The sequence below is a fragment of the Labrus mixtus genome, chromosome 22 (genome assembly GCF_963584025.1).
Source record: "Labrus mixtus chromosome 22, fLabMix1.1, whole genome shotgun sequence".
NCBI lineage: Eukaryota > Metazoa > Chordata > Actinopteri > Labriformes > Labridae > Labrus > Labrus mixtus.
Window position 1 is genome coordinate 7,418,047 of NC_083633.1, and position 71,103 is coordinate 7,489,149.

The 71,103-nt window shown below is 44.2% G+C and overlaps 3 protein-coding genes across 5 annotated transcripts in view; 1 reads left to right on the forward strand and 2 right to left on the reverse strand.

The window, feature by feature from the left end:
- The first annotated feature begins 4,827 nt into the window (after nucleotides 1-4,827).
- On the forward strand, nucleotides 4,828-30,963 carry mkln1 (muskelin 1, intracellular mediator containing kelch motifs). Of its 2 annotated transcripts, none has more exons than XM_061030208.1 (18): nucleotides 4,828-4,973; nucleotides 6,886-6,955; nucleotides 11,799-11,941; nucleotides 13,051-13,139; nucleotides 13,222-13,331; nucleotides 14,983-15,175; nucleotides 15,336-15,413; nucleotides 15,637-15,702; nucleotides 18,694-18,806; nucleotides 19,319-19,531; nucleotides 19,830-20,051; nucleotides 20,135-20,264; nucleotides 22,550-22,697; nucleotides 23,262-23,376; nucleotides 24,909-25,048; nucleotides 25,561-25,663; nucleotides 25,900-25,954; nucleotides 26,594-30,963. In XM_061030208.1, the coding sequence occupies exons 1-18, from the start codon at nucleotides 4,894-4,896 to the stop codon at nucleotides 26,713-26,715; spliced, it is 2,190 nt and encodes a 729-aa protein (XP_060886191.1). In that variant the 5' UTR covers nucleotides 4,828-4,893; the 3' UTR covers nucleotides 26,716-30,963. The 2 variants fall into 2 exon arrangements, with proteins under 2 accessions (XP_060886191.1, XP_060886190.1); XM_061030207.1 differs by having other exon boundaries at nucleotides 4,829-4,973; nucleotides 15,336-15,452.
- An 88-nt stretch (nucleotides 30,964-31,051) lies between these two features.
- podxl (podocalyxin-like) lies at nucleotides 31,052-53,680 on the reverse strand. Its single transcript, XM_061030209.1, has 8 exons — nucleotides 53,211-53,680; nucleotides 36,929-37,549; nucleotides 36,530-36,747; nucleotides 36,407-36,430; nucleotides 34,824-34,956; nucleotides 34,685-34,728; nucleotides 33,739-33,858; nucleotides 31,052-33,550 (listed from the first exon to the last, which is right to left on the reverse strand). Exons 1-8 carry the CDS (start codon nucleotides 53,257-53,259, stop codon nucleotides 33,353-33,355), a joined length of 1,407 nt encoding a protein of 468 aa, XP_060886192.1. The 5' UTR covers nucleotides 53,260-53,680; the 3' UTR covers nucleotides 31,052-33,352.
- Nucleotides 53,681-66,751: 13,071 nt separating this feature from the next.
- nfyba (nuclear transcription factor Y, beta a) overlaps nucleotides 66,752-71,103 on the reverse strand; it is a 5,506-nt gene continuing 1,154 nt past the window's right edge. For both annotated transcript variants that reach the window (XM_061029288.1, XM_061029289.1), the window contains exons 2-7: nucleotides 69,838-69,931; nucleotides 69,609-69,739; nucleotides 68,587-68,784; nucleotides 68,398-68,476; nucleotides 68,230-68,309; nucleotides 66,752-67,304 (exon numbers count right to left, since the gene is read on the reverse strand). In XM_061029288.1, coding sequence (XP_060885271.1) covers nucleotides 67,272-67,304; nucleotides 68,230-68,309; nucleotides 68,398-68,476; nucleotides 68,587-68,784; nucleotides 69,609-69,739; nucleotides 69,838-69,931 — 615 coding nt within the window. In that variant the 3' untranslated portion in view covers nucleotides 66,752-67,271. The remainder of the gene's footprint in view (nucleotides 67,305-68,229; nucleotides 68,310-68,397; nucleotides 68,477-68,586; nucleotides 68,785-69,608; nucleotides 69,740-69,837; nucleotides 69,932-71,103) is intronic.

A 71,103-nucleotide genomic window follows, 5' to 3' on the forward strand; every position in this document is an offset into this window, starting at 1 on the left:
CAAACCCACACTAAAATTTGATCTAAAACATAAAACCATGTTTGGAATAGCCTTTAAAGTGAGAATTTGCGACATTTTACACATACTGTAAATAAAGCAGAAATCCAGTATATCTTCTATAAATGTCTCTCTGAGTCATGACTGTCTACAATGAGTGAGAAGCTCGAGTTGCACTGTCTGTGTTGTTGTCAGAGCAGTGTTTACATGGAAGGGACGGCCGGCTCCTCCCCTTGTGTATAAAAGCTGTTTAAGCGAGAGAGAAGAGAAGAAGAACATACTCAAGAAAAACAAAAAAAATATTTGTTAAAGGTCACATAATATACCAAATACACTTCCCCATGTTTCTCTAATATGTGTCTCTAGTCTGTCTACAAACCCCCCAATGATGAGAAAAGTTCATCCTCTCCGTCTTTCACCTGCTCTACTTTTCAGAAAATGTGTTCTCAAACAGGCCGTTTGGAGAGTTTCCCTTCATGACATCACAAAGGGCAGTAACCCCTCCCCCAGGTGGGTGACACTCCCACAGCTAGGTGTTTGTTCTGCCCTCTGAGTCTGCCTTCTCACCGTAAACAATAGGACATGGAGCGAGAAAGCCCAAGCCATCCAAGCCCTTCCAGAGAGGGGGCGTGGTCAGACACAGCTCATTTACATATTTAAAGGTACAGACACAGAAACAGCCTGTTCTGAGCAGGGCTGAAATAGAGGGGTTTATAGTCATGATTAAATACAGGATCAGAGTGGATTTAGAACAAGAAACTTCACAGACATGTTTAGAGGAGCTCTGAGACTTATTTACACTGAAGAGGAGGAGAATATGTGAACTTTATTATTACTTGTATTGTAAATCGTCTAAACGCTGTACAATTATTTTCACAAAAACCCTCACTTATGATACAAACTTTTTTAAATTTATGCCATCATCAGGATAAAAACTCATCCATAACCACATAATGACATCAATAAACTCTTTCATGGACTCTAATTAACTTGTCTTCTCCTTAGTTTGACGTAGGGTCTCGCTGGCAGTCCGGACCGTGTGAACATACCAGAGGTCCGTGGGTCTGTAAGGCTCGCGGACCCCCTGTGGTTTGAAATAGAGCGGATTACAACTCTCACCAACAAAAGACACCAACTCACCCCCTCCTACATATCTGCTCCTCAGACACAAGTGACACTGTGAACTAAAGAGGCTCCTTTTGTGCTGCAAACCCATTTGTACCCATTAAAGGGGATAAAACAGACTTCCACTGCACATTAAACTCTGATTACGATGATAGACACTGATTACTTTTATTTTACTTTTGCAAAATCAATCTTGTCTACAAAATGCCGGATATGATGACTAAGGTGGTCGACAGGTGTTAGACTTACATTAAAGCCCTATTCAGACTGTTTTCAGCCGTTTTAAGCCGCAATGTTTACCCCCCTATGATGACGTTTTCAAGTCTTCTTTTACCTTCCACCGTCTTTGGAGGTAGTAACAGAGGAGTTACAGAGGCGAGACGGTTTCAGGAGAGGCAGTAGGGGGAGTGCAGCGCTGTGTGTGTGTTTTTTATGCATGTCTGTCTGTTTGTATATGTGGAGCTCAAGCTTCTGAAACACCAAAGCGCAATGTGAATTCACAGACTGGGACACCAATATGACGCCATGTTTACATTTGTTGTTTCAACCTTTGCAGAGAGCTTGAACCTGTCGGCCACCTTAGATGATAGATACCTTTAACATGTATTCACTCGTGAATAACCCAATGGAAAGCTCATGTAAGAAGACCATTTTTATTAAGCCTAAATTTCAAGTTTTTGTTTTTATTTGTCAACTTGATTTATGATAGATTGTACGGAAGCCCTGGAGGACATACATCCATATGTACATTTTATTTACCTCTGTTTTCCTGTTTTATCGAGTACATTTCTGTTGTTTTCTTGAGATCTCGACTTATTTATCTCCCTATCTCGGGTTAAATCATGTTTTTTTTCCCCGTGATAAAAAATTAATTTCAGATGTTTCTTGATAGCTCAAGGAATTAACTCAATATTACAGGAAAAAACAGCGTTGTTATCTCGAGATAACGACATGATTAAGACGAGATCTTGTGGAAAAGACCCTAAATTATTTGTTATCACAGAAAAACTGAGTTAAATCAAATGAAACTCAGGGAAATTTGCATTTTTATTGTTCACAGTTCCTGTAACGTTGGGCTCTAGGGCGCTTTTAATTAAATTGAAATGTCTGGGAATTTAATGGAACAAGAATTGTAAATTAATTTATTGCAGATTAAGAGGTACAGCCTGACCCTCCAGGCAGAGGTTGGAGTGACGGAGGAGCGGTCGGAGGGTTTAAGGGATGGAGGAGGAGAGGGAGTAAGTTTCAGTAAAAGAGCTCCAGTTAACTGGAAGCTTCTTTGATATTACTCACCGGGTGATTCATCGTCCTTGTGAGCTCTGAGTGACTCGACGTGAAGTGAAACACTGAGATCATCCAGATATCTGTTTTTAAAACCAAGACAACATCAGTTCTGCCGTCTTTGTCTCAGAGAGGAGCTACCGATGCAGACCAATAATGACTGTACAGTGATCTATTAATCTACTTAAAGACAAGACAATGCAAGGCAGGACAGGACAAAACAAGACTGGGCTTGTTAATAAGACATGCCCAGACAGGAAAAAGTGAGAACAAGACAAGACAGGACATGATGGGACGCGTCTTTAATATCTGAGGTGAAATGATGAGAGGAATAGCAGCACACAGGTCCATTAGTAGACACCAAAATATGAACAAAATAACAACCTGTTTACTTGATTTTGGCAGTGAATATTTTCTTTTTCTTTTTTGAAATAGAATTTGCCCCATGGCAGGGGTGTTTCCAGAGGGGTGTCCAGGGGTGGCATGGGCCCCCCTTGAATTGTATTGGCCACCCCAGGTGTCTTAACTATGATTGGTCATTTGCCTTGCCAAAGGTGGGACTTCATCCATCGTTAAAGTTGAAATCCATCATTCAGGCTGTGTTGCAACAGGCAGCTCACAGTTTTCAGTTTGCAGATGGATGTACATTTGTGTTTTTAGTCTTTGAGGACTGAAACTTAAAAGATGTATATCTCGTCATTATCCTGTGTTATTTAAAAATCAATGCAATAAATGATCTTTATTCATGTGTGTGCTCACAACATTCAGGCCATCCCCTGCACAAGTCAGTGCCCCAGTTGGGCCACCCTCCAAAAAGTCTGGTCAGTCCAATCAGGTGAATCTGGCCATGTAACAGCGAGGTCTGTGGATTGTACTAAATAGCTGGACGTGGTTTCTGGTAAGAGACATTACTGTTTAATGAGGGTGTAAGAAAATACCCATGCACTTAAGTACCATTAAGTATCTCTAATCAATATGATTACTGTCTTAGGATAACAGATAGTGGATATCTGGACATAAGAGACTTCCTCTTCCTGGTGCTGTGATAGTTTACACTCTGTGTAGTAATCTGAAAACCCATCAGCGATTGTCTGACAATATCGAGGGCCTTTGTCCGCATCCATGTGCAGGTTGAAAAAGACTTATTAGCTTAATAATATCAGACAGAAACAGATGGGTCTGATGGGATTGTATCTCAACCAATTTCTCTTGTGCTCTTCACATGAGCTGCTCTCTGCATATAAATATATCGTAATCATGAGATGCATAGTCAGATTCTAGCCAATACACAGCCTACTGTTGAGTTTTTAAATCTACTTTTGGTTTAATTTGTTGAAGCTTTAGGCAACGAAAATCCCTTATTAGCCCTTTTCAGACAGCCTTTTTTTTATTTTATTTTTTTAGCAAAGTGCCGTAACTAAGCTCAGCCGTTATTAATACAATGCAGGGATGGCAGGTGATATCTCAGCCCAAGTGGTGTAGCATCCTCTTCCAATCATTTCTGTTGTGTAAATGATTGACAGGTGGCATGGTCACGCCCCCTGCATTTGCTGATAATTTTGGCTAAATTAATTCACCCAGCAGGCCGCTGACTTTTTACAAATAAATGACCAGCCTCTAGCACAACACAGACTCCTTTACAGACTTTCACATGTGTGTATGTCCACTTACCTTCTCTGTAAACATTATGCCAGTAAATATCCAGTGTTTCACGGCCGATGATGAACGAGCACGCCAGCGAGAGCAGGCAACAGGTAACTGGTGCAGTTCGCATAACGACCTGCAGTGTCACTACAAACGCAGTATTTATTTATAAGTTACATATCTCCTTGAACCTTTGACACGGTTATTTACGGAACAGGATTAGGGCCGGGAGAGTACAGGAGAAATAAATAATGAAAGGAGGATTTTTTCCATTATGCACTTTGAGGATAAAAGTAAACATTTGGGAAATTTCTTTAATAAACTTTAAATAGAATTTTGAGAATAAGGTCGAAATTATTATTATTATAATTATTATAATTATTAAATCATTATAATTATTAATTATTATTATTATTATTATCATAAATGTTGAGAAAAAAGTCAGAATGTTGATCAAAAAAGTGGAAATGTTTGAAATAAAGTTGATAAACAATTTTGACAATAAAGTTGAAATATCGGGAAATGAATCAAAATGTCAAGAATTAAGCTGAAATACGATTTTATGAAATTTCGACTTTATGCTCGAAATTGTATTTCAATTTTTAATCTCAACATTACAACTTTTTTCTTGAAACGCATAATTAAAAATTCTCTCAATATGTATTTCTCAATGCTTGTCTCTTATCCTTTCCCGTAGTTATTGCATTACAGCACACAGTCTATGATAGCACATTCATATGCCTTATTGTCAAAAGCAAAACAGAAACAGGGTGTACTGTCTCTTTAAGGCCTGTCACTGCTCGCTCCACAGCTAGCCTCCCGCTGCTTGTTATTTTCTGCAACAAGATGGCTGTCGTCCCTGAGAGCAGAGTCCTCACTTTCAGCGTTTTTAAATGGAGCTCTTACTCCTCTACATATTTACCAGAGTGAGTAATAAAGTAGTTGGCTGTCCTACCGTTTGCATTGGCTGTTGTGTTTACAGGTGGTCTTTTATCGCCTCAGTGCACCTGTGTGTGTCCCCACCGGCCCGACTGGCCTGATGTTAGCTCGTCTGCGCTCTCAGCCAGCTAGCCTAGCTTTAGCCTTGTCAGCAGCGGTGGGTGCGTTCGGTTTTTAAACTCAGTCGCCCGATACTGAAGCGGCTGAACGTCTCTGGGAGCGTTTGTTGAAAACGTTATAATTTATTATTAATTAAATGAACTCCTAGACACTATTTATATATTTCTAAGACGTATGTAGAGTCTTATCGGTGTCATTTTGATATTTCACCTCATATTGTGACTTTTCTGCACCGCCCCTCCGTTGTAAGCGCTCTGTAAGCCTAAGTTTATACTTTCCTCTTTTGGCAAAGGATCGTTTTGTATCACTAGCTCACATTACTAAGTAATAACACAGCTTGAGTCATATCGTTGCTGCCTTTGGGCTTATAAAGTGTTGAGTTTTTAAATTGTATTGAGTCCGGTGTTCCCGTGTGTATAAATGTAACGCACACATGAGCTACCTGCAGCTAAAGTAGCGCGCTAGCTCCTGTTATCTAACCAAATAGCTCCGCGTTAGCATCTAAAGCTAACCAGCTTGCTGTCCGGCTATATGAAACTGATATTATAACACTTAACAATATGTGTGTTTGCGTACAAAACTAAACACTCTTAAATATAATAATGTTGAAGTGAAGTCACGGATATATTCAGAGTATTCGCCTGTTGCTCGTTCAGCTGCTCTAATAACCAGGTTAGCTGTAGTTAGCTGTTTATTGATAACTAGTCAACAACAACAACATCAACTCTTGTCACTGTTATATTGACTCTTTACCTTCTAGAGTAATCTCCCCGCACTGTGACTGCAGTAGTTTTGTTTTAATGATAACGGTCTCTGCTGGTTTATAACACACCCCTTTTTATTCAGCCCGCTGATTCCAGGTGATGTCATGTTACCTGTACCATCAGTGTGTGAGTGTGTAGGTGTGACCTGCGGTGTAAAAGCGCTTTGAGTGGTAGAGCTGGGTGTTGTCCACAACCTCACAATTCAATTTAAATTCATTAGGTCATGATTCGATATTGGTTCTCTGTACCTCTCAGGATTTCATTATCGGTATTGAATTATGAAAATAATAATTGCAATGCATGGATGAATCGATTTTTTTTAACCAGACCTATTGAGTAGTCAGAAGACTAGAAAAGCGCTGTATAAGCTCAAATCCATTCCCCATGTTAAAGAGCCCATATTATGCCCTTTTTGGGGTTTGTATATTTAATCTATGTACCTACTTTTGTACGTTCACAATAGCTAAAGTTTGAAAAAAGTGTCTGTTTTCATGTGCTGCTCCTCCTTGCTCCCTCTACGCTCTGAGTCCGTCAGCTACGCTCTGCTGAGCCCACACTGTTAGACCCCACGTGGGCAAAGTCTGCTCTGATTGGTCTGCCGATCCGCTCTGTCGTTATTGGTCAGTTGCTCAGCACGTTTCTCGTAAATTTCATCATGAGCTGCAGGGCTTGCCACAACGAGCCAATGGGCTTAGATCAGTGATCTCACACTGACAATGACGTCACACTGACAAATTTTTAACAAGGGGGGCTAGAACCGAGAGTTACATGTGGCTAATGCTACAGCTAACAGGAGGACGTAGGAGAAGCCGTGTTTCTATGGACTTTGAATTTTTGCACATAGATGTGCCTAAACATGCACAGGACACTTGGAAAACACACTAAAGAGCATATAAAACCAGAAAAAGCTTAATATGGGACCTTTAATATAATCTGACATGTCTCAAGTTTTTTGGGTGCTGACATGACTCCCACAGATGAATTAACTAAACCCTTATTTTTATGTATTTTTTAGGAATATCTTGGTAGACAAACCTAATGATCAGTCTTCAAGGTGGTCGTCTGAGAGCAACTACCCTCCACAGGTAAGTCTATTGCTAAAGCGTTTTTTTTAGTTTGTTGCATATGCACATTTCGAGAGGATTTCAGGAAGACTGCTCCTGAAATCCTCCTGATCTGGTTGTTCACACATGCACCTCACAGTCTGTGTGAGACGGGAGGGGGGGCGGGGAAGTCCCCTGAGACAAGACACAACGTAAGAAGAATGATGCGGAAGTGGTGGACGAAGCGATAATATAATGAGAATATTTGCCTTTATATCAATGCTGTGTGTAGTTCAACAGAATCACAATAAAAATGCACAGGGATCGCACCGGTCACGTACACACACAGTTTATGGTCGTGCACCGATTGCAGGGAATAAACGCCACCACCCCCTCTCGCTCACTCAAGGTGAACTCTACTGATTTTACGCTGTCGAGCTGTCACTTCAGCTCGCTCGGATTTTCTGCCGGAAAAAATACAAGTAGGCTGGCGGGAGAAACTTTGGATAATAAGAGGGAGAGGTGTTTCTTTCCTCCTTGGATACAAATATTGTTGTTTGACATCTCTTAATATCTCTAAATATGAACGTTATTCTGCACGCTCTGTTTTGCTACGTCATTATAACAAGGTGGACATATTTTTCCTGCTATTTCGTCCTTTGCTAATCACCTCCCTGATTAGGTGGCGATTGCAGGGTTTGCTAGCTCACTGCCTGAGGTAAAGAGAAGACAGGGTAAAATATGGTTGATAACTTTTTATCTCAAATTTAAACAATGTTGTCTTAAGATTTCCATTTGTTACTCTTTTTGGGCTGCCTTATTTGCAACACTTGACCTCAGACACTTGAGGCTTCATGCTGATTATTTGCACGGTTAATTTACATATTGTTTGTTAATTGGAGGCTGTGCTGCTGGTTCAAAAAGTACAGAAACCATTCGATCATAGGATGTTCAAAGTTTGTTGTGAGTGAGAGAGATCAGTGTGGTACAGTCTGTTTGTTACAATCATGTTAGAGGTGCAGTGAGTTTTGACTTTATCTGATTTAATTCATGTGTTAACTTGTGTCAGTTTTACTTTTATGTAATTAATCAGAGTCTGCTGCAGAAAAAGAAACTGACAATCTCATCAAAGAAAGTATCAGGAAACAAAAGATCTGCAGATTTTAGATCAGGATTTAGAATGATGTTGTGATCTCTCTTCAGCGTGTTGTGAGTAGCAGAACCAGCAGTAGACAGGTCTCAAGTGTTTCATCTTCACACCACGAGAAAACCTTTTTCTCATTGTGTCCTTTGAACTCGTCGACCTGCTGCAGGAGCGTTGTTGCTGGCTCCGTTTGAGGTTTTATCTGAAGGTTTGTATTTCGTGGCGGCGAGAGGAAGCGAAGCTTTTCATAACAATGGTTTAACCACTCTCAAGTTTCTAGGAAAGAAGCTGTGTGGTGTCCTGACACTCAGAACAACACTCGTAAGAAAAAACACACCATGTGATTTCTTGATCGAGGATTGTAACTGGTAGTTATCGTATCATAGTCACATTTGCATCATCAAGCCAAATGACAACAGTTTTTTTTCTTTTATATTTTATTTGTGAATGTTTGGTCTGGGTGCTGCACAGTGGTGCAGTGGTTGGTGCTGTTGACTCACAGTGAGAAGGTTCCTGGTTCCCCATCGGACAGGACGGGAGTTTGCATGTTCTCCTCGTGCATGTGTGGGTTCTCTCCGGGTACTCCGGCTTCCTCCCACAGTCCAAAGACATGCTCATTAGGTTAATTGGTGACTCTAAAATTGTCCGTAGGTGTGACTGGTTGTCTGTCTCTATATGTCAGCCCTGTGATTGACTGGCGACCAGTTCATGGTGTAACCCCACCTCTCGCCTGATGACAGCTGGGACAGCCGGCTGCAGTTCACCGCGACCCCGAACGGGAAAAGTGGTATGGATAATGGATGTTTGGTCTGTTGACAGACTTCCCGTCTTTGTTTATTAAAGCAATGTCAGTATGAGATCTGAAAGATTAAGTTTATTTGAACTTTTGATAATTGAAGATAAAGATAAAGATAAACTTTATTGATCCCCCGTGGGGGAAATTTGTGCATTACAGCAGGGAATACAATTATTAAAAATAAAAATGGAAGTTAAAATCAAAATCAAACATATTTACATTCAGTTAAATAAAAAAATACAATAATGTAAAGTTACACAGTAACTACAAAAAAACTACAAAAAAGGTTTTGTTCTTAAAAAAACACACACAGTGTGTAGCATGAGGTGGTGATGTTGTTGAAGAGTCCGATTAAACAGTCTGATGGCAGATGGGATGAACGACCTGCGGTAGCGCTCTGTCTTGCAGGGTGGGTGTCTGAGTCTGCTGCTGAAGGAGCTGCTCAGGGCCCCCACAGTGTCATGCAGGGGGTGAGAGGGGTTGTCCATGATGGATGTCAGCTTCACTAACATCCTCCTCTCACCCACCTCCTCTACAGAGTCCAGAGGACAGTCCAAGACAGAACTGGCCCTTCTGACCAGTCTGTTCAGTCTCTTCCTGTCTCTCTCTGTGCTCCCTCCTCCCCAGCAGACCACTGCATAGAAAAGTGCAGACGCCACCACAGTGTCATAAAAAGTCTGTAGCAGAGTCCTGCACACTCCAAAGGACCTCAGTCGTCTCAGCAGGTGAAGTCGACATTGGCCCTTCTTGTACAGGACGTCGGTGTTGTGTGACCAGTCCAGTTTGTTGTTGAGGTGAACACCCAGGTATTTGTACGTCTCCACCCTCTCGATGTCCAAGCCCTGGATGTTCACCGGTGCAGTCTGGGGTGACTTCCTGCGGAGGTCAATCACCATCTCCTTTGTCTTGCTGGCGTTGAGCTGAAGGTGGTTGAGCTCACTCCAGTCGACAAAGTCCATGATGACCTGCCTGTACTCCTGTTCGCTCCCCTTAGACACACACCCCACGATGGCTGTGTCATCGGAGAACTTCTGCAGGTGGCAGCTCCCAGAGTTGTAGCAGAAGTCTGAGGTGTACAGGGTGAAGAGAAAAGGGGAGAGAACTGTCCCCTGCGGGGCCCCTGTACTGCAGACCACCATGTCAGACTCACAGTCCTGAAGCCTCACGTCACCACCACCACCACTGCGAAGTGGTCGACATTTTCACTGTTTTCTCTCTCATAATACCGAAATAAAGCTGAGGTGGAACGACTTGGAAAGAACGAGTTGTAAATTATTGATCTCTATTGAGGAGCATGCTCACACAAAGTTGAAGCTGTCAGAATCTATAAAAACAGCTCATGTATGTCATCGTTTGGAGGGAAACTCCCAATGTTGTCAAATGTTATTCATATCCAACCAGCACAGTAATAAGAGACACAAACACCGCGACTAACCAACACATGAGAATCAAATCACTTTAATCATTAGTTCCTCTCTCATTAACTCATTACAAAGAAGTGTTGGCCAAAACACGCAGTGATGTGTAAATTATGACCTTGGAAATATGAGTCACAGCAGGCGCATGATGAGACGATCAGGCTGCTTTCATGCATGTTGATTCACAAGAAAGTGGAGCAAAAAATCCAAATTTTTTGGCTAATGAGTCACTCCCTGCTAAGTGCAAAGGCTAGCTCTTTAACTCAGTAGAATGTCAAATGGAGCAGCAAGGATTCAGCCAGTCTCACAGATGACTGGAGTAGATCCTGATGTATGGACTCATTCAAAAAAACTTTGATTCATGAATCCAGAATCGTCTTGAATCGAAAATGGATTCTAAATTGAATCGACCAGATTCCCTGTCCTACTACGAAATACACATTTTACACGCTACCGGCGCCCCGTGCAGGCCTAATTCTGAGTTGCTCTCAAACTTTTTCAGTCTGCTTCAGAGGATGCTATAGTCCTCTAAGCAGACAGCCTGGGTTTGAATATGACCTGTGGCTCCTTTCCCACATTTCATTCCTCTCTCTCCCTCTCTCTCTCTCTCCGGTTTTTCGATGCAATCCACTGTCATGTCCCTCAAATTAGACGTGGTTTTGCAAGGTATCGAAGTTTCGAGAAGTCTGAAATTTGGACAAGCTCAGTTCATCCGGTGGGAGTCGAATCAAATTAAATAATTAATATGAATGAAATGAAATTGAACGCTTCAGGATACATGAATGAATTCAATTTAAAGTGAATATTAGACAGCTGACTGGAGTCACTGGGGAATTGTTAAGTATTTGTTTTGGGTGTAGCTCACTATAATGGCTAAGAAAGTTAATCTGGAGACCTTGTGCAGCGCTCTGGAGCGACACAGAGTGTTTATATTTCAGGATATCTGCAGCTTGAAACTGAAGGATGCTTTTCATGAAATGTTTTGTGAAAAACACCGTGAAAGTAGTCATTTTGAATGTAGATCTTGGTACAAAAATAAATCAATACTGAGATGATTTAACTGGAGCAGTTTGGATTGTACTTGTTCCTGTGCTGTTTTGGTCTATGCCATTAAAGTAATCGAGTACAGACACCCAGGACGTCATGGATTCATTGCATTTGTGTCTTTTATGAGTGGATGTAAAAACATTGATGTCTTGGGTTTGTTAAGTTCCTGCTTTCCTGTGGAACATTTAATCAATGTTCCTGCCTGCGGCCTCCTCTCGTTCTTGGCTAATGGCTGCTGGTGATTTGTCAGTAGACGTCCCTGCTTGTTAGAGCAACCATGACATGTGGATGATGCAGCTTATAGATGTAATGGCTCTTACCTGATGCATTAAATTGACCCTGCTGTAGTCGTTTGGATAATGAGCGAATCTCTTCACAGTGGCTGGTCAGGCCATGAGCGCCAGCTGCTTCCTGCAGTCCTCGTCTACACACATTTACCTTCTGTCTGTTTTATCTCTGCTCTCTGTTTTTTCTCTCCAGTTTTTAATCTTGAAATTGGAACGGCCGGCAATCGTTCAGAGCATCACATTTGGGAAGTATGAGAAGACTCACGTCTGCAACCTGAAGAAGTTTAAAGTATTTGGAGGGATGAGTGAAGAGAACATGACAGAGCTTTTGTCCAGGTGAGATGTCAAAGCTAATGCCACTCTACCACTGTTTATTTTTTATGTGATTCAGCAGCGAAATGTGAAATGCAATATGCAACAGAGATTGATTATATCTTGTTGGGGCCGGATGCTCAGCCTGAGAGAGAGGTCTGCAGCAAAAGATAACTAAAGGAGGAAGAATATCTCAGAGGCAATAAAATAGCTACAAGGGAGCTCGATTATTGATGTCTGCCATTGATTTTCCTCGACCTGGTCTCACAGCATTACTTCTGAATCCACTGGATTGTTATTGGTGTCAACACTTTTGCAAAAGGCAATTTTCCTGCACAGTGACTTAATGGTTTCAGGATTGTGGTTCCAGTGCAAACTAACCGACTAAATACATCTGTCAGTTTATAGACTGCAGTTCAATGCATGGCTGGGTAGGTGAGCAGAGTTTAGTTTGTGACTTTTATGGATTTAAATGAATTTTTTAAAAGGACCTTGCCTGCAGTAGGTACTCATAGAACCGGAGTTACATCCAGTAACTGAACACAGCGCTCTGTAAGGGAGTTTCAGTTTGCAGCTTCAGCTACATCAGGCTGTTATGTTACTGACGATACATTTCTGATTGTTGTCACCCGTAAGCACCAGCTGATACCTGCATGATAAAGACACGGTCAGATGGAACGGAGAAAAGTCATGTTTCGGCGGTTCATGTGTGGCCCGAATCGTCAGCATCCAAAGCTGCTGTTGGCTCTCAAAGGGAGATGCAGGAGGATTTCAATTAATCTGTGTGTGTCATTAAGGCAGCTGCAGTTACTATAAAGCACTGTGGGAAACACTGTAATTGCTGGCATTATAGAATATAATTTTTGTCTTATCATTCACATGTAAATGTAGTGGATGTTCAACAGTGTATGTTGAAAGATATCTGTGTAATTGCTGGATCTCACCATCTGTTTCCCCTCCATCACCAGTCTGCCAGTTTGTAAGAGAAGCCGACTGAATTGTCAAACTCACAGACGAGGTTTTGATAAATGCCAGATTGGGACGAAGATCCAAAATTCAGCAGCATATGGACGCAGTTGGCATCTCAACCAAGTAATTCATTTTTTTAAAGCCTTTTTTCCCTTTTCTTTCAGTGGCCTTAAGAACGACTACAACAAGGAAACATTCACCTTAAAGCACAAGATCGATGAGCAGATGTTTCCCTGCAGATTTGTCAAAATAGGTGAGAGCTGCTGAGGTCTGAAAGTAAAGGTGCGCCTTGAAGATGTCTGCCTTTTATAACCTTTTCCTGCTCTGTGTCTCAGTGCCTCTGATGTCGTGGGGTCCGAGTTTTAACTTCAGCATCTGGTACATCGAGCTGCACGGTATTGAAGATCCTGACGTGGTGCAGCCCTGCCTTAACTGGTACAGCAAGGTGAGCACCTAAGGGAAGCCTGCAGGGTTACAGACTCAGCCTCGTACTGGAGTACAGAGTATTACAGATTTAAATAAGGAGGCCTGAATCTGTCATTAGCTGGATTCATCAGCCTGCAGAGGTACAACCAGTACCTCGGCCCTGTTAGGAGGACACCTCAGAGGTACTTCAGCAACTCGGCTTGCAGCCATACCTGCTTTCTTTTCTCAAACATGTGAAAACCAGCGATAGTACATGAAAGCCACATCTGCAGCCGTCGCACATAAATTTGAATGGTTTCATTAACTTGTCATCACACATTCCAAGTCTCAGTTCCTTAAAATGCAGCTGATCAAAATGAACTTAATCTGAACTCTTCCATGTCATATGTCATGCTCGATCACAGCCTGACCCCAGTTCATGTTTTTCTACACTCTGTAAGCATTATGGAATATTTTGGAGATGAATGCAAACGTTTGTACTTTTTAAGGACTGCAAGATTTAATGTTTTGTTGTCGATTTCTTTGTGAGATGGAACAGTATGATGACTCTAATGCACAAGGTTTTCATGGGGTTGGGTGTTTACTTTTTTTATGCCGATGCTGGGGATCGGGCAGGAGTACTCTAGTACTCGTTTGGACTTTAGTATTCATTAAATGTGAGATAAGATAAGGAATATACGAATATATGTCCCCGTAGGGATATTTGACTTGGCCTCTGTCCTGCAGCTTCAAAGAGAAAAAAAAACCCAAACACACAATGATACGTCTCAGCCAAACAGCAAGAGTACATATAAAAAACTCCAAAATGAAACAACGTAAAACTGGAGCACAGGACCGGACTCTGTGTCGTAACTAATCTCAGCTGTCATTACGTCTTTGTACATTCATGTTGACCGAACAAGGCAATGCAACCGCTGTTCATAAATATCTGCACAGATCCATCTTGCAAAACTAATAGATCTACACAGCTGCAGATTATGTTCCAGGATTTCAGTCGGGCATCATCAATCTATTACGACCAGCAGAAAGGGGACCAGCAGCCGAAAGAGAGAGTGATATTGGAAGTAAACAAAATAAAGGGTGCACACTTAATAGGCTCAGGTACCACATACTGTGCCGCACCATGGTTGTCCCCCCTCCCTAGTCCCCTACTGACCTGCACTCACATTGCTCCAGGACCAACCGGGCCAGAGCAATGTTACCTCTCGTTCATTACGTCATTACACTGTAAATATGACACGCATCGCTTTATGTCATCATGAAGCGTCTCAGGGTCAGCACAAAGGAGAACAACAGAGAACATTACTGGGACTTTACTGACTTTGTGGCTTATTTTGAGTGGCTTGGGTCTGACACGTCCCTCGCACATTTTGTTCCTGTGCTTCTGCTCGGGCAGGAGCAACCGTACGATGCCGAAGCACACCTCTTCAAAACCGTGTCAAGGCCAAGGTAGTGTTTAAGGTCAAACATGAGACTTTTGAGCTGATCTTGGAGTTGTTCAATACTATTCATTGATGTTTTTCAACAATCTCATCCAGTTAGTATTACAAACTACTGAGATGCAGTCCAATTCTCAGTTTTAAGGATCTCTGTCCTGTTTTGAGTAACCTACTCTGAGCATGTGGGGCTAACAGTTTTGTGTTTTGTGAACTTGATTTGATCCGTTGCAGTACAGGGAACAGGAAGCTATCCGCCTTTGCCTCAAGCACTTCAGACAGCATAACTACACAGAGGCCTTCGAGTCCCTGCAGAAGAAGACTCGGATAGCACTGGAGCACCCGATGCTCACACACCTGCACGACCGGCTGGTGCTGCAAGGAGACTTTGACGCGTGTGAGGAGCTCATAGACAAAGCTGTCAGAGGTATTATACAGAAACAGCAGAGATTAAAGCAGATTTTAAAGACTTCTTCAGTCTTTTTTTATTTTTTTATTTTAATCTTGGATGATACAAATGTGTGATTCTTGCTTCATTTATGCTGATTTTCTTTTCTCCATATGTGGTGCTCTTCCCTCCTGGCTAGACGGTTTGTTTAACCAGTATATCAGCCAGCAGGAGTACAAGCCCAGGTGGAGTCAGATCATCCCTAAGTGCAACAAAGGTACAAGCGCCCAAGAAATCAACCGAGACGACATGAACAGTGAGAGCATCCATTCTCCATCTGTCAATCAAACATCGCTCTGACTGCTTTGTGGCCTTGTAGCTGAATCTGTTCCCTCTCTCTCCCTCCTGTCCCCCCCCCCCCCCCTCCCGCTCCTCCCGTCGCCCCACCATTTCTCCTCTGCGTCATCCTGCCCCTTCCGTCCCCTCCCCCTCCTTCGCAGGTGACGGTGACGACAACAGGCCCGGGATGAGGGGTGGACATCAAATGGTCATTGACGTGCAAACTGGTGAGACCCATGCAGCCTGTATTATGACTCTGCTGTTTAGTCGACACTGTGACTCATCTCCTCCTACTCTGACTCAAAGCTCTATTACTGTTTAATCAAATTAACCCTCCCTGCTCGTCCGCTCCACCTCCTCCGTCGATAACAGTCCCTGAGGGTATTTCTCCTCCAAGAGCGCATAAATCACGACTTTTGTTTGGACGCAGACACTCCACCATTGTTTTTTTTGTACAGTATCCAGCAAAAATGTTCATGGTGTACTTCCCCGCTGGCCATCGGAAACACAAAAGCCTTGATTGTGTGTGTGTGAGCGTGATGCTGCGTCTGCTGAGCGGAGTGAAGGCCTTGCCTCCCTCTGCTCTGTGTGTCTCGGGCCACACACACACACACACACACACACACACACACTGCCTGCTGTGTTTGCTGAGAAGTAGTTGATAGTAGAAGTTGATACAGAGGATCCTAAATGATTTCTTTGTATTCGATCCCGTCCCGTCATGATCCTGATCTCATTTCGCTTCCTCTAATTATTTTCCATTTTCATTGCTATCGGGCGTTTTTAGCACAAATATCTGTGTGTGTGTCTCGATATCAGGCATTTCTTTCAATGTCTAAACATTAAGACTTCTGGAAATTATTCATACATACTTAGTCCGGTTGCGTCCATTACCCTGATTGATTTTGCCTGCATGCCTTTGATAGCTGAGGTTGAACACATTTAGTTGTTAGGTTATCCTTAATTGCATACTTGTAATAAATGTCTAGTATGATCAAAAGGGGATGTGATGACATTTTATACACGAAAGGTCTGAGGTGAACATCAGCCGTAACCTCAGTTATTTGTATTTTATTTGTTTATATATCAGGGACATGTGTTAAGTAGACGCCATGCAGACAGGTTTCTAGCCGTGGCTGACTCCCTCTCTCAGATTTTAGTTCAGTCGTAGTTTAAATCATAATGTGCAGAAAAAACTCTTGACTTTTTTGGCAGAAGCATGAAACTGCAACGCTATAATACTGGTAATTATGATGCTTTTACCTGAAGAACCCGTCTACCTCTCTACATAATAAAGCAGAGCTTTTCATCTAAATTTTAAAGAAGCTTTCGATGGGCCTGATCACGCAGAGACGCATCGTGCAAGCAGCCTTGTTTCCACCAAGCAGTCCGGTGTGGTTCAGTACAGTTTGGTACATTTCGGTACAATAAACCCTGAAGCTGGGCTGTGTGTGCATACGGGTTCAAATAAAATCAGTGGGGAACAAATTAGATTTTTAGCAAATGTTGCTTTGCTCCGAGACAAAGAGCGAGAAAAATGTTAAGAGTGACGGTAAAGATTCCTGCTTGATTTGATTGGCTGCTCTGGCCATAAGTGACTTTGAAGAGCATCACGACTCTGCGTCTTAAACTGAAAACATTTTTAACTTTACACGCTCAAAAATGGCTAGAAAAATGGGTCGTGCCGCAACAAAGAAGAGAGCCCGCCATACATTAGGAAAACAACGGTTTTGCTGGCAACGCAGTCTTTTTAATCTCTAGCTATGCCTCTACCTCTTACATCCACCAGTAGCCTCTCAAGCACTCCCAGTGTTTTAACATTTTGAAGAGCACAATCCACTGATTAACACCAAAGCACGCATTCGAAGTGTGGAAAAACTGTCTTCTTTAAATGATTGCAGAGCAGTAAATACATCTTATCCTGTTCCTCTGCACAAAACAAACCTATTGTTGGTCTGCAGCAGTGACTCATTGAGTACACAACTCATGCTCTGGCCTGGATTCTTGTTTTTGGAATTGTAGCAGTAATGGCACAACTTTTGTTCCTCCTACACAACACTCTGATACAATCACAACTTCCCACAACTCCCATCTGCCCAGGCTTCAGCAGCCTTTATCTGACCCCAACAAAGATCTGGCAGCCGGCTCCTTGAACCAGTTCAGGGCGTGGAGGGATTGTTTCTGACGCCGATACTGTCTTGCCGTCAGTGGTGGAAATGTTGAGACAAAAGCAAAAAGTGCAAAACGTTGGAAAATTCTGATACAATACAAAAAGGTTAAACACATCAATGCACATCCCCAAATAAATATAAGCCCCTATGAGTGCATATGTGACTTTATTTTTACAAGGTAATCAGTACCTGCATCTACATCCATGTTTGTTAAACTGGTGACTGAGTTTGCATATAGACACATTTTTTGCAAACAGAAATATATTTGCCTCTGTGGCTCGATCAGAGTTTACGCTGGACTTTTCTGTTGATGGCTAATTTGGCTGTTAACATCAATAGTCATCTTCTCGCCCGGCCTGGGTCTTGGTCTTGACTCGGTCTCGGTCCCTAAATGTCTTGGTCTTGGAGCACTCTGGTCTCGGGTATGTCTTGGTCTCAATTAGTGTGGTCCTGACTACAAAACTAGAAACTTGAAACGACAGCATTAGAAGGTTCATCTTTAATATGAGCGGCTCAATCGAGGGACCTACAAGCGGAAGTCTCCCTCCCTTATCTCTTGAAGCGCGGTGGGAAGCGAGGGGAGACTGGACTTTAGTGTATCGATCGTGATCTGTGATCTCAGACGGATTAAAAAAAAGGAAAAGTGCTAAAATGTTAGGCAGATATGTCCCATGTGTTGGAAACCAAATATTTAAAATGCCATTATTCATTTGTTAATTGTTGTTTATTTGGCAGTCTGACATTTTGGCCTTTGATATCTTCATCTGCCGGACAGCTGCCCGTGATACCGGCCAAAAGCTGGTAGCTACGGGCTAACGTAAACCCTGGTGTCGATACATGTGTCTACAAAAACACGGGTTGGTGACAATTCAGCTCCCCAATTGGAGCTTTAGTTTCTTATTGAAAGCGTGACTTTAATCCAATGATTCTTAGTGACTGTTTGAACGATTTTTCACCGGAACAGAATACACGTGAAGAGAGGGTTTTTGATGTTTGTGTTGCTGCTACAGCGTATCGTTGTTGACCCTCGGTGTTTGCTCCTCACAGAGACCGTGTACCTGTTTGGAGGCTGGGACGGCACACAGGACCTGGCTGACTTCTGGGCTTACAGCGTTCAGGAAAACCAGTGGGCATGCATCTCCAGAGACACAGAGAAAGAGGTGAGGGTCTGGAAGATTTGAGTCTACAATTCTACAATTCACTTAGCAGATGCTGGGTCCTAACAGAAATGTTATAAACTTCTATGTAGGGGGGGGGGGGAAGTTGTTGTAATGTTTCCTCTTTAAGACTTGTCCTTTTCCTCGCATGTAGAGCATAAAAAGTTTTGACATTTCTCCACAGCTTATCAAGTGTAAACGGAAATGTTTCATTTGACTTTGTGATCGCTTTGAGTAAAGAGAGGTGAAAAGGTCAAAGATGACTCTTTATTTAGATCCTCCCTAGTGTCTGAAATGGTTGGAAGTCTGAAGCCTTTTTCCAGACTGCTTTATTGCACAAAAGCATAATGTTGTCCGATTGTTGAATAATTTTTACTAAATCTATCTGTTCATCATTTAAACCCCAAAATTGTGAAAACGGCCCTCTAATTACCTCAAATCACCTGTGAGATTCTGTTTTTGTCTGAGAATGAAATGCTAAAGACGTGTGTGTCCATCTCCTGTGTTTTAATCAGAGCGGTCCGAGTGCTCGCTCCTGTCACAAGATGTGCATCGACTCTCAGCGGCGGCAGATCTACACGCTGGGTCGATACCTGGACTCCAGCGTCCGGAACAGCAAGTCTCTAAAGAGCGACTTCTACCGCTACGACATCGACGCCAACACGTGGACGCTACTCAGCGAGGACACGTCGGCTGACGGAGGGCCGAAGCTGGTGTTTGACCATCAGGTAGCTGCAGCCTGTTTCTGTTTGAACTCTTTTTATTAAACTCATTATTAAAGGCAGGACAAAGAAAAGTAAAAAGCAAACCAGAATATAACGGTTAAACTAAATAAACTTGATAATTAAGGACAATAAAAATGAAGCTAAATGTTGCCTTGCTTTAATCCTTCCATAAGAATAGAGGACATCACCATCCTGCTTATCTTCCTGTAACGCCCTTATTGACCTCTCACACTTCCTTTTTCCTCTCCTCCTCCTCTCTCATCTTTTTCCTCCTCGCCCTCTGATCCTTCCCTTCCTGCAGATGTGCATGGACTCGGAGAAGCACATGATCTACACGTTTGGCGGCCGCATCCTGACATGTAACGGCAGCGTGGAGGAGAGTCGGACGTCAGAGCCTCAGTTCAGCGGCCTGTACGCCTTCCACTGCCAGGCGGGGACGTGGAGCCTCTTACGGGAAGACTCGTGTAACGCCGGGCCGGAGGACGTCCAGTCACGCATCGGACACTGCATGCTCTTCCACACTGTATGTTACACATCTGATTCCAACACTGTACTTCCTGTTAATATTTGAGCTTCAATATTTATAGTTATTTTTGTTTTTCTTAGAGAAACCGCTGCCTCTACGTGTTTGGGGGCCAGAGATCAAAGACGTATCTAAATGATTTCTTCAGCTACGACGTGGATGGTGACCATGTCGAGATCATCTCTGACGGCACCAAGAAGGACTCAGGCATGGGTAAGATCGATATTGTCTTTGTATATAAATAAATAGTTGGATAATTTAGCATCAGGTTAATTAAATGCAACTCTTATCTCCCCGTGTACACCTAGTGTTTTTCATCTGGCAGAAAAGCGCTGGCTGTGCGCTTGAGACGGGGCCTAAGTGTTCTTGGCTGATGGCTCGATTTAAAATCTTTCAAGGCCTCTTATTTTATTTCCCACCACCTGAGGCTTGATGTGGCTGTGAGTGTTTTTGTGTTCATCCTCTCTGTAGCCTTGTGGGTATTATTTAACACTAACTCTGAGGCTCCATCAGATCATGACAGACACCTCTCTGATGGGTTCTCTGTGTTTGCTGGCTTCTCTGCTCCTTTCAGAGGAGGATGTGACAGATCCTTTTTCTTTAAAAGCTCCGCCAGCAGACACGCACTTCCTGCCCCGACACACAGATTGACAGGCTGCCGCGAATACAGTTTAAATAACCCTCTGTCTGCCGGGCCTTCACCTCTGCGCTGCTAGAACCAGGCGGGGTGAGAGAGAATCTGGACGAAGGGAGACAGAAACTGAAGAATTTAAACGGAGTGAATCAGAGAAGGAAAGAAAGAACAGAGTGTGTTTTGGCAGGAAGGAAGCAGGAAGCCCAAACAGTTCTTTCTGTCTCATAATCAGAGTCAGATGTCGACGAGTTCTGCAGAAGCTTTTTCGTCCTGTTTGTCGTCATGTTCTGACTTTGACACCAGAAGTGGCGCCCAGGCTGCTGTCAGTCTGTCCTCCTACTTTGAGTCATGTCGAGGTGATTTAGTGGATATCGGTGTGATTATTAAAATGATGTGGATGTTGCCCTGCAGCAGAAGCACTGTGCAGAGTCTCTGCTTTGCCTCTGAATTAAAACCAGTTGAAGTGTAGTCAGATTTTTTGTTGATGGATCCCAGTCGCTGTCTGTTTGTGGTTCTGTGAAGATGGTTGGTTAGATTAGTGTCTCATTCTGTTTTGTCTTCATGAGAATCTTCTGCAGAGAGAAATGCTAAAACCAATCAGACGAGATCCTGAGAACTAATCCGCTCAGAGTTCTGCCAATAAAGAGTTTAGTCTCCGTGGTTACACAATCGAACAAACCTGCTAAAGTCCTGAACTAAAGTCTCAATCCAGTCAAAGTTTATTATGTAGCTAAATAAGATTTATATTGTTGACTTTAGTAAACAGAGAATTGGTTTTGGCTCGCACTTTAATCGCTTTTCAATCTGTTTTAAAGTTTTGTTAGAGATTGTAAAACAAATGTCGTCTAAAAGTTCAGGGCTTTCTGCAAACTACTCGGAGTGTATGTCATACGTTTAGCAGTGGCCTCTCTTCTCAGACGAGACAAAAAAGGAGAAGTAAAGGAGACCGAGCCGACAAGCCGGGGAGTGTTTTGTAGTCGAGTTTTGTTCTCGGTAACGAGACAAGACAAAAACAAATTGTTTGCAGAGGGCAAGACAGAGATTCCAAATCCATGAATTTTGAAGAATTTGAGATTCTTCCTTTGACGCATTAGTAATGCAAGGTGTAAACATCGTATTTAAGTGTAATCTGCTTCCATCCACAGACGATTTCCCAGGATGGATGTTAATGCAAGGTGTAAACAGGGAAAAGTGTAGGGGTCAAGTGTACTCGGATCCGGGCCCGGGTCCCTAGTGTGAAACCACCCTTACTGTGTTTGTACCACCCTCCATGCAGGTTATCATGAAGTTCACTTTGTTCTTATTTCTTCTCTGTTTGAAAAAATGCATTTTAATGCAAAACATGCGATATGAATTACTTCAGTTAGACTGCGTAAAATGGAATCAACAAGAGACGCATTGAGGTTATGAAATCTGTGATCTCACTAGTATGAGGCATGCATGTCGTCCTAACACACACACATACATCTATTCTGTCTTTCAATCATCGAACCGTAGATCTGCTCTAATTGATAACCGACACAGCGCACCCACAGCAGGCCTCTGAAGAACAACAGTGTGTCGGCATTTCCATCATATCGAGCTGAGTTTGCATTCTGCTCGCTCTGTCCTTGCAGGTCCTTGTTGCCATGGCAGCTAGTTGCTGTGATATTAAGGATTTATATTTGCTCTTGTTACTTAATCTTGTTTTTTTGTGTTTATAAGGGTTGTTTTTCTCCATGCTTACAGGAACTTTAGACCTGGAAAAAAAACATAAAATGATCACATACCTGTTCAGGCGGAGTCTAAGCTGCTGCTGTTGTTTTATGTTTTTATTCATTCATCCACCATTTTGTTAATTCATTACTTGTTTCCCCCTCCGCAGTGCCAATGACAGGCTTCACACAGAGAGCCACCATCGACCCAGAGCTGAACGAGATCCACGTCCTGTCGGGCCTCAGCAAGGACAAGGACAAACGGGAGGAGAACGTCCGCAACTCCTTCTGGATCTACGACATCGCCCGCAACAACTGGTGGGAAAAACGAAACAACAAACAAACACACACGTGACACAGCAACAACAAGAGAACACACACACACTCACACACACAGGCCTGCAGGAAAGCCCCATCTGCAGCAGCTCTTTGCGACAGACATTTTCACCACAACAACAAACAACCACACACACACATTTGTCACATTTCAAGGCATTTCCTGACCTCTCAGCCCTCCACCAGGGAACAGCATGTTCCCAGTGTGTGTGTGTGTGTGTGTGTGTGTGTGTGTGTGTGTGTTTGCATGCGTGTGTGCACATGTCATGTTTAGATGAGTGATTGTGCGAGAACAGGCTGCAGCCTTCACTGTTCTGGTACATTGACTCCAGTAGCTGTTCTTGTACTCTGTGTCCAGTGAAATCAGTCAGCGAGACACTTGCAGCGTTATGACCATGTTCCTCTCTGCTAGGCCTGTGTGTGTGTGTGTGTGTGTGTGTGTGTGTGTGTGTGCATGCAAAACAGACTTTGAATTTGTTGGAACAGCTTTTCCTCGAAGGCTGCAGCGAGTGTTTGATGTTTTTGTGTTCACTCTTTCTCCTCCAGGTCGTGTGTGTACAAGAACGATCAGGCGGTGAAAGAAAATCCGAGTAAAGCTCTGCAGGAGGAGGAGCCATGTCCGCGCTTTGCACACCAGCTGGTCTACGATGAGATGCACAAGGTAACACACAGACAAATACTCACACACCATCACACAGATTTTCTGACAAACACTCAAATAGTAACACCCCAACAACTCTTGAAATACGAGTTTCAGCTCAGCTTTTGTCAGGTTTTAATTCATGCTGCATTAACACTCACACATCTGGCTCCTCTTCTTCCTCACAGTCACATAAACACTGAGTAACATTTTTTCCTTCATCCGCTCTTGAAAAACATTGTCAGAAGATGGAGGCACATTACAGTCAGACTTCTAATGACTTGAAGCAGGTGAAGAGCAAAGAGTTGAACTTGTGGAGAAGATTAAAATCCAGTTGTGACTCAAACTCTGCAGATAAGAAGTACAAAAAAAACACAAATTAAACTGTTTAACCATCAGGGTTTTTAAAGAATATATGTGTTTTAGCTTCTTCTATTCAGCAGTATTACTATTTGACCTGTTAGGTAGGAGATAAATGTGCTTTTAAATATGTGTTCACATTAGCGTTATGGCTGCTCCAGAGGCTCTGGGTGCTTCCAGAATTTCAAAGTTCCTACACAATCTGACAGTAGACAGTCCCTTCTCTCCGTGCTGTATCCTGTTAGGACCTACTGCTCAGTATGCCGATATCTGTTTCTACTTCGACTGATTCATTCAGTGTGGAAGTGGCGTCATTGGCCCGCCTCGTGTTATTGACACTCCAGCTCAGATGTGTCATGGCTCAGTAAATAAAACAAAACTTCACATTGCATGTAAACAATTTAATAACTTTAAACTATTTAATAACTTTTTACATTTGAAAGGCTTGTTTTTTTCATCCTAGTTTGTTTTGATTTGGAGGCGCACGTGTAGTGACGTTTTACATTCCAATTCGCACAGCATTGTGGGTGTTAAAATACGACTCATTTCCTGAAAGGATGCATCCAAACCATACTGCACAAAACACAGAAGTTAGTATCCATGCTGAAATGTTCAGTCTACTGAGGTGGACCCAAAAAATGCCCACTGAATGACCACGATGGTTCAGTCTACTGAACTCTGAAGCTCTGAACTGTGGCTATTCGGAAAATGCCTCTGTGTGTCTGTTTGGAGTGTCGGCTGTGCACAGCCTTAAAAAGTAACGCTATGTGGTCGCGAAGTGCAGTACCGACATGAGCGATAGGGGGCAGTATATGGAGCAGAGAAGATGTGTGTGTCAGCCCCCGCTCTCTCCTCCCAATGTTTCCCGACTCTCTTCAGCTGTCCGATCTAATAAAGGCAAAAAAGGGCCAAAAATATCTTTTGAAGAAACAAGGAAAGGTCAACAGAGGGTAGGGGCAGAAAAGACGAGACACGACCCCGAGGTGAACCTGCACCGTCCTGTTGGGGTTTATTTCTGACATAACGAGCTTCTTATTTTATAGTTTCCCTCATATAACATGCTCAATCCTCAAATTTAAGTAAAAAGAGGTCAGTTTTATTCTTTCTGGTCCTTTTGTTGTGTTTGCATGGCGAGACGGAGTTACAGAATATCACTATGACATCATCACTATGTATTCTCTGTGTGTTTCCAGGTGCATTACCTGTTTGGTGGAAACCCCGGGAAGTCGTGTTCTCCTAAGATGCGTCTGGACGACTTCTGGTCCCTCAAACTGTGTCGGCCCTCCAAGGAGTATCTGCTCCGACACTGCAGATACCTCATCAGGAAGTACAGGTGTGTTGCATCATATCCTCCCTGTCACTCTGGGACATGTGCTGCGTGTTTTACTGACGCTTATAATCCAGCATGATGTTTCCTGCGGCAGCACAGACCTGATTATACTGATGAGGGTGTTGCCCAGCTGCGACAGATTTCTGTGAAATGATTAGTCACAGACTCTAACAGTTTTATAATCCTGCACGGAAACTTACATTTCATTCAGCGTGGGTCTGTGAATGTGTCCTCTTTATGGTTATCAAGTGATTTAAAGTTACATCTCTGAACTGTAGAGACGATGACTAATCTTAAAATCTAATGAAAAAGTAATATTTCTGATGTGAAAGACCTTTTAATTCAAGTCAAATCAAGTCATCCATCTGTGTCATGATGGGCAGCCTGACTACACAGCCGAGGAATACTCTCTGCTGCTCGACTGTCGCCACCTAGTGTTTGTCAGATGTAACTGCAGCCCTGCTGTGTTTGTTTGTGTGTACTGTTTGAAGCATCGGTGTGTTTTGATTTTGCAGGTTTGAGGAGAAAGCCCAATCGGAGCCACTGAGTGCACTAAAGTATCTGCAGAACGACCTCTCGCTCACGGTGGACCACACGGACCCGGATGAGACCAAAGAGGTACTGGAGCTGTCTTTAGTGCAGAGATTAGAGAATGGGATGCAGTGACAGGAAAGGTAATGAGAGTCAGAGGAAGTTAAAGAATCGTGTAGCTTATGCAGAGAGCCTGGGCTGTAAATTCTAACGACCATCTGTCCAGGTAAGGTGTATTTTTCTGCTGCTGCTGCAGTCAGACGCGTGTGTTCTGTTCAATACTATGCCGTGAGCAAGTCTCAGATTCTTGTGTTGTGCTTCAGTTCCAGCTTCTGCCCTCGGCTCTCTTCAAGTCCAGCTCCGACTTCATCCCTCTGGGTAAGAAGAGTCTCTGTTCGTTTAAAAGACACATTTGCATTTAGATAAGGACGAGATTTGAACTCGAGTTTTTCTCTCCTCTCCTCTCCTCTCCTCTCTGGTCTCCTCTCCTCTCTGGTCTCCTCTCCTCTTTTCTCCTCTCCTCTCCCCTCCTCTCCTCTCCTCTCCTCTGGTCTCCTCTCCTCTCCTCTCTGGTCTCCTCTCTGGTCTCCTCCCCTCTTCTCCTCTGGTCTCCTCTCCCCTCTTCTCCTCTGGTCTCCTCTCCTCTCTGGTCTCCTCTCCTCTCTTCTCCTCTGGTCTCCTCTCCCCTCTTCTCCTCTCCGGTCTCCTCTCCTCTCTTCTCCTCTGGTCTCCTCTCCTCTCTTCTCCTCTGGTCTCCTCTGGTCTCCTCTCCTCTCTTCTCCTCTGGTCTCCTCTCCTCTCCTCTCCTCTCCTCTCCTCCCCTCTTCTCCTCTGGTCTCCTCCCCTCTTCTCCTCTGGTCTCCTCTCCCCTCTTCTCCTCTGGTCTCCTCTCCTCTCTGGTCTCTTCTCCTCTGGTCTCCTCTCCTCTCTTCTCCTCTGGTCTCCTCTCCTCTCTTCTCCTCTGGTCTCCTCTCCCCTCCTCTCCTCTCCTCATCTGGTCTCCTCTCCTCTCCTCAGGTTTCTCCGACGTGGATCAGACGTACGCTCAGCGGACGCAGCTCTTCGACACGCTCGTCAACTTCTTCCCAGACAGCATGACCCCCCCAAAGGGCAACCTAGTAGACCTCATCACGCTTTAGCCCCTCCCACTCCGGACACACCACCCCCTCCTCCTCTCTTCTCACCTCACCTGCTGGAATTACTGAACACCTTCCCATCGCCGCACCTGATGGGGACGGAGGACAAAGAGCCCAGTTATTTTTCTATTCCTGAACCCTGCTACTGGGACAACTCCTCACCTGGAGCCTCCTGCTGTTACCTGCGGGTGAGGTAAACACACACTAACAACACTATGGTATTTGGATTGTGAGCAGAGCGCCACATCAGCCTGACGTGTGTGTTACTCTCCCCCAGACATCCCTCCTGGTTTTTTTTTTCTTGGTAATGAAGATTTCTTGGAACACACAGAGCCGCTCTAAACTCTGCCAAACAACGCTTCTGTTTCTCATCTTTACTTTGTTTTTCCCCCCTCGTTAGAAAAGCGAAGGCCAAAAAAAAAGAGGAGGATTTGCATTTGTTTGCGGTCTTTTTTTTTTTTTTTTTTTTAAAGAGTTGGTTTTTTTTAAACTGTTGGATTTGTGCTTTGTACCCACGCAAACGCCCACACAGTCGACCACAGGCATCTGGAGCACATCAGACAAATGGATTGTTGCACAACTTTAGTTCAAAATCACATGTCGTTAATTCATCCGAAGAAAGGAAAGTGTGATCACGACATAGAGGAACTTTTCAGTCTTGCACGGATTTAAAAAAAAAAAAAAAAAAATCTGTTCATTTGGTAACCTTTCAGCATCTGTCGTGCAACTTTTGATTCGGTAAGTTTTGCTTTTCCCTGAATGTGACGGCCAAAAAAAAGTCAGAAATGTAATTATGGAGGAATAATTCTACGAGATAGAGTTTAATATATATCTTGCGTATATCTCTTTTTTTGGTTTTCCCCGCCTAAACGTCCTCTGAAGGTTGGATTTAAGTGAAAAGATTTGATTTTTTTTGTAATGAACAGACTGTAACTGGTGTACAGAAAATGTAAATATACATATATGAACTCTCTGGATTGAACAGATTCTGTGCTCAGATTTTGTTCTCTCTCATCCCTCTTCATAAAAAAAACAACAACAATCAGGGTCCATATACAGCACCTCTCTATATATAATAACTTAACTATTATAACTTATTGGGAATACATTCAAACGAAAGGTGTGTGAATGAAGTGCTGCTGACAGAAATACGTTTGAAGATAAGAGTGGGGAAAGCTTTTCTTTGGGTCTATTTATCATAGTGTGTGAACATGATTTTCATTAAGTGTCGATTCATAGGTGTAATTATTTCCCTCTTAAAATTCCTCAACGTGCCCCTGAATGGATTTGTGAAGTAGAAAGGCTGAGACTCACCGTCATGCTTTACAGCGGTGAAAACCCCATAATCTGTCTCGTGTTATCTTATTCATGCCACGACCACATGACGACGATACGTCAAGATGTGAAAAAAAGAGAAAGACAACGGGAGCGCTTCTCGAGCTCATGTGAAAGAAAGACTTAAATCCATAAAACACATCGGTATAAATAATCCAAGTCCAGGCATGCAGGATGGTTTGAAAAGTAGAAAAGGTCTTTAATTCATCGGGCCAGAAACATTTATAATGAACCAACGCGTGTCGGCTCCTCGAGCTGTTCTTAAGATTTCTTTGCGGCGGTCTTTTTGATGCCTTTATTTCAGAGGACAACAGACAGTTGGGAATTGGAAAAAGAGAGAAAAGACATGCATGAAAGGAGCCACAGGTCGGACTTAAACCCTTCAGGACTACAGCCTCCATACGTGTTGCTCGACCTCACCGCTAGGCCGTCAGCGGGTTCTGTGTTTATAAATGCGCACTGCCCGCTCAAAGTCTTCTTATCGTCTTCCATGACTCTCAGTTTGACCATAACGGATTGTGGTTTTTTTGGGGGGGCCTTTTTGCCTTTATTAGAAAGGACAGCTGAAGAGATGATGGGAGGAGAGAGAGAGGGGGATGACGTGCAGCAAAGGACCGAGGTCGGACTCAAACCCACGGGCGCTGCTAGGACGCCTATATCCTCTGTACACTGGGCGCTGCAAGTATCAGATTGTTTTTCAGTTTTAGTGTGATCCAAACACTGTGAACTCTGAGCGACTCTTTGCCTCGGGTGCATCCGCTGCGACTGTTAACCAAAGCATGTGTTTATGTGTAACGTGCAGCATCAAATCGATTCTTTGCAAATGAACTATGAGCTCCAGAGTTACATCATCAAATTAGAATGTGCACTGAGACTTTAAACCAGACGTGCAGCAGTTCACTAGAGCATTTTACGGACACTGATTTACATTTGTAGCTCTTGTTTTACAGTTAAAGCGCCCTGCTGGTGATTTGCAGCAATTCCCTAAAATGACTAACAGCGTCTTTAAAGATTTGGGTGTGAAAGAAACGAGGCGCTCTGTGTTTGACGGGAAATAGAAAACATCAGTTTTCATGAGTGTGTAATCAGCTGAAATGAAGACGTGCGGTGGGTTTGTTGCGTCTGAAGGAGCTTTTTTATATCGAGCGCTCAAGTTGAAAATCTTTCAACTTTTCAGAGTGACGCTGTTGACGTCACCGGCGCTCTTTTTAAAATGTATGATATTCCCCGTAGTATTTCCCCCAACGGATCGTGTCTTGTACTCGCATCCTCTTTGCTCCTCGTCTGATCGGGAATATAAAACAGCAGCAGCGGCCGTTGTCAACAGACTGTTGTCATGCAGACAGGATGTTTACTCCTCAGAGCACAAACACTTTATGCAGACACTCCCGAGCACACAGCCAACACTTTCCTGCCCGGAAGAAACGCTAGGTGGAAACGCAGCCTAATCTATTTATTTGTTTTTAAACCTGTAGAGTCGCCCCCTGCTGGCCATAAGATAGAATGCAGGTCAAAGAGCCCTCCTGTATTAGAAACCAAGAAGCTGTGTGCACAACTCTATGATTGTCTTTACCACTAAACCTTGCACACTGCTCCTTTAAGATGTGATTTAAAGCTAGTGGGCTGACATGTACTGAACGAAGCCTGGTTTAGACTTCTGCATCGGATGTACGCTGTAGCTACGCCGATGTGAGCACTACATAGTTGTGCGTTTGTGTCTGCGAGCTCTGCAATGCTCCGACTACAAACGCAGTTTTTACATCACTAGATTTCGCTTCCGCCACATCCTCTGCTTGTTTGTGTGCAGGAAACCATGGCAACCGAAAAAGAGCGTATTACGTTAGAGGTGGAGCTGATAAATATTTTTGCAGTAGTTGATTTTCCTGGCTTGTAGCGTTCTTCCTTCTGCAGAATTTTGAAAGCAGCAGCGGCGAAACCAGAAATGTAAATCCAGCCGTCCAATCACAGGGCTTGCAGGTGCATCGTTTGGGTCTGTAGTCAGATTTTTGAGGAGGTGCACATCGGGCTGTGATTGTAGGCCTCTCCGTAGAAACAGGGCTACACAATCCTATGGTGTATGCTTCGGCGGGATTGAATGCACCTCATCTATAATCTCACATCCTCAATCACGTTGTCATGGTTTCAAATTCAAAACATCAGTGTCTACACTACAGCAAATGTCCTTTTTCAAGAAGTGCAATAATCTCCTGCTGCACCTATCATCACTTCTAATAATCTCAACCTCACAGGTGTGTTTCAGTAATCTGCACGTGTCATAAAAAAGTTACAGAAAGGAGCCTGTTGTCCAGACAAGTCGAGTAAACCTGCAAAATGTAACGAGACAGATCTCCCTCGAAGGTCATCATCATATTTCTTGTTGTTTTTGTGCGTTTCAGTTTGTTTAGTTGGAGGAGGAGGAGGTGTGTCCCTTCATGTTTCTGTTCCTCCATGCCTCTTTGACCCCGGAGCAACAACAACAGCAAAAAACGGTGTTAAACTCAGAAAGTGGAATAACCAAGCGAGGGATTATTTATACTTTGACAACATTTAGGGTGCATCACGCTTTGCCGTAGCATTTTTTTTTTCTCTCTCGTGCCAGAAGAAAACTGTGTTTAAAAAATAAACGAAAGCACCTTTGTAAAGAAGACAAACACAATGCCAAATACTTCTCTTGTTTTTGCTCCATGAAATAGTGTTTGCTGGATGAAATGTTGTTCTATTGTGATGTTTTTCTCCATCTCGCCCCCTCTCTCCGGACCCCCCCTGGGTGGGCCCCTCGAGAGTCTAAAGGCTGGTACTCTCCGATCAGTGAGCACTACTCTGTGGAAACAGTGAATGTGTAGAAAGCCTTGTAGTATTGCATTGTATGTAATGTATATAATGAATAAAGATTGTATTTTGTTCAGGTTTTCCTAATTCCTTGTCTCTGTGGTGTTTCTGCCCTCTAGTGGCGGAGTGCAGGTATTACAGGCGGCTCGGCAGAAGACAAACGACAGACCAAAAGTGGAAAAAAAAAAAGCTTCCTTTATTTGCAAATCTGAAAAATGAAGAATAACAAGACCGCCGCGGCGATCGACAATTTACAGCTTCCAGTGTGTCAGACCCCTGTTGTTCGCCTTCAACAGCAAACAGACCATAAATACATAAAATACTGGTGACGTACTTTGGTGACAAACGGCACAGCTATAGTGTATAAAAGTGAAATTATAAACACACAAATGTAATAGAAACAAAAGTAGGATTGGAGTGCCCAAGCTGACGGATTCACTTGTTTTTATAAGAAAATATATATTAACTTCTTAAAGGGAAGACAAATGTTCAAATGTGCTCCGGCTCTGCTGCAGGGTCGTTTCGACTCCGTTCCCTCCAGCTTCAGCAACCGTGAAAAAATACAAATATTTACAGTGTTTACGACACATGTTTGTACATAATGAGCGTCATCAGTCCGGTGTTATCTCAATCATTATTGTTTGACTTACTGTGGAGGTTTAGAGGATTATTGCTTCATAGGGGAAGTCTCTGCATCTTCTTGACTTTTAAATGAAATCTTAAAGGTCCGATCAGTGAGATGTGTAGTGAGTGAAATGATGAAGTGACCTCACTGTATGATCAGACATTAAGGAAACATGCTATGTTGAAGTGCTGGCTTCTCTGACAACAATGCAGCAGCCAGTATGTCCTCCTTCTAACTTTAGATTCTGCTCCTGAATGCTCTGGATTTGTTTGGACCAGAGAAGGTAGGCGGTTTTAAGGCACCCCCACACGGCCGTTTTGGACGCCCCTCGGTTTGCCAGATATGAGAGCAGTTATCAGGTCAAACCAACAGGTGTTGCAGCGATGGAAGCGGGCAAGAGAACTGGTTCAGATAGAAGTGATTGTACTCGACCTAAAAAGCTCCACGAGCAGAAACGTGCTCAAACTAGGATCAATATTGGAGATGCTTTTTGAAAAATGGAGAGAGGTTAGAACACAGAAAGGTTTACAGACCGATGCAGAGCTGGATAAACACTGAAGCTTCAGTGAAGGAGATAAACAGGAAGTGTCTCTCAGTTTTAAATCCTGAATAATGACGGACTGATTCTGTATAAATATTTGGTATGTTTTTAAAACTCCTTGTTGTGATTGTGCTTTTGGCCCCGTCAGACTCTGTGGCTTCTGTCGCTCAGCAGTGAAGTGTTTGTGTATGTTTGTTTTTAAAATGAGGCGTTTAAATACTGATGATCTTTTTGAAAACACGATGGTAATATCTTGGTGTAACGGAGAACCGGAGAGGACAAATGTGAAGACTTATTTTCTAATTAGATGATTCCTTTCTCCTCTATTGCGGTACAAGCGTTTGTACAGGCAAATTGTCGTTGGCATTGTGTTTGAGTTTGTGTTAAACTCTGATTCCATGCAAGGCCGCCCATGAGGGGGGGATACAGGGGCAACACTTTCTGAAGCCCAGTCACGTGTGGAGGAGCAAAAACGTGCAAAACAACGAGAGAGATAAAGACAGAAACCATAAATTAAGGCCTTGAATTTAAAGACTAAACCAAAATCAGAACTAAAAATTAACTAAGTGATTTGTCCTCTCAGGCTTTCCGTACATCCTCGCGTCAACATGTTGCATCTGGGATTAAACTCCTTCATTTGTCCTATTCCTAAACCGACATTCCCTCCCCGTTAAGTTTTAATACTCAGTTTCACCAGTTGGAGCCACTGGCAGCGCCGACGTGCACTAGTGAAAATCACCAGGATGCTGTGAAGTATCCTGAGGTCATCTTATCTATGTTAGTAACACTAGGACCGCCGAGGCAGCTGGCGTTGATTTGACCGCTCGTGACAGTCTTCGTCTCGGGTTTTTCAGAGCACAGTGATCCGTTTTCTTCGCCACCTGACTCGCCCTTGAACACGTTTGTGTTCAAATCAAGTCGGGGGGGGAAAAGGCACAAGGCTCTTTGTGTTTTGGGAACTTTCTGGAGATCACGTTTGGATTTATGCTCTGTAGGAAGTCACAGCTGAAGAAGATACTGTATGTGTAGAAACTGTGTAGGCACATATTTAGAAACATATTTTTAAGCTCAGAAGGCCTCCATGAAAGATTTCATTGGTTCTTCATCCTTAAAGTATGATAGAAATTAATCTAAACAGCGTGTATGAGGGGGTGTGATTGTTCTCTTTGTAAAATGAAAAGTCATTTCTTGATCCATGAACAAGAATCTCCAGCAGCCAGGTCCTCCCGTCTCCTCCTCCTCCTCCTCCTCCTCCTCTTCTTCTTCTTCTTCTTCGTCTAATTCTTCTTCTTCTGTGTGCGCCGTCGTCTCTACAGGTGAGTGTCCTCCTCGTCGGGCATGTCGTCCTTCAGCAGGTTGTCGATGGGGACGATCCAGCTGTCGTTGAACTCCCCGTTGTTCAGCGCCATCTTCTTCTCCTGCATCTCCGGCTGCACCTCCATCACCTCCAGCGTGGGGTTGTCGTGGTAACCGTTCTCCACCGTGTGCAGCTCCTCCGTCAGGTGTTGCTGCAGAGATTGAAAAAGAGAAGCCTGTAAGAAATTTGCAATCGCATCTGTTTTTTTAAAATTATTATATCATAAGATTAAATTATGAATCATAAGGAAACCAACGTTTTATGGAGGAACACGTCTTGTCCCTAAAGGTAAAAAAAAAAAAAGAAAGGATGTGTGAATCGTGTGGCGTGTGATCATACCTGGTTCTCGTTGTAAGGTTTGCGGTGGTGTGAGGCACAGACGGCGAGGATGACGATCATGATGAGCAGAGCTCCACACGACGCCAGGATGGCGATCAGGGTTTTATTATCCGTCGGTTTCTTTAAGTGGAGAAAACAACAAAATACTTTTGACATCTGCACTCTGATGATAAAGGTTTCTTCTTTTTTCTTTTTTACCTGAGGCCTCTTTATACATATTCTGGGTACTAAATGACTGAGAGATACAAATAGTTTGGAATTGATCCAGGTGAGTTCTTCAGCCAAGAGTCTTAAGATGGGCTGCAACATAACGCTCGGGGGGGCAATGCAGCCAATCAAAGTGTGTCCACAGAATTGGATTGGGGGCGGCAGTATCAGTAGTTTGTAAGGACATGGGTTGGGAACCGTGGGATGGCCGGTTTAAGACCAGGTGCGGACCACAAGTGTGGAAGGAGGAGACACCCAACAGCTTTGGCATGCTACCCGTGTAGCAGTGTGTAGCAGCCCCACTGTGACATGTCTCCATTAATGCACGTCCAGGTCCTGTTTGTGCATCTGTGTGTATTTCAGGCCCACGTATGTGAAAAGCATGAGTGTCGCTGACAGACTCAGATTATTATTCTTAGTGACAACATTACAGGGAACGACGTTTTTTTGTTTGTTTGGTCCTTTTTTTGAACCAGACACGTCCCTTACATCACGCTGCTCAAAGCCACCACGGACAATAACTCAGACATTTCTTGTTGGAGTTGCTGTTCTACTGCTGCCTCATTCTTAGTGCCTTCATTTCACAGACAATCAAGACCTTTAGTGGACATCTGCGGTCAGGAGAAGTTGCATCATTACGGCCTGTTTCATGCAATCCACTGGAGCAACTCCAAAACCTTTTGTACCTGATTGTCACTTTAGAGCCCAAACATGTTCAAAGAAGTTTAAAAACTCTTACCTTGTTGATTTCTTCATAGATCTGCGTTGCCAGGTTGGTTTTTACTGTAAGATCAGTTTGAATGAGTTTGTGAGCAGGGAGTTTATATAAACTTAAATAAATGTGACTTTTACTTCCAGAGGGGAGAAAGCGGCTTTACCTTTCCCGTTGATCTCCACACAGTCAAACTGGACTCTGTCGTTGTGATGCCTCCATGTCAGGGTGCAGTTTCCATCCTGCAGGTTCACCATCAGCCGCTTGCACACCTCCACCAGTTCGTGCTTTTCGTCTTTCTGAAGGTAAAAATGACACAATTTCAAACAAACTAAATAAATCCACTGACACATTATGTATTTCAGCTTGGCCTCTAAGTGAGTGTCAGAGTTTGGACAGGAAGGTTACATGTTGCAGCCGAGGTCACATCTTCCTGTGCGGTGACGAGAGGATTATTTCTGGTGTGTGATGATGATGATGATGGAGGACTACTGCTGTCTACGACACCACACAGACAGTATGAGTATATATGAAAGAGGTGTGGGAACGTCGGAAACAAGTGAAAGGCAGGAAGCGTTCCCACTAAGACACTTTTCCATCCAGTGACTGGAATCTTTTTTTTCTATAGCGAGCTTCACTGCTTCCTGTCGGGTTGCTGAAAACTCAGAGTCTGGACGAAACACCCAGAGACTCCTCTCGAGGGGGGGGCGGGGTGTCGATGTTTTTACAGTTGGAGGGAGTGATGTACGGGTCGAGTGCTGAAGATAATTACACACAACTCCAGATGAATCCTTGAGTTGATTTGTGTCTTATGGATGTTTTTAAACCATCTCTTTCATCATTTATTCGTAGCAGCAGCTCAATTTCTTGCAAGCTGTTAAGCTGTTTTTTAAAGGAGGAATGTGTGACTTTTTGATCCAGTAGATGTCCCCCCTTGAGCTCCAGCATGAAACCAAAACAAACTGCTGTTAGGCCACGCCTCCTCCATCCTGAAGCCTCCGCTCTCCCCCAGGGACACACCTCCAACACACCTCCACTTGCGTTCGCCTGGAGGAGTTAGTCGCAAGCGGCAGACGAAAATTGCCCTTGATCACCTGTGTCCTGCATTGTTGTGTTAGCATGCTAATGTTAGCGCTCTTTAGTTAGCTCGTAGCTTCACATTGCGTGTAAACTGACACAGAATGAGCGTGATCTAAAAACTCTTACGTCACATCCAAATAATCAGTGAGTATGTTCTTGACTAAAACAGCTTTTATACTCAAGGGGAGGAGCCGGTCGTCCGGTCCATGTAGACATGACTCTTACAACAACACAGCCAGCGGGACTCGAGCTTCTCACTCATTGTAGACAGTCATGACTCAGAGACACATCGTCTTAAATGTTGCAAATTCTTTCTTTAATATTGTGTCTTCAAAAAGGAGAGAAAAGTTGTGCGTCAGTAAATGTATGAGCAGCTGCCCCGATGAAAGCATGAAGGTAGATTATTAAACACGACACGTCTTATTGTTCTTGTTCTCCCTGCAGGATGTTACACAATAACGCGACATCATTAATTAGTCCGCACGTTTGGGAGTGAATGTCAGAGAAGAAAGGAGTGGAAGGGTGCGGGTCTGCCTCCCACGGACGGGACAATGGCAGAGGTTTGAGGAGCGACCGTGGAGGAACTGTGTTTATTATCACATGGACTGTTCAGGAATCGAAAGAGTCTGATGCAGATTCAAAGAAACAAAACTTAAAATGAAATCTTACCTCTTGTCCCGTGTTTAGAGAATACTGCAGAAAATGAACAAACAGAAAAAGACAGAAGTTAAACAAATCAGAGTATCCTTAATATATTAATGTGTTAAAAAAAAAAAAGCTTAAAAAACCTACCACAAACGTCTTCAGCTGAGCGACTGAGGTCGTATCAAAGGTGGTTGGGATCTGGGGGGCAGTGGTTCCAGCTCGGGTCCCTGAGGTTCCTCCTGCTAGAGGTCCTGCTTTGGTGAGGGTAGGGGGGGAGCTGGAGGTCCCAGTGTTCCCAACAGGCCCCGGGTCCTTCGATGCCGTCGGCTGTTGGTTTGTCATCGTCGTGGTCATTTTCTCTGAACCTTCAACGGCAGACAAGATCACAGATAAGAGACTGTCTCCAGAGAGTGACGCACGACCCTCCAAGCCAACCAGGAACATACTAAGACAGCAAAAGCGAACCGAATTTTAACCCCTAAGCTAAGTCGGCGAGGTCAGGTGACGTCACTCAGGTGTGTTATTTCCCTGTCGGGGTCGTCTCACCTCCTCCCCCGCCCTGCTGGCTCATCCTGGATGTGATGGTTGTGTGACTCGTGGCCGGCTGCCCTGGGCCTGGAGCACCTGTCGAGATCCTTGCGGGGTTTGTAGTCCCCACACTACCTGGACCTCCCGGCTGTGTTACAGGCGATCCAGTGCTAGGGGACACCCCGCTGAATCCAGAGGGTTTTGTCGTCTGTACTATGGGAGCACTGGAGGAAACCACGGAACCACCAACGCTGCTGCTGTCGGTGGTTACAGCTGGGCTCAGGGTCGTGGACGTGTTGTTCAGCTGAGTTGTAGACCCAGTAGAGAGGCTAATGGTGGTAGTTGCTGGCTGGTTGTTTGGGACGATGGTCGCTGCTGGTTGGATGGAACCTGGTTTATCTGTTGGCTTTGCGGTAGTGGTCACTGTGACAGCGGGAGTGGTGGCCATTTTGTTGACATCTACAAATACAGCAGTTGTATTTGTTGACATCTGCGTCAGATTAGCAGATGGTGCTACAGTTATGCTTGTAGGAGCGTCTGTCGTAGCCTTCGTGGCAGCAGTTGAGTCAGTGTTGTTGTTTGTCGCAGAAGTGATGTTCTGAGCGTCAGCGTTTGCAGAGACGATGTGAAACAGGAAGCCTGTGGAGGGAGGGAAAAAACACAATTATTACAAACAGCAGACTAACAATGAAAAGACATCAGCCAGTGGGAATGATTCGCCTACTCTTCCTCTTTTTTTTGGCCTCTAGGGGGCAGCGGTACAACCAGAAAACGCACAGATTGTAAAGATAAGTAGATGTAGCGTTCAAGTGTGACAGGAAAAGGAGTTCAAATGCACTAATGTTCATAGAAACATTGCATACAAACATTGGGAAATAGAGCAAAATGTTGAGACACAACGCCGTTACCACAATACCGTTGTTCTCCAGCGTAACTCCAAGAAATAAAAAGACACATTGAGGAAATGTCAGCCGATGGAGTCATTTCAGTACGACTCAAAATCGGATCAAGAACAGCCTGAAATCCGCCAATGTACATCCAGCTTGAGCAATGTGGGTTTTGATCGGAACCAGTGGGAGTCGCCCCCTGCTGGACATTAGGAAGACTGCAGGTTGTAAAGCACTTGCTCACTGGCTTCACTCTTAAAACCGAGAAGCTACGTCCACTTCATACAGTCTATGGCTCAAACACGATGAACAGCTGAGGGGATCTTTTAGTGAAAGTTCTTTGTTTGGTTCACCACAAGAGGCACTTATTAATACACATATTAACACATTGTGATTCATTCCATTGTTTATATATAAATATTGACTAGCACAGCATTAACGCTAAATAAAAGACTGCCTCTGAAGTCATAGTCGAGGGCCTCTGAAGGGTGATCATGGCGACCTCTGCTCCCTGACTTCCTGCAGGTGGGACAGCTGTGAGCTTCACCCTCGGCGCTCCATCTTCTTCTGTTCCTTTATTTTTAGCCACCAGGACAGGATGCCGCACACAATAAACTTGGAAGCACCACGCCCGCGACCACGGCCCCTTCGGAGTGCCCCTCCAACAATCCTCGGCTGACTCCAAGCCCGCAAAACAATGGCACACATCCCCCCCCCCCCCCCCCTCCTACCCTCCCCAAAGATTTCTGACCTCCACCCACCTACACAACATCCACACTCACAGAGGCACTGGATCTCATACGGAGACAAAAACACTTGCATGTAGCTACTTTAAGGAGCTTTTAGCATGTTTGAGCTAATTCATCTTCAATTACTCGACTCCACAGGAGCACACGTTGACCAAACATTCCTGATATCAGTCACAACTTGGGCGTTAAAATATGTATGTCGTGGCCTTTGTTAACTATGTATGACATCTTTCGTTCTTCCCCCTCTTACAATTTCTAAAACCACAAAAATCAGCTTGTAACTCTGTGACAAGATGCTTTTAGTTTCAATGTCAGGTGAGGTAGGCTCCTTTTAAACGCTCTCAAGGTTTTTCATCTCATCTGTACAATTTCAAAGTATATTTCTGTTTTATTTAATTCAATTTTAAACCGTTAATGAACTAAATTGTCACAACACTTGAACACACCATGAGGTTAATGTCAGGAGGAGATCAGATAAGAGTCCGTTGTGGTGAAGTGGAGGCTGGTGGAGCCGAGTCTGCGCTCTCTCCGTAACACATGGAAACTGAAGTTATCAGCTGACAGCTCGACGGGACAAAGAGAGACACGCTGTCAGGGTCTGCACTCACAGGAGGACTTTGATTTAGACGAGTGTCCACGGCCTTTAACTGTGTCGACACTGTGTGACAGCGTGTCAGATTTGTCGACTCTTATTCAAACCTTGGTTTTGTGCAAATTATTTGTAGAAACTTAAATACGGGTCTTCCGACTACTCAAAGAGCTTTTGCACCTCAGGTCACATCTACACTTTCACACACTGATGGTAGAGGCTGCTGTGTAAAGAGTCCATCAGTACTTACTAATCCATTCATACACATTCACAAGTACGCACATGCGCATTCAGGGTTAAGTGTCTTACCAAAGGACACATCGGACATGTAGCTACAGGAGCTGGGGATCGAACACCTGACTGTCCAACTGAGCCACCGCTGCCTTAATAGATACACTGATTGATGGACTTCCACTGGGTGACAAGTGGAGACTCTAGGGAGGCGCGTTTAGCTCATGAAACCGTGAGAATTTCCAGCATCACATCTTAAGAGGAGAATAGATAGGCTGGTGTTCAGTATAATTTTCCAGAGATGACACAGTGACCAAACCTTTCCTGTTAAAAGTGCTCAACTGCCAGCAAATTCCACCAAATCTGTTTATCATTTTCTCCTCTCTCTCTCTCTCTCTCTCTCTCTCTCTCTCTCTCTCTCTCTCTCTCTCTCTCTCTCTCTCTCAGGAGTGGCATCGTGTTCGCTGTGACCCCCGCTGACCCCATCTGTCAGTGACGCGTCTGTTTCTTAGTGTTCGACAGCACCGACCGATCTGCTGCTATCAGAACCCCGGCTGTTTTTACCTCACCCACACATTCCTCAGCACACTGCTTCCTCTAACACACACACACACACACACACACACACACACACACACACACACACTCACACACACACACACACACGTACACACACACACATCAGCACCTGTGCTCTATCCAATCCTCCACCTCTGCCATCGTCTCGTTTCAACACAACAAACGCCCTTTTCCTGCTTTATTTCTTTCTAATGGCTTTACCGGCTACTTCAAACACTTTCGGTATAAAATAATTCTTAATAGAATCACAGTAATAACTTATTTGAGGAGAAGCTGATCAGTTGAAAATATCTGAATTATCTTGATGAAATAATTGTGAGTTATCTGAAGAATTAATATCATCACAAACTCTCAAACTGAGGCACTCGGCAACACGGAGCATGATGACGCAACCTCATTTGAATTCCACGTGACCCCATGTTGGGACCCCACGGTTGGACAGGCCTGACTAGGGGCTTTATTTTCCTCTCAGGTCTTGTTGCCACCCAATCAGAGCTAAACGAAGACTATATATATATGGACGTAAAGTCATCCGATCTACAAAATAACATGATGTGATGTGTTACAAGGAAACTTCATGCAACATGTTAGGTACGGCTTTAGTTAACTAGGGACAATGAACGTTGAATGAATTGAATCATACATTAAGTTCACACGGTGAGCTAAAGCAAAGCTCCAAAACAAAGTCTTACTACTTCATGCTCTTCGACTGACAGATGTTAAATGAAGTGGCTGTTTTGGAAACCAGGGAGGGAAGAGAGATAACAGCTGTGAGTTAACATTTTGTTCCACTGGCTCCAAGTGGCAAAAAAATAATCACTATGGGATAAGATTACATTTACCCCCCCCAAAAAAAAAGCAGCATGAATTTGTATTGCATCTGCACAGGATGATGCAAATATTCAGTTAGAATATTATCTCTGTGTAGTGTGTGTGTGTGTTTCTGTACTAATGTACACGTCTTCTCTTTGAGGTGCCGAGAAGTTGATGTCACATCCTGCTCGATCTGATCTAGAAATAAAAAGCCAGCTTCCTGTTCCACTTTCTCTCTCCGAGCTAAACCAACCATTTGCTTGATGTAGCTCTTTGTGTTCTTCAACACCTCACACCCCTTCATGCTCTCGCACACACCTGCACGTACGCCCCTGATACAGACCAAACGCACCTCATGTCTGTTGTTATTCGTTTATTTATTCACATTTATTTTGGCAACTCCATCCTCCCGTCTTTTGTCTCCAACTCAGCAGCACATTACTCCACTTATAGACTCACCATGTAGAAAACATGGACGTCATCTCAGTGAAGTCACCCACTGGTTTCTGGACAGGCGTTACGAAGCCCAACAAGGGCGGCCGCCATATTGGAAATGCTGACTTGAGCATAATTTCGATTCAACCTTCAACCTAGCAAGAGGAAAAGTGGCGGGGCTCAGCTACAACACGACCACCTGTCAATCAACTCAGCCACACCCCTAATTATGCAAATGTATAATAAATAACTTTCAACCTTAATAAAAGAAAAATGGAGTTATGAAGCAAATCACCCTGTGTACTGTGTGTACCAATACATACATGAGCTATAGACACCAAAACTGTTTTTTTTTTTAGCAGGCTGTAAACGTGTTAATTTCTTCAGAAAAAATGGACGTTCATTTACGGGACCTATTGGGGATTCTTTAGCGTTCCGAGCCAGACTCAAGTGGATGCAAGGAACTGCAGTTTCGTTTTTTCAGCATCAGAGGTTGCTGCCTTGGAACAAAAAAAAAATGTTTGCCTTTTCACAAAGCAAAATAAAAAACCTGCACGGACTTCCTCTACGTCTCTACGACCTCTCCGACCTCAGCGTGTGGATCTCGTCTCGGAGAGTGTAGACGGTGTGATGTTGCATGTGTTGTTATTCTGTTTGTGTCGGGGTGTGTCCTCTCCGGCCGACTGTGTGTGGGGGTCAGACGGACGGGGGTGTGAGAACCGACCTGCTGTCCTTTCCCTGGCTCTTCTCCTCTCTCATTCTTGGCTCTCGGCAGCGTCAGGAAACACTTCTGTTGATTTGATCCTGACGGTGACTTCTAATTCTGTTAAACGTCTCAACGAATGAATGCTGGTTTAGTGCCAGCTGATTCTATTGTTCCCACTGATGTTTATGTATACATTCATATAAGTTACACAAAGACAGCTAACATGTGTCTGTCATGTCATATCCTTTAAGTCATGTATTTAGTTCATCTGTTGTCATGTTACTGTAACTTGTGTATCGCTTTACCTTCTATCTGTGTTCCTCTCCTCACCTTTGTGATCATTTGCCCCGCCTTCATTGTTTTCACCTGTGTCTGATCTGTCTCACCTGTCCCTGATTAACCTCACCGTACAAAGTCTTTGACCTTCCCAGATCCTCGGCCTGTTCGATTTTTCAACTCTGGTGTGAACGTGTCCTCGTTGCGCTCCTTTCGTTTTCATCCGTTTCCCCGCGCCTTATCATTTTATTTGTGGACCTTTAATTTCCTGTAACTCTTGTTTGTTTTGGTCATTCTCGTTCAAGTTGAATGAACCTCAAAGTCTGCATTCGGGTCCGTTTCGATGCAGTCAGATGAAGCTAAAGCGAGCTGTAAGCTACCCTTTGATAAGATGAAAAGTGGTGAAAAATGTGCTCTTGGATTTTTTTAAAATCTAGGTTGGAAAAATGGGTGTTGAGTTAAACCTAAGGAACTTTGTTTTTCTTTTAGTTATAGCTCATAAAAACACTTGAACTGTGTTTATCACGCGACATATTGCATATTTTTCTCATGTCGTGCAACCTGAGTGCAATCACCATATATTGCATGAAGTCCTGGTAATGACATGTTTCTTTGGGGTTTTCAGATGAAATGCTGAACTTTCAAATAGTCCTCCATAGCGATCAGAAAATCTACAATACTGAAGAGTTAAAGACCGTCAGTGAAAGTTGTATGTGATCCTTAGATCTCCCAATCCTCTGCGTCCTGATCCGCCCTTGAAGCTGCTCCTGTTGTCGGCCCGCGGAGCGTGACGGTTGTTTAGCCTGAGTTCACTCAGACTAAGTGGAGGTCCAGGGGAGGCCACGGGGTGCTCTCTGTCTCCCTGCCCTCCCTACAGGGGGCCCCAGTGTTTGGTCTCCGAGGGCGTCACCCCCATCCTGTCCAGTGTGAGAACCTCCGTGCGCGCACGTTAAAGGAGGCTGGCGGTGTGGTCTGAGGGTGGAGACGCGCTAAATTGTCTTCCCTTCCTGGCTGCCATGTTGTAAATAAATGCCCAATGAACACACACACACACACACACACACACACACACTGGAGAAACAGAGGGGACAGGTTTATTGCTCTCTGCCTCAGCTAATACTATTGATATCATTTGTTCCCATTCAGCCACAAGACCATTAGCAACGTCCAACTCTAATTTGGGGAAATGTTTGTCTTCCTCTTTAATCCCGACTGTTTGATGGCGGCTGCGGTCAGCGGTCGACACGCCAGTCAAGTTCTTTGACACCGAACTGGATACCAGTTTGTTTAAGGGAATGGTTTTGTTCACGGGCCCCAAAACAGGAGAGTTAAAGAATGAACAGTGAAATGAGACGGTTGTTACTTTTCACACATGCATGAAACTCCTGGAAGTTTCCGGACTATTCCAGACCTTTTTTTTCCTGCCAGCTCCCTGGTGACATTTTCTGCAAGAAGTCAGGGTGAGCTGCTGTGTGAACACACTGGTGGGCAGCCAGTGTTAAACTTTGTGAAAATAAAGAAGGGGCTTCTTACTCTTTTTCTGCTGGCCAGTATGTTTGCTTATAAGAGAACTGCCATTATAGCTTGGACTGAGTTACTTTGTCCACCATGTTATATTTTCTGCAGAGTCTTTTTGTCTTGCCTCCTGAGACCCCGTCCCGTCTCATTCAACAGGGAGAACTTTAGTGGGCGGCAGTAGCTCAGTCTGCAGGGACCTGGGTTGGGAATCGGAGGGTCGCCGGCTCAAGTCCCGGCACAGACCAAGTCCGGAAATTGGTCTGGTAGCTGGAGAGGCGCCAGGCCACCTCCTGAGCACTGCCGAGGTGCCCCTGAGCAAGGCACCCAACCCCCCCACAAGCTCAGGAGCACCCACTGTGGGCAGCCCCCTCACTCTGAGACCTCTCCATTAGTGCATGTCCACAGGATCCTGTTTGTGCATGTGTGTGTATTTCAGCCTATGTTTGTGTAGCATGTTTACTAGACAGAGTGTAAAAACAAATTTCCCCTCACGGGATCAATAAAGTATAAATTCTTCTTCTTCTTCTTTAAGTTGTGAGATGTGAGAATGTGTGAAAAGTGATTCAGCTTGTGTACGTGTGTGTGTGTGTGTGTCGGTCGTCCGTGCAGCCTGCTCGGCCCTCTGACTGTAACCGCGGTTAGATGTGCGTCTGAGCGTGAACATACACTGCAGAGAGTAAATAAATAAATGTAGCTGTCGGCTCAAAGCCCCCGCGGGACAAAGCTGCCCCGTTAGCTTGCTGACAGGCCACACAAAGACCCCTCCGGCCCCCACGTGCAGCCATGCAAGCGCTGGATACTCCCTCACTGCAGACCCGGGTCTTTTCAGGCTCCCCAGCTGCCCCCCCCCCCCGTCCTCGACCCAATCAGAGGGGTAATTCAAAGCTTCGTGGGACTCAGAGGGGCTTTTAGGGGCGGGAAGAGGGGAGGGAGGGAAGGCTCTGTACATTGTGGTGAGGGGGGAGGGGGGGTGGATGAGGAGCTGTGAATGTTAGAACACTGCAGGAATAAAAGAGCGACAAGTGAAAGGGAGGAGCGAGGGAGGAGGAGGAGGAGGAGGAGGAGGGGGAGAAAGTGAAGAGGGGTTTGAGATGCTGTAAATCTAACCGCCACAGGGAAATGACCACACACACGCGCGCACACACACACACACACTCACACACATTTAACATCGCACACACTATCCTCCATCAACACACTCCCTGTCCTTGGAAACCAGACTGGTATGTGTGTTCACGTGTGTTTTGCAGTGGGGTGCGCTGGTGGTAAAAGTTCAATGTTAGGGCGCCGTCAAACCCCCTTTTTAACACACAAACACACACACACACACACACACACACACACACACACACAGACAGACATTTCTCAGATGGTAAAATTAGATAAAAAGAGCAGTGAGTAAAAATGTTTGTAATGTGGTGAATTTATAGCAGAAAAAAGATCAAATCAAAACTATTCCTGCGTTCAAGAATACACCAAATTATAATTAAGTATGTAAGGTCGCTTTCTCGTATGAAGTCCGGTTTTGTTAAGCGCACTCAGAGCCTGTCAAACGCTGTGTACTGTAGCCATCCGTCATTAGCTGGTGCTGTACCTCCAATCGGTGGCTACTGCCATCTACGGCCCAACGCTGAACTATGACCCCGAAAAGTAAACACCAGGAAAGTTTGTCAGTATTTTCATCTATAAAATGGAGATAGAGTAATGTGTCAGGTCAAACTCAGCACAGGCATGTGGACGTTAAACATGTAAGGAGGACTGAAGGTTGGCAATGCTAACGTTAGCCAACCTATTTGACATCGTTTGTAGACGGCCAGATTCAACCCACAATCCACTGCTTTTGGTTCGCTCCCCTTCTTTGGTCCGGATCGTGTTCTCACCTTTGGCGAACCGAACTCTGGCGCACTTGGAAGCGAACCTAGACCCCCTGTTTTGAAGCAGACCAGAGTTTGCACCGGAGTTCATCGAAGCACTCAGACCACCCAAAACCAAACAAACTATCCAACAAAGCGTACCAGAGTTGCTTTCAGTGTGAATGCACCCTGTCTGTTGTTTTCATAGAATCGAGAGCGATTTGTAGACATGTTTCACTTCACACACTCGCCCACACACACCCGTTTAGTGTTTACCTTGAATGTGGAGCAGCGAGGGGAGTTTTCACACAAAGTGATGATGCCGATGAAAAAGTGCTGAGAAAGTGAGGAGGGAGAGATGAAGGGAGGAGAGGAATGAGGAGGCTCTGGATGAGGAGGAGGAGGAGGTGAGAGAAGGTCCTCGGCCGTACCAGCCTCCGCTCTGATTAACGGACACCTGGCTGTGCAGCGTGGCATGCTGGGTAAAAGGGGGGGGGGGGTGTGGGGTTACAGTGGAGGTGAAGGAGAGTGTGAGACAGAGATGAAACGTTCAGTTTTACAGGGAACAGATTCACTCCCCTGAAGCAGACCTGAGGCCACATGCCTGCCGTAGCGGACCTTGAAAACAAAATCCAGCACGCGTTCTTTCTTAAAGGGATCCTGGAGACCTTCAGGGGTCTGCACGCACGAGACCTTCAGTGGTCTGCACGCACGAGACCTTCATGGGTCTGCACGCACGAGACCTTCAGGGTTCTGCACGAGACCTACAGGGGTCTGCTTGAGACCTTCAGGGGCCTGCACGAGACCTTCAGGGGTCCTTGAATCAGGCCAGGAAATGTGGTTGCTCAATTGAAACAGAACATCTTTTTTCTCAGAATAACTTTGAGTCTTACGTCTTCTTGTTTTCTTTCTCTTTGGCTTTCATTCAGCTCTAAATCAAACGGACTGTACCAACCACAAATCAAACTCATTGCAAAACCTTTTTCAAAACATCACGGATGGGATCATTGCAGCTACAATAACAGACATAAAGATCTGTTTGCAAAGACATAAAACGTTCCTCCAATTATCTTATCCTGAGAGGTTAACAGTTCATTCGTCAAAGTTGTGTTCGCAGGTACAGGTCGAAAAAAACTCCTCGTCCTGGTGCAATCGAGGATGCATGAACATTGAAAGACTAAACTTAGCAGATGGAAAGTAAGAATTGAAGTGAAGTCGCCAAATGTTGTAAAAGGGGGTCCCCTTTTGAGGTCAATGCTATTTGGGGAACCACTGGTATAGAAGTCTTGTGTATCTGCTGCAGAGAGCTTCAGACTGCCGGAGCTGGGATGGAGCTGAGACGCAGCGGAGAGGAGCCAGCAGAAGCTCTCACATTGACTAAAGTAAAAACCAGCAGTGGAGACGGACCGAACACGCATCTGGTGGAATTCAGGGGTGATTTGTATATGAGGACATTGTGATTTATGGTTTCTTCGTGTATGATTGTTTGATTGATTTTCACGCAAAAATAAGAAAGCTCCAAAAAGACACATGTGAGGCAAAACAAGTGGTTCAAACATGTCTTTGTGCCATCCTGAGAGTCACAAGTTCCTGAATTTCCTTCTTTCTTTTTTTTTTGGAGAGGAAATCTTCTAATTAATGCGAAAGAACGGAACGCAATGTTTACTGTTACGTCTAACTTAACTGAACCTCAAGTCTGGAAATCTAAGAAACTATTTCCTTAAAATAGATGGCATGTTCCTTTACAATGGATTAAACGAAAATGTCTCAAAGGAGATCTATTCTGCTCATCCAAATTTAAATACATACATGCAATGTTACGATGTTGGATGTTTAACTAAACATAGGGGATGTTCTTTTAAACACAGGATACACAGTTGTTGGTTTCCTGACGCTCTGAACGAGAAGTTACGAGAACTCGGTGAGACTTGGCCATGCAACGTATCAGAGCAAGGCATGGAGCAACATTGTATGACACACCGACTCGGAAGCTCACTCAAACTTCCCTGCGACTGCAAACAGAGCTGGCCAATGGGAGGAGACTGGGCACGTGGGGAGGCGGGGCCTTAAAGAGACAGCAGCTGAAATGAAGCGTTTCAGGCAGAGGCTGAATTGAGGGATTTTACTGACGCCAGTATCAGATACATGAGGAGGTTTTTGAGTTACACATCTCACAAGTGTCCCAGACTGACATCATTAAAGGTGAAAGTGAGGATAATAGATCCTTTAAAAGTGTTGTATGATGACTTGACCTGATTAGTCCTGAGAACAATAATGTCTGAACAACAGTCCGCCTGTGGCTTAAATCAACTCTCCGTTTCCAGGAAGCCCCTTTTCCGAACATTTCTCTGGAATATTCTGTTTCCTCACATCTCTGCTCTCTGTGTCTCCGCCATGCAGCTCGTTCAAAGCCTCCGAGTGGGAGAGAGAACTCAAAGCCGTCTGCCGCCGCCACGCCCGACTTGGGAACCGCTCTGTTGATAAAGTTGTGTTTTTTTTCCGATCTATTGTTCTCCGTCCTCTCCCATGTTCTCCTGTAGGCCGATGTGCCGAGCAGGCCCGAGTCTCCCCCGGGCCGCTGCTCTCCGACAGACCGACTCTTATCTTGTAGGAAACGGACAAGTCATGAACCCCTGTACGCACCACAGAGATGGTCAGCGTGGGGGTTAGGAAGTCCTGGAGAGAGCTGATAACTGATGATTCGTCCTACACTCCATTATCCAACAGATACGTTTAACATCTGACATCACCTTTGAGCATTTGATAAGTCACAACAGCACAGTGTGAGACTTTGATTTAAGCGTCTTGACCATATTCTTTACCACAGAAAATAGCAACACAGATACATCTCTACAGTCATCCATCAGATGACAGCAGTTGCAGTTAGAAAGAAAGCTGTCGGGGGTTTGTTTACTCCATGCTCAGTGAAATCGAGACGCTAAGATGCGCTGTCTGGAGCTTTATCAGTAGAGGAACGCTGTGTTGCTGAGATATGAGTCAGCAGCACAGCACTTTCCTCATGAACTACATTGCACATGGGGAGAAACGTCTCAAGATTCTCAGAGAATTGTTCACAACTCTCTACAGACTCTTTAGATGATCCTGCATGCGTGCTAGACGGAGCTACAGTCAACCACTGAGGTGCTTCACTGTGAGATCTCGCATGGTTTAGTGGGGAAGCGGATGCAAAAAAAACACAGACTGATGCTGCGAGAAAATGTATTAAATGTGAAGCCCAAAATGAACCAGTCTGGAGGGAAACATTTGTGGGGAGACACGGTCAATACAGATCGTCTATATGTCAGCGATCACATGATGGTGCTAGCTTACTTTAGCATTGGAGCTAGGATTGAACAAGTGTTAGGATACACAAAAAAAATGGAATATCATTGAGACAGCTCGGAGAAGTCGGTGAACTGTTCAAAGAGTCTGCGAGGAGGTCATCAGAAAATCTGGACAAAACTTCACTGATCAGATCAGATTTTTGCTACAGTTTCTGTTCAAGTCAGAGAGGTTATAATTTCATTTATAACCACCCGATTTTCGAGCCATACGTCTCATTTTGATGTTGGGCGCTTGTAGCACGATTTCTCGCTGCTCTTGTGCGGTGTTCAATGAGGCATGACGACCTATCACCGTTCAAATCGCTCCTGATGAATTTATGACATTTATTTGTTTATTTTGGTCGTACGACTGCGCACAATCGCACATGCAGTGTGATCAGATCCACGAGCCGACTCCGGGACTTACCCCTCTTGTTGTACCTTCACAAACTGACAAAGAGCATCTGAAATAACCATGGAAACAGGAGGCTAGCCCTTTTTTTTATGTGTTATTGACTATGTGCAAACAACTATTCATCATGTGACTTAAGAGTGTTTTGTGTAGTTTTTTTCTGTCTCACCTTGTTTGAGTTTTAACTGGATTCAATTTGCACATGTAAATCTCTGCCTTTGAATGAAAAAGGAGACAAAAAGGCATTGTCAATTATTTTCTAATGTATTCATATTCTGTCAAACTCTTACTGTATTTATGTTCAGGGATATACAATGTTTTCTGCTGGTGCTTTAAAGCTGCAGTGAAAAAACAAATTGTCTTAAATCTGCAAAGAGAAGATTCATCTGAAGTTTAAGGTTTCCAAAAGTTACCAAAAAACGATGAATAAAACTTGCATCAATAACTCATCAGAAGCACAAAACTGCGACTAAATGCCCTCGTGAAAACGTGCAAAACACACGGCACATGCTGAGGATTTCAACACGACTCGCGATAAACGGGCTGTTCAAACAGAAACAGATGCCCGTTCACAAGCACAAGCACGTTTTAAGAGAAAGAAGTGCCGACAGCCTTCAGACTCTCAGACGCTTTTTGGGCACGTTATTCTTTTTCACACGCTCGCAAAATACAAAAAAAAAAAAAAAAAAAAAAAAAAACCTCCTTCTGAATCGACAGAGTGAGAGAGCGGCAGGTGCGTAATTAAAGAAAAACACTTTCACTGCGTCTGAGCCAGGGAGGGAGCGAGGGAGGGGGGGTCAGAGTGCACTTCATTATACAGCCTCTGTGTGTGTGTGTGTGTGTGTGTGTGTGTGTGTGTGTGTGTGTGTGTGTGTGTGTGTGTGTGTGTGTGTGTCTCAGGATGGGGGGTTACTGGGCAGCCCTTCACTGTGGGATGTTTGGGGGGGTAGGGGGCAGATGTTTCAGCTCTGAGAAACATTCGTATCCTCACTTTAGTACAGATTTTATTCCGTTAGTTGTCTAAAATTGCAAACATGTCTTAAGTTCTCAGCACTAAAAACAAGGAGGAGGGGGGGGTCTTTGCAGAGAGGACGCCGCTCTCCTTAATTAGCGCACAAATTGAAGCTCTAAGGAGCACGGAACAAAAAGAGCCGAGAGTTGCTGACAAGCAGCAAGCTTCAAGTTCGTCCCTCGTCCTCAGGAAGCATTGTCAGGAGGTTGTTTTTGCTACGCAGAGAATGTAGATTTCCACAGACCGAGTTAAGAACTTAGACTCTTTTTTTCTGCACATTTCCGAAACATTTTTTGAACTCTTTGCACTGAAGGTTTTCGATTTTTAAAAAGCGTGTACGTGAAGCAGACTCGCAAGAACACTCTAAACCAATGAAAACCTTTTAATTCATGTTCATCCGTCAACCTCACCAAGACGACACATTTCTCTGACACACTCTGAATCCAGCTGACTGCTTTCCTGAGTCAAGGGGCTTAGCTTAAGAGCCCGATATTTAAACTTCTTTCTCACTTGCTTCATCGCGTGTCAAACCGTTCTTTAAGTTCTCAGCAAGCATGAATGTTGATTTCTGGAACAGCTCCCTCATGTGTCCAACACTAAAGTTAACCTGCAGGATTTTATAGCTCAAACTTTGAATTCATGTTTAAAAATGGAGTTTGTGTGTCAATGATCATGTCAATGTCTCCATAATGAAACTTGTCTTTTACACTCTGTTGGTCAAAGTGTTTCCATCTCCTTATTTCTCCTTCATTGCATCAAAACAATCGAACACTTTCTGGTTCCAGCTTTCTGCAGCTTGTTTCCTTTATTTGCAGCATGTTCGTTTTGCCCTCGTTTGCCACCACAGATCAGGCCTGTACGAATATAGCATCCTCAAATCTAACCCAGTATTCAGGGCTAAATCAGAACTTCCCTCTCCATGTGGAAAGTATGCATCTGAAATCTCAGCTCAAGCTGTTTCACCACAGTCCCCAAAAAGAAGCAGCAACAGTGCTGGCCGGATTAAACTCCCAAACGCAGCGAGTGGTTCAGAGCAGCGGCAGCTCCGACATGAAGCTGCTGCTCACACTTTGAAGCACAGCGATACAATCAAACCACACAGCTGGAGGGTCTCAAAGTCTCATAATGACAGCAGAGGAAAGCTACTTTTACTCATGTATCCAACAATTTTACTTCAGCATGACTCTGAGCTTCTATCGCCAAGTTTCACGTTCTCTTTAATCTATCTAAGACATAACAAGTCGGCGTCATTTTACATTTTATTCCACTACTTTGTTTCACTTTTTTTCCCCTTTATGCGATATCACAGTGGACAGAGTAAACACAGGAGAGAGAGGTAGGGAATGACATGTGGGAAACACAGGTCGGACTCAAACCCTGGCCGCCCACCCGCTTGGAGGACTATAGCCTGCTAACATGGGGCGTGACCTCACTGCTAGGCCGTCAGCAACCCCACTACTTTATTTTAACAGTGTTTCTAAATTGTTTCATTAAGATATTAAAACTCATCCATCAAACCATTATCTATAACAATTGTCCCGTTTGGGGTCGTGGTGGCTGGAGTTGATCCCCGCTGACATTGGGCAAGAGGCCGAGGTTACACCCTGGACTGTTTGCCAGTTAATCACAGAGACAGAGAACCAGCCACACTCACATTCACACCTACAGACAATGTGGAGTCACCAGTTAACCTAACGAGCATGTGTTTGGACTGTGGGAGGAAGCCGGAGTACCTGGAGAGAACTCACACACGCACGGGGAGAACATGCAGACTCCACACAGAGAGACTCCTGTCAGACGGGGATTCAAACCTGGAACCTCCTCGCTGTGAGGGGACAGCACTAACCACTGCACCAGACATTAAGATGTTACATTAAAAATACATTAAATATGCTCATGAAATAAATTGTATAGTAACATAATAAGATTACAAACTATTTAAAGTAATTCCCCCTCCATCAACATAAAACATTTCTCTCTTTCATAAAGTTTGAGTCTGAGCCACGGGGACTAGTGTTTTATAATTTACTACTTTAACTTTGGCAGTCCGTTACAGCATAAAACTTGTGAATTTAAATATTAAAATACTGAATGAGGCACTGAACGAGGACTTAAATGGGACTTTCACATGGAATTAAACTGAATCTCTATATTGAACTTAATGCTACCGTACTTTTAACTAATTCACATTTAAAAATGCAACTTTTACCCTCATTGTTATTGAGTATTTTGAGGTCGTTACTACTTTTAAATTCCTCTTACATACCTGAGCATCTTCAGCTTTACACATATATCCATCACAGGGGCTTTATTTGTTTTTGCAGAACAGCAACACTCACTTTTAAAGTGAATTTTCTTTTGGAAAAAAGTTAGGAACTCTTGCAACTTAATGTTGATTGAAGGATTTTTACAGTGCAATTTAAAATAGTCTTTAAATATTTGATCAGTACTCTAAACTAAAGCAAAGAATCTGAGTGATAAAACCTGAAACACAGCATAATTATTAACCTATTTTTTGATATTTAAAACATCCTGCTGCCACTTTTGTGCAGAATTAACCTTTTAAATTCTCAACTTTAACCTCTTCTTATGGAATATTCTTTTGAATATTTGCAGTTTGTACTCAGTCAGATATGTAAAAACCTTTCTGCACCATGCAGTCCAACAAAAACTTACAGATTGTTTCTACAGTTCTCTTCTGTGCGCACCTGTTGCTGCAGCTCTGCATGATGCTCTTTGTTTTATTTCTGTCTTTAAAGCATCAGTAATGCCCTGCAGCTTTTCGGGAATATTATACCAAATATTAAAAAAACCTTTGATACAAAGTTCACAGAGAAAACGCGCCTAACCACCAGCAGAGAAGCCCAGAGAAGAATCCCAGGTGTGTAGGATGTTTTTGGATTGAATCTGTACTCACTGGTTGAAAGCAGCAGCAGCAGCCATGTGATCCTCAGAGTCGCTCTCATCCTGTTTCTTCTTCTCCCAGATGTTTTTTATCCTTCATGCAGCGCTGCGCACAGATCCCTCACTCCTTCGCTCCTTGGAGACGTTTTGACGCTTTATGAGAAGCGCGAGTTTGACGCCGTACGTCCTGTCACGCCTTTCTGCTTGAATTTGTATCTCGAGTAAATGATCTCGCCCAACGTATTGTTCACTTTTTTTTTTTTCTCCGTTTAAACTGAAAGCCAAGAATGCTTTTGTGTGTCTCTCTGTGCAGCGGAGTTGGGGATTTGGGGGGAGAGAGTGTTTCTGTGGTCTCCTTGGTGTACCGCTGTTACTCAGTGTCTCTCTACCTTCCTCTCTCTCTCTCTCTCTCTCTCTCTCTCTCTCTCTTGCTGCTGTATTGTCCTCTCTCTCCTGCAAAGTGTTCAGCCTCTGAGTGAGTGAGTGAGTGTGTGTGTGAGTAAGCAGCAGACCAGCAGCTCTGCCCAGTCCCCCGGTCTGCCCCTGCCTCCCTTATCATGAGGAACCAGGGGCAGACCCAGTCCGGTCCAATCCCAGAGCTGCGGACTCTCTGCAGCCGGGACATTTTGAATAACAAAGGAAGCTGTGAGACAATGTGTTCCCTCCTCTGGTTTTGATTCTTTGCTAAAATGGTCCATGACTCAAGGCCGCAGGGTGAAGTCACATCGACCCTGACGCCGTTTGATGTCGGGACAGGCCTGTTTGGATCCACGCAGTCAGCGCCTCCATCCTCCAACATTTCATTTCAACCCAGGCTAAAGTTCAACATGTCTGCGGAGCTTTGGATCGAACACAATTAACTTGGCGTCACACACATTTAGAAAGACTTAGCTGCTGTGAAACTTCCCCCTAAAGTTTTCTTCAAGAAACATTTTATTGAGCATTTAGAGATTTCATTACGTACAGCCTGACCCTGTTAGCTGATGGCCAAGAGTAAGAGGCTAAAAGGATGTTATAATGTCAAACAGTGTTTCTCAACTGGTTTAGCCAAAGAACCAACCACCACCTCGTGAAAAATTGCGACCAAAATTTCAGATACTTTTTATCCAACTGGTTTCATATAAAGGAAGAATGTGCGTCTTTTTGATCCAGTATGTCGTTCTTGAGAAACAACATGAAACCAAATCAAACTGTTGTTTGGCCACACCTCCTCCATACTGAGAAGCTCGAGTCCCGCTGGCTGTGTTGTTGTCAGAGCCGTGTTAACATGGACGGGACGGCCGGCTCCTCCCCTTGTGTATAAAAGCTGTTTTAGTCAAGAACTAGAGAGAAGAAGAAGAACATACTCACTGATTATTTGGATGTCAAGTAAGAGTTTTTAGATCACGCTCATTCTGTGCCAGTTTACATGCAATGTGAAGCTACGAGCTAACTAAAGAGCGCTAACATTAGCATGCTAACACAACAATGCAGGACACAGGCGATCGCAGCTCGAGCAGAGGACGATTTTGTCCACCGCTTGCGCTAAACTCCTTCATTAGAACGCGAATGGAGGGGGGTTGGAGGTGTGTCTCTGGAGGAGAGCGGAGGCTTCAGTATGGAGGAGGCGTGGCCAAACAGCAGTTTGTTTTGGTTTCATGCTGGTGCTCAAGGGCGACATCTACTGGATCAAAAAGTCACACATTCTTCCTTTAAATCCAAAACACAACATATTCCAAAGGACCTCCTGGTTCTTATTGTGTTTTCTCTCTCTCTCTCTCTCTCTCTCTCTCTCTCTCTCTCTCTCTCTCTCTCTCTCTCTCTCTCTCTCTCTCTCTCTCATTTCCTTACCAGTTAGCATAAACAGCTAACACAAAGTTTCTGACTCTTAGATCTGTTTTTATGATAAAAATGAGTCACCAGATTATAAAAGTGAAACAGAACTTTTTTATTCACAGAGCACTTAAATGAACCCCTCCTCGTTGTGTCTCCTCTCTGAGTTTTAAATGAAGAATATTCATTTGTTCCTCTTTCCGTTAGTCTGTGATGACGCTTTAATTTACTCTATGAACGCTCGCGCTGGGCCAGCTGGCGTTGTGTTTGGCTTTTGGATTAAAGTCGGGGAGCTTGGCCGGATTGTTGCCCTGCAGGAGCCACCGAGGTTGACTCAGTCGCTTGTGGCCATGACGACGCATATTCACAAACGTCCCAGGAATTGCTTTCAGGCCACTTTCACTATGCCTCCATTCAGCGCGCTCCAAATCTCTCCTGACTGACAGATTCTTCCCTGAATGCAAAATGAAACAACAACAAGAAGCACGTCCAGTTTTTTTTTTTTTTAAAGACTTTGTTATCCTCTTGCTGCTATTGTGCGTTTGCAAGCTCCGCTGGCTGTTGTGAGGAAGTCTGGGTTAAAAAAAACACACACACACACACACACACACACACACACACACACACACACACACACACACACACACACACACACACACACACACACACACACACACACACACACAACAAGCGCGATAAGATCAGGGGTGTGGAGGCTTTCCGGGGTGTTTCCTTCCACTGGAACAGTTAGGAGTCATTAATAAAAACTTTAGAGACGCAGCCTCAAAGATGAGACATCAGGCGTCACGCTCCGACTGCAGAGCTGCAAAACGCACACTATCTGATCTGAGGATTGTTGTGTAATTGTGTGTGAGGATTAGGATCCTTCATGGTATGGTGTGAGTGTGTACATACAGAGGGAGGCTGCTGCTGTTTCGTACCAGAGTGTTTGTGTTAGCCTGTAGGCTATCTGTCTGATTATATGTCTGTATTTACATTTGTTGAATGTCTGAGATTTCCCAGTCACAGTTTTTAAATGACACTTAAAGCTACTGTTAGCCTCTGGAACATCTGGATTCAAACATAGACTGTATTTAAAAAGTGGATGTAGCGTCTGAGTTTCAAAAGTGAAGCCAATGACCACGGCCTCTGCACCCCCATGTGCAGAGGCCGTGGTCCTCAGGGTGGGCGGCTCTGGTTCGTGTCCGACCTGTGGCTCCTTTCCCACATTCCCCACTCTCTCTCTCTCTCTCTCTCTCTCTCTCTCCCTGATTGTCAACTCTCTCCACTGTCCTATCTCTATCATAAAGTCACAAAAAGCCCCAAAATAAATCTTTAAAGAGCACCCCTTTTCCAGTCCATGGGTGGAGATACCAGGGGAGGGGAGCGTATTTTATTTTATTTTATTTTTTCACCAGAATCCCACTGTGACATCACAAGGAGAGCATATTAGAAACAGAGCATTTTCCTCTGTGTTGTAAGACTTATGCAGACCACAAACAAAGGACTGGATGGGTTTATTTCACATTTTGTGGGTCAGTAGACACTCAGGTTACCCAAATATATGTTCAGAAACACTGTAGAAGTGTTTGTTTAAAGCCTGTTGTAGCTAGCTGAGATCAACATTTATATCACTGTTGTTTCCTTCCAACCAGGCTAATGCTCTGGTTGGCTGCCTTTGAGTTTGGGATTCTGACAATTGAGATCTCAAGGGAAAAAAATCTCATTATAACGTCTTGGAGCGAAACCTGTTGCTTCACCCGACACTTCCGCGTTGCTGTTTTTCCGTCATGTCATGTCTCAGGAGAGCCCCCCACCACCCCCGCCCCCCCCTTCCATCCGACAGGAAAAGTCTCCTGCTGTGAGGTTTATGTTTGAACAATCACATCAGGAGGCTTTCAGAGGCAGTCCTCCTGACATTCTCTAGAAACTCAGAACATTAGTGTACCGATGGATACACTTAGTGTGCATACAGAAGGTGAAAATGAGTGTGAATTTATAGAGCACTTGGATCTAACCCTGCATTCATGTGGTGTTGGACGCATCCGAAAAATTTGTTTCCGAGTTGGAAAATGCACATGAACGCCTGCTCAAGTCGGAACAACAATTTGGAACTTCTGGAGAGAGTTAGGTTCCCCGGCTTGCCTACCTGACGTCATATTCGTCATCAAAATGGTAAAAGATGTTTTGTTAATGTTGAGATAATTCATGTATTGCACATCAACGTTTTGCTTAGGCTTTATATGCGATTTTTTGATCCAGTAGATGTCGCCCTTGAGCACCAGCATGAAACCAAAACAACTCGCGGTGCATTGTGGGTTAGCATGTTAATGCTAGCAATCTTTATTATGCTGGTATCTTCACACTGCATGTAAATTTACCTGAAATGAGCGTGATCTAGAAACACAGTTAAGCAGTGAGTACAGTATGTTATTCTTCTTTTCTCTAGTCCCTCAATTAAACAACTTTTATACTCGAGGGGAGGAGTCAGCCGTCGGGCCGGCGATGTCAACATACAGAAAAAAAACTCTGAAAACATCACAGACAGTGGGACTCGGGTGTTACACCCATTGTAGACAGTCATGACTCACAGAGTTATTTTCAGAGGATATACTTGATTTATATTATATTTAAGTGTGAAAAATCACATATAAAGCCTTTAAATACAACTTGTAACAGAGACTTTTTTTTTAACCTTTATTTTACCAGATAAAGAACCCATTGAGATCAGGATCTCTTTCACAAGCGTGACCTGGCCAAGAGGTCAGCAGCACATGTCATAAGAACAGTTACAATGAAGTGACAGTATAGATTAACAACATCGTGTTTTCAATAAAAAAAGAAAGTGCGGGAGCTGTGACAACAATAAAACAATGGTCTCACACTGTCTGTCCCTCAGGATACAACGGAAAGCTCCAAGTGGAATGACAGATCTACATCTTCTTGTAGCATACACTCAACATTAACAACATGTAACAACATTTTGACTTTCTGATGTGAAAAGGTCGGAAGAATGACTTCCCACGTCGGAAACTGGGACCCTCCGAGGAGCACCTGAACGCAGCATTCAACCCAAGCTGCTTTATTTGTTGTACTCACCTGATTGGTGTCACCTGTGTCTGATTAGCCTCACCTCCACACAGTATTTAAGCCACCAGTTTCCAGCCCTTTGGTCCAGTCTGTGTTTGTCTTTACTGCCAAAGCGTCCTCACACTTTTCACCATTTTTTGATCCCTCACCGGTGAACTGAACCTGCTCTTGTGAGGGAAGAACTGATTTATTTCCTGGCTGTGCCATATAAAGTCAGTCAGTGAAATCACCTAAACTTACTTGAATTAGCTTCTTATTAGACCAGTTGCTTTTAGAATAATTCTGCTCCATATTAGACTTTAACCTGAAGCCTGATTCGACCAGCACTAACCCGATTGTTGAGCTGAAGTGGAGTTTGATGTGTGCTCTCTGTCACTTATCTCTTTATTGCCTCCTTTTATGCAAATGAGGATAGTTTGTTTTTGATCACAGTATCAGGATCCTCTCCTGAAGCCCATTAATGTGTTCCTGCATGCATGAGTGCCAGCAGCCGTCCTGATTCCTGCAGCTGGTGGGAGGAATGTCATGTTAGTTTTAGTGTTCGGAGAGCGGTTTGATCCTGGAGCTCCTCACACATTTCACCCTCCATTACCTCCGTGTGGCTGGGATGCTGCTCCTCACAGGGCCAGCTGGATCCAGCACAGGCAGACTGCGGCCACATCAGCGCTTCACTGAGCTGAGATCAGTGAGAACATGACAGCTGGAGGGAGGCAGAGGGAGGGAGGGGGGGGGAAGGATGTGTCACAGAGCATCCTGAATGTGACCGAGTTAGTTTCTGCTGTCGCTGGTCGGTCTGTCAGCCGAGACTCAGGATGGAGGAAGGATGTTCTTCATCCTCTTTGATGCTTTGACACTTTGACTGCTGATCACAGACTTCTCAGTCTCAGACTTTGTATCCGCTGCGAAGTGCAGATGATCTTTGTACATGCACAGAGATTTAGTTTCAAACTGAATATGGAAGAAAGCTTTGAAGTTTTCTGCAGCAAGAGCATGGAGCAATCTACAAACAGATCATACGCTAAACTAAGTTACCCTGCATTATTTTTCCTACAGATATACTACTTACAATTTAGGACCTTATCAGGAGGTGATATGATATCGGGCGCAGCAGGAAGGTTAATTTATTTGATGTAACGCATCACTGGTTTTGGCAGTGAAACCCTCTGAGTGAAACTTTCCTTCTGGCCAGTTCCAGAATCTGAGGACCATCAGCATGCTGAAAACCAAAAACGATTGAAGTGAGGCTTGCAGACATTTAGCCGTTCACAGAAAACTGTTAAAACAATGTAAAAGCACAATGTCAAATATAACAAACCTTTTTATTTATCAAACCAACATCAAATGTTGTCTGCCCTGTTTCTGAGCACTTTGACCTCAGCTTTGGAAGTCTTGGACCAAAGTTGTTGTTCTCACTCGCTTTGTTGATTTTCTTTTATTACATTTTTCCAAAAGCAAAGGAACTTCAGGAACTTCCAAAGCTTCAACAGATTTTAATGATGTGAGACAAGATGATACCATACTAACATTTGTGTGTTAGTGTGTGCTCTCCTGGCATCGAGCCATGCCCTCTCATGTCCGACATTTGAATCCCTCGTCCGTTAGCTCAGCCACTCAGTGCCGACCAGCGCTCCAGTGGTTTAGTGGTTTCTCTCTGGGCCGTGGGCAGCGTGTGCTTCCCCCCCCCATCGCTTCATTAGCCCCTTACAATGAGGCGGGCATGCCAGGAATGTGAGAGTGCATTCTTCCTCGTACCCCCGAAAACTCCCCACCAGGAACCTCCTCAGCACCTCCTGGATCTCCTTCAAACATTCACTGTCACCCCCCCCCCCCCCCCCCCCCCCCCAAACAAACCACCCCGTGCCTTCCCATCTCCTCACACAAACTCCTGCACATCTCCCCTCCTCACCCGCCCTCAAACCTCCCACCTCGCTGCTCCTTTCGCTGCTTCTTCCCCCGTCCATCAATAGCTTTCTGAAATTCTCCCGTGACGTGGTACCATCCGCAGAAAGATAAGAGAGTAATCCTCCCATGATGTGCTGCATTTTTTCCATCCACTCAGAGCGGATTTATGCACCGCCCATGACTGAAAGTTTGCTGTTGTTGTATAGATTTGACTGATAGCTGTGACTTACATTTGAACTCACAATCTTTCGTTTAGGATGTAGTTCACAAAGTGTAGTCTTTAGATTTCTGGGGGGAATTAAAGGAAAACATTTTAATGAGAACACAACTTTACAGACTGAATACTGTCTCCTGCTCAAACTGTAGATTTGGTAGTTTTGTCAAGACCACACCAACCGAGACCAAGACGTACCCGAGACCAGAGTGCTCTGAGACCAAGACAAGACCAAGACATTTAGGGGTCGAGACCAAGTCAAGACCAAGACCATAAATATATATATAAGAAACTGAAATACGGAGTACGCCCATTCTGAGACCGAGACAAGACCGAGTAAAGATGCTTTGGATTCCAAAACGAGACCTTCATAAAGTGGTCTCCTGAGACCGGCCTTGAGATCTACACCGATTTCGAGTACTACAACTATAATTAGGGTTAGAGTTACCGGCCCCCTGGTAAAAATGTCTGCAGGAAGATGGGATGAGCTGATGTTAGAACACAGAAGGTAATATTCAGCAGCGATTTGTACACGTTATGAAGCAGCTTCATACGCTTACTGCTCGCCAGCACGTTCTTTTTCAATTTTTGTTTTCGTTTACTTTTCTTACGTTCCTTTTCGCCTCCTGAGACAGCTCCCCTTCCCAACCTCTGCTCCAATCCAAACCGGGAAATCCTCACCTTTTGAGGAACGTGTGGGATTGGGTAACAGGTTGTCCTGACATTTACTAGAGGTTTTCAGGAGTGCATGTGTAAAAAGGGAGACTTTCCTGGAGACCGGGGACTGTTACAGGTACTCAGAGAGACTCCATTGTTAGGACCAGGGTCTAAATAAAGTCCAAGAGACTTACAGGAGACCATATGTAAAACAGTTTGATGAACGTTCGACTATTAACTCTATCAGTAATGGCAGTAGATGACTGAAGATACTCTCCCTGAAGGTTGCACTGACTCTGAAAACCTCTTTTGATCTTGATTCAGTTACTTGTATAAATTCCAGACTTAAATTCCACTTTCATCCCCTCTGCTCCGAACAGGTCAAGGCAAACTCGAGCTGATTGTGGTGCTCTCTGGTGCACAACAAACCAATCTGTCAAGAGAAACGTAAACACCGTGTCTCAAGCTTGTTGTTGTGTGCCGAAGAACGCCTTCATTTCTCTAGCCGCATTTCTCGACTCCTGGAGGCGTTTCTTATATTAACACATTTGTTATTAGCTGCAGAGATGGGATGATGGCCGCAGTGAGAATTAAATCTTCCATCAGGTGTTTTCAGTGTCTGCTCCTCTGCCCTGTGGAGCATGTGTGTGGGAGGAGGCCTGTCACGTAATAGTAATGATAGGACGCAGAACACTCCACACCTTGTTATCAGAAGCCTGGTACCAAGTGGAGCTGCATCTGGAGCCTTTAAGTACAGTGTGTGTGTGTGTGTGTGTGTGTGTGTGTGTGTGTGTGTGTGTGTGTGTGTGTGTGTGTGTGTGTGTGTGTGTGTGTGTGTGTGTGTGTGTGTGTGTGTGTGTGTGTGTGTGTGTGTGTGTGTGTGTGTGTGTGTGTGTGTGTGTGTGTGTGTGTGTGTGTGTGTGTGTGTGTGTGTGTGTGTGTGTGTGTGTGTGTGTGCAATCCTCTTACCCTCTCAGAGAGGACCGGGGAGAACGAGGGGTCAAAGGTTAAAGGGAGGAAGGAGGTGACGTAGGATAAGAAAGGGATGGAAGGATGGAGGAACTGTCTCCAGACGCGCTGCCTGACGGGGGAAGCTCTCGAGGCCCGAGGAGCCTCCGAGGAATCAGTGACAGCAGGGGTCGAGCTGACGGACAGATACCTCTATCTCCCTGTCAGATAGAGCACACAGAGCACAGGTTTATCTCAGGCTGCTGCTAACATGGCTACATCTCCGACCGACACTGTAAACTGTCCTCAAGAACCAGAACATACATCACTGTCCTCTGCAGTGAATGAAGACAGATCTTATCTATTCTCTTGCCATACAGTCCACACTTAAAGTGACATTTTTAGTGATTTTGCGGCCAAATTACATTCCGTTAAAAGTTCTTATTCTTGCCCGGAAATGTTCATGGCGGTCTGACATCTTTAAAGAAAGGATCCCTGCAGAGAAAGATCTTTTTTCAGTGTTTTTTTATTAATCCAGAAACAGCCGTTACATCTCTCTCTTTGAAGCCAACAGACCCCACTGACGACAACAATCATCTTAACCATGTAAAACATGGACGTTGTCGGTCTGGTGCTGAAACACCCGGTTATTTTTCGTTTGTGTTATTGAGTGATTTAAGTGTTTAAAATGTGCTGTCCAGATCATGCTGTGTATGTCTTCTATATTAAATATTTACCTTAAAGATTTCACAGGATTATACTTCTGAAACCTTGGGACACTGCTCATCCTGAATCTTGATTCTTGACTCTTACATCTAACACAAGCTGTTTTTGGCCATGTGGTAGGATAGACAAGATAAAGAAGTTCTACATGTGGGGGTGGTGGGTGGTGAGAGCCGGCTTGGAGGAGGGAGGGGGGGGGGGGGGGACTGGAGGCCGCTGGAGCTCAAAGTCTGTTCCTTCCCCAGGAGGACGAAACACCAATGAAGGGAGGTTCCCACATGACAACCCAGAGGATGTCCTGGCTCTTGCTTTCCATCAGCCTACACGGTCGAGTTGGCAGGGCGAGAAGGGGCCATGTGGTAGGGTAGATTGTATCGGCATTGTCTCTACCTGGAGCTCGAATCAGCACAGCCTCGGTCTGTTTAAGGTGGCAATGCTGTTTTAGTTGCGGTGGCGACTAATATGGCCACAGGTTAGGTTGTGTAACTCATCAGTTGGGCATAGGGGCGGAATTGGGATGAGCTGAGTGCTTATCCTTTCATTAGGAAATAAACACACATACCTTGCTTGTCAGCTACAGTGTGACATCAGAGGAGAATGGCTGCTGTGTGGATAAGGTTTTCCTTTAAAGCAACACCTATCTGGAGGTTTGCCAGAGCATAAAAACTCAATTTGTGGACTTTCCTCGAGGGCCTCACACTCAGGAAAAACTCAGCACTTCAAACCTCACAGGTGGAAAGATTGTCAGGTTCATCACCAACTTGTTAAACTTTCATTCTGGGGAATAAAAGCACTGTAAAACGTTTACATTGAGCCATATGAGATGTCTGGCTGCTATTTATAGAGTGGTTTAAATCTAACACACGTTTGGGTGGATGTGAAGGAAGAACAGCAGAGACGGAGGAAGAGGAAAGGGTGGAGGTTGTGTGTTTGTGTCTTTGTTGGGAGCAGCTCCTCAAACAGAAGATCGATGTGTTTTTTTTTTCTTCTTCTGTTTCTGAGACTGTGTGTCTATCGTTCTGTCTGTCAAAGGGATGTACAAGCCCGCAGGCAGACACCGCAGCGTATTATTCACAGAGTCGGGGGGGGGGGGGCGGCTCAGGAAACGGCCAACAGGAGCTTCCCGGGGAACAAGGCGAGGGGCGATCCCCTCTGTTCTATAGGAGGAAATGAGCCAGGTGGGCGTAGGCCTGGTGGAGACCACTTCCAGCCCTGAGGTGGGGCCACTCACAGGAAATATGACATTTTTACATTTACATTACATGTACGTTGAGGTATTTAGCTTATCAAGAGGGACAATAAAGTCAGAGATTGAACAAGATAACCACAAAGAATGGCGGGGAAGGGATGGTACACAGATTAAACCCTATTTCCTGTGAGCCAAAACAATGTGTTTAAACTGGAGCAGAAGGAGTCGACACAGCCAGCGGCTTTTTACAGACAACACACAAGAACACAGTCTCTGTTAGTGTTGAGGTTAGCACGCTAACAGGCTGAAACACTGAACACTTACAATTTAAATCAAGGGAAAAGAAAAGGGAAGCCAACACCCAAGTGCCAAAAAAATGCAGTTCCTCGAGTGGCCACTTGAGGCTTGCTCCAAAAGTGAGTCAATCCTCATTAGGCCCCATATTACAATTTCCAATTTTACCACAGAAATTAACACATTTACCACCTTGTACAAGACATTTTGGGGTTCTATATTCATGACACGTGTACTGGGAGTTTTATAACAACTGTATCTGTTATTTTAAGGCTTAAAGTTTTTCATCATTAGGAGATCGGTGGCTTGTTAACAGGTAGGTGCGGCTGGCTGCCTGCAAAGGTGTTACCTCAGCTCTAAGTCACCGAACTTAGCTTAGCAACCATCTTCGTTGTTTCCGTTCAGTTTATTTCACTACATGGCGGTCAAAAATGTCATTTTTATGGGCATTAATGGGAAGTGAGTGAGCGTAGACTGTGAATAATGACGGACGAAGCCTGAGCGATGTCACCCATTTGTTACTGCAGGCGGCTTTGGAAGCCTGTTGATGGAGGCCGCCATGCTGGAAAAGCTGAAACAAAAAATTTGCACAAAAAAAATCAACATGTTCTGATTCTTAGTGGCAAAAAACGAGCAGTTTGAAGGCATCTTCAGATTGGAAATGTTTTTAAATCCTCCATCCATTATCTATACCGCTTTTCCCGTTGAGTGTCGCTGGTGGGGGGAGCGAGCGGGATCCCAGCTTTAATTGGGCGTGAGGTGCGGTAACAACCTGGACTGTTCAACAGCCAATCACAGGGCTGACATAGACACACAACCAGCCACACTCACATTCACACCTTTGGAGTCACCAGTTAACCTAACCAGCATGTCTTTGGACTGTGGGAGGAAGCCGGAGAGAACCCACACATGCACGGGGAGAGAACATGCAAACTCCACACAGAGAGGCTCCTGTCATTATTCAGATCTGCTCTATGTTTTACCTTTAACGGTTCTTATTCCTTCTGTCCTCAAAGATTTCTTTAAGGTCTGGTTTTTTATGCATTTTCCTCTGAGAGCATGTGATATGAATGCTTGAACACAAGGGGGCAGTGTTTCTCAGTGACGGTGCTCATCTGTATGGAGAGTATCCAGCCCGGGTGATGTCAGCCTGAACTGATGAATGACTGCTTGATTTGTCGTCTTTTATCATCTTTGATCTTTCTGTCTCCTCCTGATCCGTGCGGCTGATGGTGTTTGAGTTGGCAGACAGTTTGTGGCGATGGGAAGACAAACACAAGAGTCAGCAGCAGATTAATACTCATACTTTTTTACGTACTCTTCAGAGGCTTTGGCAGGACACCAGATGTAATCTTAGTGAATGATGGTAGTGGAACAACCCAGTGATTTAAATACTGAACGCCTGAATTCTTCTGTGCATCAGATAACTTGAGATCCTACACTCTCCCTGAATATTCTGAGACTTTATTTTTCCTGGTGTATTTTATGCATCCATCCATGTGACACAAATGTTTTTGTGAAGGACCACAGACGTTCATTAAAATAAATAAATGACAGCCTCTCGTGCATGAAGTTCACATTCTTACAGATAAAAAAGAAAAGAAGCCCCTATTCACATTCTATTCCTGGGTAGTTTTATGGCTTTATTTATATTCCCATCACTCTACCTGCTTCAGGATGTATCAAAAAGGAAGGAAATTAGATTTTATAAACAGAACAGTTGTGAGCTCAGGAGAGGTCCCTGTTTACGCCAAAAGAGTTGGCAAAAATTTCAAAAACATGATTAAAATCTCCCTCTTGACAATACCACGTGTCCTGCTGGAAAAGGAAATCAGCATCTCCATGAAGCGTATCAGCAGACGGCAGCATGAAGAGCTCTAACATCTCCTGGTAGACGTCTGCGTTAACTCTGGACTGGAGCAAACACAGTGGACCAACACCAGATGACAAGGCATCCCAAATCACACACAAAAGGCTTCAAATATTTCACTGTAGGGGTAATGAATCTAGAATTTATGAAAGTTTCCCTTTCTGATTAAATCATGGGGAAAATTAATTTTCCTCGATAATAATAATTATTATTATAATTTTTTTGCACCTGTATGTACTGTATGTGTATGAATCGAGTAGAAAGGCTTTCTTGTTTCCTGCGTCTTAACCATAGACTGTAAATATTAACGGACTAAGCCTGAGTGACGTGACCCATCTGTTCCTGCAGGGGGCGCTGGAGTCCCATCGATGGTCGTTAAGCCTCTTGAGAAACCGTTACACCGCACCCACCTGTCAATCAGGTCAGCTACACCCCTTATTGTGAATAACTCTTATCCTTCATCAAATCAAAACGGATGAACCATCAAAAAGAAAATCACCCCGTACAGTGTGTGTCGATTGAGACATGAGCTAATCAGACCTATTTGTTTTTTTGAACCAGGCTGTAAACATGTTAATCTCTACTGTAAAAACAGACTTTTTAGAATAGGTGTGTATGTGACTTCCTGTGCTTCTGCAGCCAGCCTCTAGTGGACACTCGAGGAAATGCAGCAGTTTGCACTTCAGCATTGGCTTCATTTTTCAACACCGGAGGTTACCGCTTGGTCTGAACCAGCGACTTAGCAACCAGTGAAGTCGCCCCCTGCAGGGAGAGAAATTGCTAGCTAAAAACTAAGCTAAGCTAAACATGAAGTGATGCAAAGTGTGATTGTTAAAAAAAAATGAAACTCCAACATCACTTTTGAATTTTTATTCAAAGGATTTACATAACATTAAAGCACATGGTACATGTTGAGAACTTACAAAAAGAGCTGCATGATCTGATGAGAAATATCAACATGGCTTCTCTCGGTTCAAACAGAGAAGCCGTTCGAAAAAATAAGCTTACAATAACACATCCCCCTTAACCCCGCCCACCCTGAACCCCACCCCGTCCCAAAAAGAGGAAAATGCTTAAAAGCAAACACATTAACACACACACGCACGAAAAAGGATCCAACCACTAAATAATGTAATCATAAGACTAGCCTTTAAAATAAAGCCTCAATTTCCCAGCTGCTTTGGATTCACTCCAAAACATTTGGTACCTCACAGCTAGAAACTACACGTTCTACTCAACAGGTAGTGATTTCTCTGTACACGAGGGATTCTGCACACGCCCGTCTCCCCCCTCCTCCCCCTCCGTCTGATCACGGTTACCCTGCGGCGAGTGTCAGAGCATGGGCCAGGCGAGGAGCTGCTGTGTTCAGGCCTCGTCATGAGAACTGGATCTGCTGTACGGTGGGAATCTGAAACACACACGCACACATTGGTTAGAGATCTAGTGTATCAGGTTTACATTTTCCTCTCAGAACGGTGTCGGAGGTTTAACCCTTAAAGTCTCCTCGTGTTCACCACCATGTTGTCGACTGTGAAACCTGAAGAGCAGATTTACAGTTTAAAATCCTTCTTTTTTTTCCTGATACTGGCGTCAGTAAAAACCCTAATTTCAGCCTCTGCCTTAAACATCTTCAGTTGCCGTCTCTTTAAGGCCCCCCCTCCCCACTTCCTTCCGATTGGCCAGCTCTCTGGGAGGCCTTCCTGGAGGGCAGAACGCTGCAGGGCAGGGCAGGGCTGCTCTCCAGTTCTGAGAGAACAGAGTCTATGTAAGAGGCTTGAAGCCGTCTGGTGAAATTCTTGTTTTCATCTCGAGGAGCGATGGTGGAATTTTTAGAACAAGCCATTTAGCGCCTTCTGCAGACTTCTCCTGGGATCACTCCAACATACATTTACCCCATGAGCTGAAACTTTCACCCACGTTTAGTGTGGGCATCCATTACTGTAACACTATATGAGAGTTTTAAAGAGGGGGTCAGCATCATATGTCGACTTTAAATAACCCGAGCAGCAAACCATAGTGTGTTATTTTTGTTTACTGTGATGTAATTTCTGAGAACCTTTAAATGCTTCATGCTCCTACAATCTGACATCCTGAGATAAAACTAAAACCTAAACTAAAATATGTTCATCATCAGAAACAAATGAACAGGGTAAAGACTACAAAGATGGAGGTCTTGTCTTTCAGTTTCAGAAAGATTGAAGGCTGTTGTTTGTTACAGTTTGTATTTGAGCTCGACTTAAAAAGGATCAGGAGAGATTAGAAGGTGTCGTCTGTTTTTAAAGGGATTAACTAACATGGAGGGAGCACATGTCAGATCACAGTGTGCTGTTTACCTGTTGATATGACGTGGTGTACACCATGACGTTCTGCTGCTGACCGTCTGCGGTGATAATCCCAGCGGGCAGAGGAGTGGCTGATCAAAGAACAAGAGATGTTTTTAGAACGAGAGCATAAAGATCACAACCTGAGTGTCAATAAAAATGTTTCCCACTCAGACTTACTGAAACTGTCTTCTGTCAGCTCGTCCCCCAGACCGTCTCCCACTGACACCCCGGGGATCCCCTTCTCCCCCTTCATGGCCTAAAAAAAAAAAAAAAACCCCACAGAGGAAGAAAACACGGCACATTTGAGCACAACTAACTCAACAAGAACATGGGAGTTTACGGACGTCGACTAGACCTTTGTCTCACCTCTCTGAACTTCTGCAGGTAAAGCTTCAGCGGCTCCACGTACATGTCGAAGCCCAGCGTGGACATGGCGAACAGGATGTCCTCCCCGTTGATGGTCTTCCTCTTCTCCTGGTGGCAGCGCTCGCTCGCCTCTGACGTGATGAAGCTGATGAACTCGCTCACACACTCCTGCACACACTCCTTGGCGTCTTTCGCGATCTGAGGGAGACAAAGGAAGAAATTGATGGAAAAAAAAAACAGATGCTGAAATCAAGAAACAGGGTTAAAATTCTGGATGATGAGGAGGCGTACAGAGAATATTCTTCAGGGGATCAGGGCTACTCCTGGTTTATGTCACATGTCGGAGGCAAATGTTAAGATATAAACAGCTAGTGGGCGTTCACACTGAACTAATTCTACATTTGGAGAATTATTTTTGTATTTTTAAACCCTGGGCACTTTGTTTTCTTGCATATCGTGTCGTCTAAATAACTATCAGGTAGAAAAAGTTCTGCATATCCGTTGCATCAGCTACAGCTGCTGTCTGACGCAACAGGCTGCAAAGGCTGAAACATAACCCCTGCAGGCAAACTTTTTCAAAACAGCCGCTCCCGCCTTGATCTGCCAGTTTGTTTGTGTTGTTGCGGTTTTAGATGTTAAGTTAGAATCCAGCAAGCGCACAGATAAAACACAACAAACCACCAAGCAGTGGATCAATGGATACCCTCTGCTGTGGAGAAGAATTACCGGTTTTGCCGGTGGCGTCTGCATGCTTTGAAGGAAGCGCCGTGATGAATGTTTCTGGTTTTAAAACTCAAATATTTTCTCTTCAACACAATCGTTTCTTTCAATGGATCCTTTCTGGGATTTTGTCGACAATAAGCGAACAACCCGGGGATGTCAGCAGCAAAAACAAACTCTGTCAGTGACTGACGTCGTTCAGCACAGAATAAATATGCAGACAAAATGCCAGAACTCCCCTTTAAATATTCAAAACTAATCTTTCGAGTAATGCCGCTCCTCCGGTCATCTCTCTTACTAACCTTTCCAGTCTGAGGAACGGCGTTCTTCATGATGCGAGCCACGTTGGCGATAGGAAGGTAGATGTCCTGCTCCCTGAAGTTCTCCTTTATTCCTCCATCGTCTGGGTCGTTCAGACTCTCATCTGCATCATCTGCAGAACACACACAAAAAAAAAAAAAACATGTCGATTAAGCTTGAAGCAGTTCTGATGGCGAGTATGTGACGATCAACACTGAAGCTGCTCCTCACCGTCTTGAGACTGCAGGACGTAGTGACCGGAGGCCATGTACTCTCCAGTGATGCCCAGCTGGGAGGCGTCGGTGGTTGAGCTGTCTCCGTCCATCTGTAACACACACACACACACACACACGTCTTAATACCTCAAAGTTTGAGCAGTATTCCTGCAGAGCCTCAACGTACCAATTATTTTAAATACAGGAAAGGGAAGCACATGGGACAAACTGTTTTACTGAACTTCAAATGCCGACCAGATCAGCACGATGAAATACAACTTAAAACAATAATCGGTGCATCTCGGAGATCAAATTAGCCGATGGTCACTGGGCCTTCAACTAACGACTATTTTGATAGTCGACTAGTCATTGATTGTTTGGATTGTGAAGATGAGGATCTTTAAAGGAGAGATGTCCATGGTGCCTTCTCTTCTAATGCAAGTGTAACCCCTCACTTCTGGTTCTGTCTCATATCAGTTATCTAATAACCCTGTTACACAAGGCTTGCTTTAGAAATCCTGCAGGCGATCCTTTTCTTATACAAGGTTAAATTCTGTGGGTGGTAGAGCGAGTGAGGAGAGGGACTGTGACAGTGAGTCAGAGAGTGTGTGTGTGTGTGTGTGAGAGTTACATTGTTGTCATGACTGAAGCAGTTGAGTAAGAGCGATCGGTAGCTGTAAGGAATATAGCAGGACAAACGTAGCCTACAGTTTTTAAGATGTGTGTGCAAACATAAACGTCACGACTTCTACCTCTGCCTTGCTTGCTGCTGACGAGTTAAAGTGACGGGGGTCAGCCCTGAAGTCATCTACAACTTCAGGGCTGACCCTTGTGCATGTCAACTCTGACAAAAAATTATGAATTCTGAAATGTAAACACAACACTCTACAAAATGTTGTAGCTATTAAGAATATTTACAATAACCAGACAAGTTGCATTCACTTGCAGAAAACATATGGGAACTGCTTAAAAGCTGTGTTCAGGATCGTCTGTCCAAGTGAACAACCTGGAAGCTGAAACACACTTGATGAGAAAAGCTTGTTGTAAAGAGCTTAAAACATAAAAGTATGTAGTTGTTTGTATGTGGGTGTGTGTATATATCTATATATATATACATATATAATGTTGTTGTGTCTTGGGATATAAATGTATAAATGTCTCATGTGATCCTCATTTCACTCTTGAATATTTTAAATTAAGTCCTCTGTCATTTTGTTATTTTGGTTAATCATTAAAGTGAGACCCTGTGATGGAAAGCATGAAATTAAAAGAGATAAAAACA

Excerpts from the sequence above, each read along its gene's own strand:
- mkln1 (XM_061030207.1), top strand. The coding sequence starts at position 4,894 with ATGGCTGTCGTCCCTGAGAGCAGAGTCCTCACTTTCAGCGTTTTTAAA. Across the intron at positions 13,140-13,221 it reads CTGCAGATTTGTCAAAATAG|TGCCTCTGATGTCGTGGGGT; the intron begins GTGAGAGCTGCT and ends TCTGTGTCTCAG. Across the intron at positions 22,698-23,261 it reads GACATCGCCCGCAACAACTG|GTCGTGTGTGTACAAGAACG; the intron begins GTGGGAAAAACG and ends TTTCTCCTCCAG.
- podxl (XM_061030209.1), bottom strand. The coding sequence starts at position 53,259 with ATGAGAGCGACTCTGAGGATCACATGGCTGCTGCTGCTGCTTTCAACC. Across the intron at positions 37,550-53,210 it reads GCTGCTGCTGCTTTCAACCA|GCTTCCTGTTTCACATCGTC; the intron begins GTGAGTACAGAT and ends CTCCCTCCACAG. Across the intron at positions 34,729-34,823 it reads TGTGGAGATCAACGGGAAAG|TAAAAACCAACCTGGCAACG; the intron begins GTAAAGCCGCTT and ends CTGATCTTACAG.